This window comes from Saccostrea cucullata, unplaced genomic scaffold (genome assembly GCF_032062105.1).
Source record: "Saccostrea cucullata isolate Sc308-1 unplaced genomic scaffold, CSIRO_AGI_Scuc_v1 ctg1153, whole genome shotgun sequence".
NCBI classification, from domain to species: domain Eukaryota; kingdom Metazoa; phylum Mollusca; class Bivalvia; order Ostreida; family Ostreidae; genus Saccostrea; species Saccostrea cuccullata.
Window position 1 is genome coordinate 65,734 of NW_026930762.1, and position 60,948 is coordinate 126,681.

The 60,948-nt window shown below is 33.3% G+C and overlaps 4 protein-coding genes across 4 annotated transcripts; 2 read left to right on the forward strand and 2 right to left on the reverse strand.

Moving 5' to 3' along the window:
* Positions 1 to 7,357: 7,357 nt before the first annotated feature.
* Positions 7,358 to 16,240, reverse strand: LOC134229999 (glutamate receptor ionotropic, kainate glr-3-like). Its single transcript, XM_062711771.1, has 11 exons — positions 16,107 to 16,240; positions 15,700 to 15,893; positions 14,953 to 15,132; positions 14,611 to 14,823; positions 14,401 to 14,504; positions 14,072 to 14,162; positions 12,359 to 12,520; positions 9,404 to 9,557; positions 8,928 to 9,145; positions 8,465 to 8,730; positions 7,358 to 7,912 (listed from the first exon to the last, which is right to left on the reverse strand). Exons 1-11 carry the CDS (start codon positions 16,171 to 16,173, stop codon positions 7,540 to 7,542), a joined length of 2,022 nt encoding a protein of 673 aa, XP_062567755.1. The 5' UTR covers positions 16,174 to 16,240; the 3' UTR covers positions 7,358 to 7,539.
* A 10,636-nt stretch (positions 16,241 to 26,876) lies between these two features.
* On the reverse strand, positions 26,877 to 34,046 carry LOC134230008 (uncharacterized). Its single transcript, XM_062711782.1, has 2 exons — positions 34,029 to 34,046; positions 26,877 to 28,949 (listed from the first exon to the last, which is right to left on the reverse strand). The coding sequence occupies exons 1-2, from the start codon at positions 34,044 to 34,046 to the stop codon at positions 26,877 to 26,879; spliced, it is 2,091 nt and encodes a 696-aa protein (XP_062567766.1).
* A 259-nt stretch (positions 34,047 to 34,305) lies between these two features.
* On the forward strand, positions 34,306 to 35,964 carry LOC134230009 (uncharacterized). Its single transcript, XM_062711783.1, has one exon. The coding sequence runs from the start codon at positions 34,306 to 34,308 to the stop codon at positions 35,962 to 35,964; it is 1,659 nt and encodes a 552-aa protein (XP_062567767.1).
* Positions 35,965 to 44,307: 8,343 nt separating this feature from the next.
* Positions 44,308 to 59,417, forward strand: LOC134230012 (uncharacterized). The gene is given in 12 exon segments (XM_062711786.1): positions 44,308 to 44,458; positions 44,786 to 44,931; positions 45,631 to 45,813; positions 46,086 to 46,130; positions 47,947 to 48,004; positions 48,288 to 48,349; positions 49,080 to 49,113; positions 49,204 to 49,474; positions 49,916 to 50,072; positions 54,789 to 54,890; positions 54,892 to 54,938; positions 55,582 to 59,417. Coding segments are annotated over 12 exon segments (4,587 nt in total). The 5' UTR covers positions 44,308 to 44,436; the 3' UTR covers positions 59,042 to 59,417.
* Positions 59,418 to 60,948: the final 1,531 nt, after the last annotated feature.

Below are 60,948 nucleotides of genomic sequence, written 5' to 3' on the forward strand. Positions count from 1 at the left end.
GCCACCCCACTTGCCACCAATACCTCTTATTTCATTGAGGTTGACATTTTGTTAATTTGTTTTACCAATCCGTTTTGGTTGTGTTCGAATGTGTAAAAGAGATTTCCAGTACTCATTCTTTGGCGGACGCTCTGCCCGGACAACTCAAATTTTTGTACATTGTAACAAATGGCAATGCATATATTAGGTTTGTGAGAAAATGAGTCCGCAATTCATTTTGTTACCTTGTCATATTGCTGCAGAGTAAAAGGGTTCCATAGTTGTTTTTCAACATAAATCAGTGTCGTTTTAAGCTATGGCTTTTCCAAGGCGGCGACGGAAGCACAGTTGTGTTCATTTTAGCTTTGGCTATTCGTCAATTTGTTTTGTAGCAGATAGCAGTTTAGGGCATTTTGTGTATGATTTTTGAATTTAACGATGTTTAGAAGAAGGCCAACTTGAAATACATGAACACTGTACCTTGTGAAAGATTACGGGGTTTGAATTTGTATTCTTGTCTGGTTTACCCCCTTTTTTCCCATCTACATCATGTTACAATGTCATAATAGTGCTGGGGTCAGATTGTGCGATATTTTGCTTAAGATGTGTACTACTCTATAATTATTGAGTTTCCTTTTTCTGACCCCCAATGTGTAAACAGTTTTTTTTACTGTGTTTTACTTTTTTAGTAATTTACTTTTATGTTTTACATATTTCACTTAGACATGATATTATTTGTTTTGCCTCTATAATTATTGAGTCCCCTATTTCTGACCTTCAATGTGTAAACTGTGTTTAACTTCTGTAGTCATTTACTTTTATAAATTAAATATTTCACTTCCACATGATGTTATCTATTTTGGCTGCTTTTAACAAAAAAACCCTAACTCAGACGTTTGGCTGGAAAACTAAGGAACATAAACAGAATTTTTAAAATGTTAATCTTATACAAACTGTGTAAGTATGATGTTAAAGAAATATTAGGGTTCTTTTTTTGTGTTGGTCTTATTTGTCAATCAGTTCTTTTATCTTATTCATTTCATACTATGTTTAAAATGACAACTTAGCATATTTTTTCCTTTATCTGGAAATGCAAAACCATTCCCTTCTTTGGTATCAAAGCTCTGCAAGTACGTCAGAAATATAAAGGATGGTCTTTTTCAATACTAATAATCTATGTTATTAACGAGTGAATGATTTCATTTGTTGAAATCTGCTACATATATGCTGTACTGAAATACTAAAATCTAACTGTAACGAAGTATGTGTTCAGCTACTATATGCATCAGTTATGTATTTAATTTCATTAAGTCTTATGCTGTTGAGGATTGGATATCTTAACGACAAAAAGCAAATTACATGTGATCAAAAACGCTGAAAATTAATGTCGGTGCAAGTGAATTAAATTTACGTTAAATGAACATGAAGACATTAGTAGATGGACTTTTGGTTATGTGAATTTTATGACATCGTAAAAATAAAAATCATAATTCATATATATATTTCAAAACATGTACCGGTACATGACAGTAACAATGTTATCCTCTACCATATACAGCAAAGCTTATTAAGTAGGAACTTGTTTATAAGGGAATGTCGATTTTAAAGATTTCAAATCTGTTCCCCATCCCTGATATCAAAACACTAAAATATACAGTCAAGTACAATCATAAGATTTAATGCACACACATGATTTCAAAATCTCTTGCCAATTTGTAAGAGATTTCAATACGTGATTTAACTGAACCAATTTTTTTCTACACATGATTTTGAGTACTTCGCCACCAAAAGCTCAATTTTACTTCTTCCCAGTCAAAAACATATGGCTATAACAAACAGACAACCATGCCAGAATTATACTTCCTTCTTCTCCTGTTTATGGATGTTTAATCTTGTTTTCACCTAGTACACTGAACGAATAAACTTTTCTGAAAGGTTTCATTCTGAATATGATAAAGGTTGCAAACATTACCTTTATATGTTGTACTATGCGGGACTTCAGATTTGGAAAAAACTCCTTCGATCTGTTTGCATCTTAAATGGCAAATTATACAGGAAAGAACGGTAAGAATTAAAATGATACCTGGCAACAAAAGAGCAATTGTCAAATTATCCATTTTGTGTCTCATTCCTTGAGCACGTACACTTTATTTAAAAATATTCCATTATATATTAAAGAATCAAACATTAGTCATGGGGTTATATAAGCAACCAATCATTCCTAATTATGGTTTTAAAGATTATTTACATAAGAAATTTACATAATCTTTAAGATGATGCAAGACATATGTCACATAACAACTAAGAAATAATCCCTGGTAATGTAAATACTAACGATTGTTAAAATCATCATTGGTTGTGGAATTTCTGTCCTCCTCATTAAGCTTCTTTGCAGGACCCTTGCCAAAGTCATCCAGTGGTACATCCAATCCATCTTTCCAAGTCCTTCGTCTGGCGTCCTTCCAGGAACATAAATCCATTTTCCAGTGACCATGCAGAAGGAATGATTTATATATAGGGATTTTTATTATCATTTCGTTTTTTTAAATATTGCAATAAAGATTGATCCATCGTTCTATTTTAAAACACGTAATGCCTTAAAGTTAGTGACGTCATATTAATACACAATGTTTATGATATGATGGTGCAATACGCGCTGATTACTAGGTCAGTTAAGCGACACGAAAATATTTGCAGTGAATACTTTGTGAGGAATATTTTGAAACAGAGAATATAATAAATTTTTTATACCATTTTGAAATTCCAGTCGGCTTGAAAAGTTTTCGTATCATAGATACCATGATATCATTTGATATCATAGATTTTATCAAGCTTTTATCTTGTTCAATGTTTTTTTTGAATTTGAAGGTATTTGTGTTAACATATATGAATATAATGCTATATGTATGTATTTTCCATATTGTCATATTTAATTATAAAAAAAATTAAGTATTAGTTTATTTCTAAAATTAGAAATATTTATTGAAAGAATGCTTCCCTACAATGATTCTTTTGTTCTTAAGAAGTTTGATTCCTGTTATCAAAAGTATTGAATATTTTTTGAAAAGTATATTTTTAGAATCTATACACATAGCTAAATAAAAAATCAAAGCAAAAAATGGGGGTCTGTATGGAACTTTTAGCACTACAGAGCATGCAATTAATATGACTTTTTCGCACTGTAATTATGTCTAACACGTTATTCAATTTTTCAAAGTTTTCCTTTGATATTTTTTTATCCAAATCAATTATTTGATCAAACTTAGTTTTCTTTCATCTTAGATAGTCACTTTAAAAATGTAACAACAAAAATAGTATCAAAATACTTCGGATAATCAATTATTTAACCTTTTTAAACTAAAAAAGAATGCGATAAAATTGTAACGACATTTTTCTCAAATTAAGCAGAGTGGTTAAAATTATCTTAAATATTCAAAATATAATAAACAAGAGGCCCAGGGGCCATATCGCTCACCTGAGTAATTTGCTAGGAAAAAGCACATATCAGATCAGAACTGAAAGTTTACAGAGTTTGGTAGGGGGGGGGGGTTAATTTTATATATTGAACAAGCTAAAATTTACAAAATGATTCCATATAAATATCACTAAGCATGGATTTGAATTACTTGAAAGGAGGATTTCAAAAGGTTCTCCTATATATTCCTATGTAAAACTTTGATCAGCCGTTTTGGCCCCACCCTAGTCCCGGGGGTCATGATTTGAACAAACTTGAAACTAAAAATGATTCCACATGAGTTTCTTTTTTCCTGGCCCGGTGATTCTTAAAAGATTTTTACTATATATTCCTATGTAAAACTTTGATCGGCCATTTTGGCCCCACCCTAGCCCCGGGGGTCATGATTTGAACAAACTTGAATCTACACTACTTGAGGATGATTCCACATGAGTTTCATCTTTCCTGGCCCAGTGGTTCTTGAGAAGATTTTTTTAAAAATGCCATTAATTTTTCTGTGATTCATAATTATCTCCCCTTGGAAAAGGGCGTGGTCCTTCATTTGAACAAACTGGAATCCCCTTTACCCAAGGATACTTTGTAGCAAGTTTGGTTGAAACAATTATTGAGAAGAAGATGAAAATGTGAAAAGTGACAACGACGACAAGGACGACAACAACGACGACGACGACAGACAACAGACAAATTTTGATCAGAATAGCTCACTTGAGCCTTTGGCTCAGGTGAGCTAATTAAAAGTGGGGGTCTGTAATGTTGATTTTTATATATTACTAAAAAAGTGCTAATTTTAAGCTTAAATTGGGTATTTTCGTGCAAAATCTTATTCGTGAAAAGAAAAAAAAACACTTGCTGTGGCCTTCAACTAGACATTTAGATGTATCAAAGATCTATTGTAAATAAACAATGATTTTGAATGCTTGTCTGACATTTGCCATACGATATATTCAGGAGAGCTTGAGATAAAAAAATACGGCAGAGTCTGACACATCTGTTTCATACTTGGATATTTTACTTGAAAAGAAGTTAATGGTAATCTAACAACCAAGCTATATGATAAACGTGATGACTTTTACTTTTCTATCGTCAACTTCTCTTACTTATGCAGCAATATACCTTCATCACCTGTACACCAATGTATATATCTCAGTTGATTCTATACGCAAAATCATGCTCTACCTATGAACAATTTCTAAAATAAGGTAAATTATACGAAACAAGAATATCAACAGTCTCCTCGTTTTAAGTCATCATTTCGTAAGTTCCCGCGGTGTGCTCCTTGTCATGATCGGAAAATAACAAGAAAATTCGATCAATTCAAGTCAAATATGGACTAACAATTTTTGAAAATTGTTAATCCACTATTTATACATTGAATAATCGGATTTTGTATTTTCTGATCATGACAAGGAGCACACTGCGGTGTGACCGGTCAGCAGGGGATGCTCACTCTTCCATGGCACCTAATCCTACCTCTGATGTTTTGGAGGTCCGTGTTTGCTCTGCTCCTATTTTGTATTGTTTTATGGACTTTGATATTGAATACTGTTCTTTTTCTCCATATCCTTCCTTATAAACTTTCATGGGTTTTTAATATATTTTTCAAATATGATGATAGAATTCATGACAGTTAATTCAATATATAGTTTATGACCAGGCTAGAACATTTCACTACACAAAATTACTCTATTTGCAGCCAGTATGCTGAATACTTCGAAAGCGGAAAAATTGATCCTTTTCTAAAAAAAAAAAAGAAAAAAAAATCCGCCACAAAATATAGTTCCTTACTAGATGTTTTCTGTATGGAATTTAACCATGACGTCTAAACTGAATATAGTTTAATTAGCATTATAGAATCAAAATTTATTTTAAGAACGTAAAAATCATACAGAATTTTTAAATAGAGGCCAAGATAAAAATCTGCTGAAAAGCTGAGGAGCGAACCTCGTTAAACATAACAGCAAAACATTTAACATTACAATGAAGCGCATTGAAGTGGTAAAATTTTCCGTTTGGATGAAACGTTCTGAGTCATGTTTTGAACGTCAATTATAACATAACGACACGCCCATTTCTTTAGAAACGAGAAAGGAATTTTCGTCGTAATGTTTTAGGACACTACACTTTCCGCGACTTGCAACATGAGTTACACTGAAATGAAGATTTTTAAATAAGAAAAAAGCTATATATAGAGTCCTTGCTTTGGTAAAACACGCATTGCAACGAATTTGTACAAAATAATGATTTTATCATGTTTATTGGAGTTAGCATAGTATATGTATCAGTCGAACACGTGCTTACTCGGTGTTTATGTAGACCGTCAATTTCATTGGCTACTATATTTATGAAATACCTGTTCTGCAGGTATTCGATTGAATCATTGATATACTAAAGATATCAAAACGTTCCAAGAAAATTTTACCACTTCAATGCGCATTGTAAGTTTGCTAGTAAAGCTAAATTCATATTTGCTCAATAATGATTTTTATATATATATATATATATATATATATATATATATATATATATATATATATATATATATATATATATATATATATATATATCTGAAGTTACAGGCATTTTAAATGCCTTGTTCAACCATCTTTTTTATAAGAATAAGAAGTTATACCACAATTCATAGTCTAGAAACAATGCTAGAAACTGATTACCTATTCATTTGCTTTTAGATAGTTTCATATATCCAAAGTACTTTTGAAAGCAATATTAATTTATAAAATAAAAAAAATATATGCTCAACTGGATTGTTCTTTCATATAAAAAGCAAATAGAAGATATATGCACAAGAAAATCGGTCTTGTATAAAAGTAAATATCACTTGTACATTCACATACACATTATTGATTTGTAATTTATTAATAGATATCTAATAGATGTCTAATCCCAGGAAAGGACTCACAAATGTACGATGTGTTTACCTCTACAGCTTAAGCAGAGTCAACAAAACTTATGACACCTGCAGTCCTTGCCTCAGGATCATGAAACATCTTAAGCTTAAGTCAAAACATTACAATTTGTATTTAAAGCTAAGGAGACAGAATTTAAAATATTTTATAATATTACTTTACAAAAGTGTTGTTATCAGAAAAATTAGAGATTCGTTCAATAATAAATAAACATTTTACAGGCAATTATAAATTTGACCTAATGTGACCGTGCAGAACAAAACGAGGTCACGTTTAAATCTTCAGTTTATTCAACAGCAATAAACGGCAATGGCATGTGTCTATAAAAGAATATACATAAATTATAACTTCAAATAGAATGAAAAATAACAAGTTATGAAAAAGAAAAGTATTACAAAAGCAAATACCTATATCGACAGCACAGCCTCGAGGAGTTGTGACCTTGAAAACTGGTTGGCGGGACAAGTAATTTCAATCGAACATGAGTATTTATACCCAGATCTACTGCGCAAGTGGATTGAGTTGATTTTAAAAAATACGCCAATCAGGGATAAGATAACAAAAGAGTGTTCGACAAAAACCTTTACCAAATGTTAGAATCATACTCACTTAATTCAAATAATCGAATAAGAAATAAGTTTACAAAAGTGAGCACGGTATTCGCCTAAATAAATATATGAATTAAAATATATGTAATTATTTGGTCACACTAAGTGTACATCTGTTTCATGATTCTGCGGCCTGCAAATATTAACTGTTAAAAATAGCTTGTCATACTTGTTCAAGAACTCCTTGTTGCTTTTTTTAAAGACGGAGAACAGCCTACGCCCCATCTTTGACACTTGTACACTTTGTAGCACAAGTAATCTTAGATTTTATTATAGATTTTGCTACATGTTTTGTTTATATAACATAATATGTGTAATTGTGTTTCGTATTAACAATAATTCTATGTACTGGGATATTTCAATTGCTTTGTCATCTGTTCATCAATAATAGCCCACTCAAATTCCAGTCTTGTGTTTTCATTAGTGTTTAACAGAACACAAACTCAATGGGTATCAATAATGAATTCTTTTTTAAAAAATCTTCTCTGTGGGAAGCTTGAAAGCCAGAAAATGGCTTTGGTGAGGCATATATGTTTTTTTTGTTATTCATATATCACATCTTGATAAAATGACAAAATGTTATATTTTCTTTTTCGTCCTCCATTTCTGACACTGGGTCAGGCACGATGTGTTCTACTGTAACTGTATCCAACGTGTCCTTATTCGTCGGAATAGTTCTCAAGTGAACACATTTTTCATGGTTTTGATGACAGCATTTCCTTGTAAACCAGCTAAGTATAAACTCCAATTTCAGAACAAGAAATCCCATTGCAATACCTATACCCGTGAGATAAAAAGCAGCTTGGAGGTCTATCAACGATATTGGACGAGACTGAAGTCCCGAGGGTGCGAAGCAAAAAATAGACTTCGGCCAGTGTTTCACCTTAAAGGTTTGCATGATCCCTCCTTCTTGAAGTGATATGATTCTAAGGAATAAAATGATATTATTATCATTATCATTTAACTTATAAGTTTATTATTCATTTTATATATGTCTTACATGACATTTACATGGTAAAATGGATTCTATTATATTGTTTTCTTTCACTTTTTATTAAATGATTATCATACCTTGTTAGAATGAAACATTTGGAGATATCGAACAGTAGTCAAGATCAAAAGTCCATGAAACAATACAAAATAAGAGCAGAGCAAACACGGCCCTCCAAATATTGGAGGTGGGATCAGGTGCCGTGGAGGGGTCAGCATCCCCTGCCCACCGGTCACACCCGCCGTGTGCTCCTTGTCATGATCGGGAAATCACGGGAAAATCTGTCTAACTAAGCCACTAAACCAAATACATGTATAACCAGGGAATACACGAATGTTTGTGGAACACAGTATCCAAAGAACTGACCATCTTGTGTTGAAACAAATTATAATGAAAAACAAAATAAAGTCCGGAAACAATATGAAGAGAGTTTTCGATAAAAGTATGTCTGATAGCAGCAAATAATTCAAATTGAATACAAACTTACTGATCCGAAAATATTTTGGTGTAGAGAGAATTATTTGGAAGTCCTACTGCATAATAGTTGTTGGGAATTTCCTCCTCTGCTGTCATTAGCGCACATCTGTTTGATTTTCGGATATCCATGTAGACTTTATCGCCAAAGTACACATATTTTTCTCTGTACATTTTGGCAATATGAACATTGGGATCAGGACTTAAGACTTCGGGATCAGTCTCGTTGAATCTTTTAATCCCTGCCCATACAGCTTGTAGAGTCTCAACCGTTGATGTCTGCAAGGAAAGATCTATTACAGCGGTATCTATATTGACATTTTTAAAACAATATCTCAGTTTACTGTCAAATATATATGAAAAAAATATCTTCTTATTTTATAATTACAATAACATTGGATTATATATCTGTTCCAAACGTGTAAAAAAAAAACTTGTTTTAGAACTGAATTCCTTTAACCTGTATTCAAACTTACATTGAACCAAGTAACGAAGAATGTTCCTCCTATGGTACCCCATTTGTATTCTGACTGGACAATCATTTCATCCAGGGAATTAAAAGGAGGTTTATCAAGGGGCACGGTAAGGAAAGCAATTAGATTCCCACTATAAGTCCCAACCAAAACAATGGAGAATAACCAAAACGCACTAATGAGTGTCCTGCCACTTGGTGACTTAGGGACGCTTTCACCACCTTTGAAAAAAGTAGAACAAATATTAGATTCATGTTAGATTTTTTTCGTTGTCTAATTTCTTTAGGAATACCTTGTTATTCAAGTTCATTATCTTTACCTTTTGTATTAAAAGACTTATACGCCAAAAATACACAAAAACTTAATATATTGTTGAAAATTAAAAACAAATTTAACAATAAAATTCAAAAACAATAACTGTGAAATCTAATCGTTGTATATAGTCTTCTTTAGGTAATGATGCAATAGGTTTTATTTACCTTGTGTAAGTAAAGCACCAAACATGTACCAAAATGAATGCTGAAAATCCTGTTTTCCTTTATTTCCGTGTATAATATAGAAGGGAGAAATATTCTCAGTCATACATAAAAATAAACCACAAACAACCAATACCACGCCCGTGCAAAGCATCACCTACAGAAAATACAAGCCCTATTGGTCACAAGGTTCGTCTCAGTCACCTTGTGTTGCTTTTCCTTAGAAGCAAATACTTTTAGAAACAAAGTCAGTTAGGGACCTAATACGGAGTCATAAAGGGTGTGAAATGGAAATCCGTATCCTACAATATGGATTTCCATTCCACACCCTGTATGACTCCGTATTAGGTCCCTAACTGACTGTGTTTCGAATTTATCCCGCTGAAGACCTTTTTAAATATAAAAAAAATCTATGTGCACATTATGAAAATATCAAGTTTTAATCCAACAACAATCAACATAAAATATTACAAGAAATATAACAAGAAATTTAACTAAACTATCTACGCAACCGTTTCTTAGCAGCCATTTTTATTTACAATAACAACGCTTCGAACGGAATCGCGTGCCCGATTTTCATATTACTCCTTGACGGAGACGTAATACGGAAAATTTCAGGACGTCATGTGATTAGCTTTTATCCAATCAGTAAACGACAAATTTGTCTGAAGCGGGATAAAATTATTTTCTTCCCTCGATCTTTATTTTAACTAATTTAAATGTTTTGACCCACTTCTTGTTGTCCATTCATTGCAACGTGAATTTCTGAAAAACCGAAACCTGAATACTGCATGTAAAATGTTGAAATTAAATATAAACAGGACCTTTCTTTTGTGGCGAAGAATTCGAATATTGTTTCTAGAATACTGGGACTATACAAAATGGCATCCCAGGATTTAGTCTATCTTTGCCCAATGGTTCATAATTTGTTAAAGTTCAACGACATAACCTATTTTGTTTTACCTTACCGGTTTGCAAACAACTGCATGGTGTTAAAGATATGTATGCCGTGTTAAACAGTATATTTGCACAGCTGAAACCGAACAAAAATTTCTGGAGTATGATAAGCTACCAAAAATGAAGTATTCTTGCAAATTCGACGAAATTTTATTCGGTATTAACAAAGTACTGATCAGGAAAAGAACACGATATTCTCATGCATATTTATAAAGGACTGACGTTTATCCTGGATCTGCGCATGTGCGCGGGAAAAGCATCGCGAGAATCATCAGGTCGAGGAAAATATTTTTTTGTGAAGTCTGTTCAGTGAGGGACACAAATAGACCAATCAGCTCAATGAGTTGCATTTATGGGTTACTACATAAAATATTACATGTGTTTTTCAAAAAGGCTAGTTTTTTAAATCGCTCTCAGAAAGACTTGATGTATTATGTACATTATTATCAACTAATCCCATGCTCATATTTGCATACAAATGATTAACAATAATGAAAATTAAAGTTTTCCCCACTCCATTGTACAGGTCTGTTTGTTTAGAGTTCCCCCGTGCTGTACTGCTAGTGGGCATTTTCGGTTGGGTGAACATTTACGGATCTTCAGTATGGAACGCATTATGCGGAAAAAATATTTTATGTCAATGTACAATGTATGGAAAGTAATTTAAACCGCTATGTTTACACCCTGAATGGGATATTGTCAATTATCCCTTTTGGTTTTTTAATATGAACTACATATGTAGATGAAACTTACATACCATACATCTTGCCTTCTTGGAAATATAGTCAAAAATAATAAAATAAAATTGGTCAAGGAATTTAAAACTCTTTCACTAAAAACTATTCCAGTTTGAGGGCACAACCAAGCATTTCGATGAACACCAAAAAAAAATTAATTCAAATAAATACATCGGAACCTTTTTTTTAAGAAACAATTGTTTTATATGGGGGATAAAGAATACAGTTATAGTTTTAATTAAAAATCAACTAGCTCGACAGAAATCTGACAAGTAAAATGATGTTGAACATTGTGTTTATGTCTTTAATTTTATTCATTCACTACAATTTACTGCCAAACTGCAAATTTCACTTTCGAATGTATCTAATAACCATATTGATTGATCAAATTATATCATTTTTTTTTGTATTGGTTATTTCATTTTGGCACAACATGGTTTCCACACTTCTTTATCCATATATTGACAGCTGTAGAAGTTCACCCAACCGAAAATGTCCATTGAAAAAACAATTGCACGTGATTATTCCTCGGTACAAAAAGCAACCGCTCTTAATATTGACAATCCCTAACTCACGTGTTTGTAGTAAAAACGTAGTATCTACCATGCTTAAAGGTTCATTCACAGATTTGAAGAATATTTGTTGCTGTAAACATGCGAGACAACGTGATCATGAATATTTCAATAAGAGGCGGTTTTTTATCAAACACGGAGAGAAAATAATTTTTACCAAATAATATTTCATAACTTTTAAAAGTGATAAAATATGGAATTGTCTTATTTGCAGAAAGTATATAACTTATATAACTTGACGAGACACCACATATATTTATTACTTTTAAAATAAAACACTAATACGGCATATATAGCTTTAATATTTGAAAGGATAAACAGAAAGTCGGACGGAAGAGGAATAAACTTTTCCCCTTTTCAGAAAAGACTTTTTTTAATTTTCAAAGTTATACACTGATGTAAGAAGATCATGAATGTGAGCATAATATTCAGTATTAACTTTTAACTTCTTTTGTCCAAAAAAAAAAGCATTAGACAATTTCAAGAACATATGCAGTGTATTATCTACATATAATTCAGTTGTAACACGTCATTTGATTGGGTAAAATCTGATTTAAAAACAATTTTGTTTTTAAATCAGAAATTCATAAATTCTAATTAAAGACACTTAATTTCTTACGTTTATATACTAACGTAAATTATCGGCAATGAAGTAAGAAACCGGACTTGTGACTTGACTTTAAATGACTTACTTCCCAACGTAAAGGCTTTGCAAGGATCAACAATTTTTTCTCATCAGGGTCCGGTTTTTTCATGAGTAATGTTGATGTATCGTAATAAAAAGGCAATGTGAAGTCCATCACCTCCTCTCTGTCTTGGCGGACTGAGGTAGTGGCAACCATCAAATCTACTTCCTGTCAAATCATTTAAAGATTTTATCAAATTTAATTTCTCTGTTCTCATTATTGAATTCGTAGCATGTACTCTTTCCATTTTATATACTAGTATTTCTTTGTGGGATTAGATGTGTGCTCGATCCTGCGTAACACTACTGTGTAATCTGAAAAATCTACTTTATATAACAACATAACTTTGAAAATTTGTAGTGCTTTCTTCCTAGTTATTTTTTTTATACTTACCTATAACTAAACTATTGCAAATCAACTTACCGAAATTGCCAGCAAAGTAGTACATTTTACATGATAGCAAACATTTTTTGTGACAGTTTTGCAAAGATTTGTTTACAAGTAATTAAAAGTAAATGTAACAAGATGTGTTTGTGAAACACGATGCGCCCGGTGACAACAAAGTTCAAAAAAGCTATCTTTAGCACAGTCAAGGATACAAGATAATTGACCTTGGTGTTCTTTGAAAGAACCTAATTATTGGAGTATGCATACCAAATATGAAGTCTCTATCTCCTATGGTTCAAAAGTTATGGCGAAAGTTCGAAAAAAAACTATTTTTTAGTATATAGGTCACAGACAAGGTCACAGGATAATTGACCTTGGTGTCCTTTGAAAGAACGTAATTAGTGGAGTATGCATACCAAATATGAAGTCTCTATCTCCTATGGTTCAAAAGTCATGGCGAAGGTTAAAGTTGACAATAGAAAGACAAACAAATAAACATACAAACAGACAGACAGGACAAAACAATATGCATCCCCGTTTTATCGATCCGGGCACATAAAAATTTATTATTTACATTTCTCTAGCGCAATGTGTTATTGGGTCGTTTAGATAACTTTGTCACTGACAGATGATTTATTTTATTGGAAATTTTATATATTTTCGTTTGAAATACATTAATCATACTCTATGAAACATTTTATCTGCAATAAACGACGTTTAAAAACTATTTTACATCATAGATCTGAGCCTTAACATAAGAGAGAGAGAGAGAGAGAGAGAGAGAGAGAGAGAGAGAGAGAGAGAGTCAACGATAAGATCAATTTCTGTTGCTTTCCTTTTTCGACCAACGCTGAATTGTATACGAAGGTTAGGATGGGGAGCAAAGGGTTGAAGGGAAAAGTTATAATACGTATATTTTTAATTAAAATTTCATTTTTATGATAATTTTAGCAATGGATATTGAGTATTTTTTAACGATTTTTTTCCATTATGTTATTTTGGTACAAAGCGTTACATAATGGAAACTGTTTATGCACCAGGTAAAAATAAATTATATCTGTATCTTTTTCTCACATCTATAGAGATGACACACCGTAAATATGAAAATAACACGTGAGAGTAATACCTCCAATTGGTGGGAAAAATCAAAATGGTAGGAGTTACGTACGTCAGACTTATATGAATATTTTGTAACTATGATGATACAATGTATAAATATAATATATTAATTGGCATGTGTGGGGTCTAATAATTAAAATTTTTCTCATAACGTAATTAGCCTTTACTTCAATGTATAATAAAACCTTATTGAAAAAGTCGGTAGCAATTTACCCGTCTCTCCAACTGACCAATCATGCCGCTCCATGACTCATTGTCCAGAATTCGGCCGAATTCATCATCTACGGGTTCTGTCACTGTGTATCTTGATCAAAGAAATTAATTTTCATATAATTGAAATACATGTATATGGCGATAACGAAGAGTATTCAAGCTCAAAAGTCCATTAAACAATACAAATTAGGAGCAGTGCAAACACGGACGTCTTTAACATGAGACATGGGATCAGGTGCCATGGATGAGTGAGCATCCCCTCTGACCGGTCACATGAATAAACATTTCGACATTTTAATTGAATTGATTGGAGAATTAAATCAACTTACGTAAAATTGAGAGATTTTCCCATTTCTTGGAGAAGGTCCATACAAAACCCAAAGTAGTCAGTCGTTTTTCCATTTTCTTGTATTCTCTCCGTAAATGGTGGCCACTGAAATAACATTAAAATAGAAACAAAATATCTTTTCTTTAATTAATAAATTTCGTCTGTATTTCTTTATTCAGGTGTGCTTTTAAACAGAAGATCTGTAGTTTACCCATTTGGTTGTCACCAACATATGTCGTTTATTAAATCCAAAATCAGAATTAGGAAAGAACGGAGAAACTGTATAAAGATGCCCATTGGGATGCATACAGCCAATTACTTCAAATTGTCTATATAGATTGCACTGAGGAGAACACTGCCCTTCTGATTTCCACATTAGTGTATGTATGTAATACATCTCTTCGCCCCCATCCTTGCTGCAGTTCTATAACAGAGTTTTAAAACAGTACAGATTCATTTTTGCAGCATTTCACAAGTTATGGGTAAAAGATGATAACTTTTTGTGCTAATAAAAAAAGTGGAATACACACATTTTAACTTAAACATATGTTACCTGAATATTGATCATTTCTTCCTCCTGCCAAAGATTAAGTAAAAGTACATTATCGAGCAGCGAGTTGTTAGTGCCTAGGTCTTCGTTCCGATTCCTTGAAATAGTCACCACCAGCCAGGAAGAATGATCTCGCAGAGCAGTGTGGCGAAAATTCTCTTTGGTCTGGTCAAAGTCGCTTGCCTAAAAACAACCTTGACATTGACTGCTGGGGTCTTCAGACTTAGACTGTCTGCAGATAGTTTTCAGTTGGCCTAAATGAGGTAGAGTTTTTCCCGTTAACATTGGCCGTCATATTGAGGGTCATATTCTTTCATTATTCAAATAACCTGAAGATTTTATACTGAACATCATGATGTAGGAAGCATTAATTGATTTTCTGTGCAATATAATTTGATAAAGCCTCCTTTATTTCATAATTTTTAATCCATAACGACTCCAAAACCCCACCACCCAAATATTTCTGCCACACCCTAAAGGCCACACCTGGAAGGACAAAGAGAAAAATTTTCCAAGTTGACCATCAACATGGCGGCCGAGGGAAATAACTCTGAGAGAAGATAGAAAAATTATCTACTACTTCCCCTGACCCGACTGTTACAGCTTAAAAAATACCTAAATAAAAATGCAGGTATATGATGATACATTGATTTCTCGTAAGAATGTTAAGGTAGAAACTCTTTCAGCTGTTACATATGTACATATATGTATGATATATATTTTACTCTCATCTTTCGTTCCCTTGTTTACCTTTTCTAGAAGCCTTCTTGTATTTTTATGGTTACATAGAACAGTAAAATTAATATGAATTTCTGCTAATTCGGAATATAGATTTCTCAATAGCGCCATTAGATCATCAGCGTTAGAGAAGTCATCAATGTTGTATAACTGCTGCACATGTGATTCTTTGTTTGTGTTTGCAGTGAATTCATCCAAAAGAAATGCTGAAATTAAAGGTTTATATCGATTAAATTAAAACCTTTAGAAGTAATTATGAACCACTGAACGAGAATTTTTTCATTATTCATTATTCAATTATTCAGACAAAGAATGTAACAATTATTGAAAATGTTAAAAGAGAATAATGTTATACACGGGTCAGTTCTTCAATAAAAATTCTCGTTATTTCTTCTAACTGTATGCCTAAAGCTTCTCACCGTATGAAGAGTCGAAGAAAATGATCGAAAGATGCCAATGAAGTTCGGCAAAGATAGCGAACGTCATTTTAGCTGCTGTTTGAACATCAACAAAATTTCCTATCTCTGCGAAAACAATACTTTGGTTCCTTCCGGTTGTTTCGGTTATGTTTACAAAATGTTCGGTGATGACGCGAATTAGCTTTGATGCATACGATGGAACAAATATTACATCCAAACCACTTTCTTTAATTTCTAGGGCTGAAGGAAAAACATATTTTTAGCATATTATTTTGTGACATTTTAGCTAAATATTTCAGCAACTTTTTAACAACAATAAAATTTCAATACCTTTAAAAAATATTAACCAGTAAAAACAGGAGCATTACTCATTACCTTTTTGAAGAAGTCGATATGGTTCAGAAAAATCTGTTTTATACAAGATGTAATTATTTGTTTTCTCAGTTTGAAAACTCACCGAAACTTCTTGGTTTATTAATATACCTGAAAAAAGTAATCATACAATAGATTCGGAATAATTAGGCAATCATATGAAAATATTGATGTCATTTACGACATAATGAATTAACCTACTAAAGGTTTTATGAAATACATGGAGATAAGAAACAGTACTCAAGGTCTCAAGCTCAAATGTTCATTAAACAACACAAAATAGGAGCAGAGAAAACACGGAGCTCTAAAACATGTGAGGTAGGATCAGGTGGCATGGAGAAATATGATCATCCCCTGTCGACCGTTCACATCCGCCGTGTGCTCCTTAATTGTCATGATCGGGAAATAACGAAAAAAATCAGTGTATAAATAATGGCCTAACAATCAGTATGAAAAATGACAGTCACCATTTGATAATGATTCAATAACAAATTGTATTTGCTGATAAGATCATTGTATCGACAACTGAACTTACGAAATGATTACGTTAAACGAGACTGCTGATATTCTTGTTTCACCAAATTGTTTGTCAATAATTTACCTCGTTTTAGAAACAACTGAGAGATATAAACCCCGTATGCAGGTGATAAAGGTATATTGCTGCAAAAGTAAGGAAGGCTGACGATAGAAAAGTTAAAGTAATCACATTTATCTTGCTTGTTATATTAGCATTAACGTCTTTTCAAGTAAAATATCCAAATATATGACAGACGTGTCAGACTCTTTGTACCTTTTATCTCTATAGCTCAGCGGGATATATCTTATAAATCGACATAAAAATTTAAATTACGCTTTCGCTAACGTTTCATGAGAAATATGACTTTGTGCAAGTCAATGACTTACATTTAACATAAAATCATTATATCTTTATTTTAAATGTTTAAAAACACCATAAAAGGATCAATGTTTGAATTTCTCCCTGCCCTATATACGTATAGGCTTATTGTTATATTGTTTTTAATGGTTTTTTCTGTAGCTTCTTTGTGACGTCATTTTAGCCCGGGTTTTTCCTAGTATATGACGTCGCATGAGTATACACAAAATTTCAATTTTACAGCTGCTTTTTAAGACAATACAGCAAATATAATATTTAATAATATTTGATATTTTTAAATTTTATATAAGGAGAAACAAATGTAAATAATCATAATTATGGAAAGAAAAATAATTTATATTTTATATACAATTGTCAAAAAAATAATTTTTCTAGCGAAAATTAAATATTTTATACTGATGGTTTCTTCATTCAGTTTTCGACAACATGAAGGAAATTGAACAATAAACAATCGGAAATACGAAAAAAAGGAAGGAAGCTTAAGATTCGGTTCATAAATTGTGCAAGCAAATTGAATTCTCTATGTTTTCTCTTCCCCTCACATTGATCTATCGACTGATTTAGAACATCATGTTCATATTCATTGTTTATTGAAACAATGTAATAACATTTTATTTCATTTACATTTGCTTAAGAGTCCTTCAAATTAGAAAACGTTACGCACAGCAACGACATTACGAAACACACTGTTTTTTCTCTCTATTTTATATGATCTACAAATGATAAAATATGATTACATGTTTCCAAATTTATGAATTTGATTATATTTGATTATGAAGATATGTAAACATTAATATTAGTAAATGTAATACATGTACATGACTTACCTATAAGTTTATTGTCACATTCCTGTGTAACGTCTTTTGTAGTTAACAAATTCAGAGATGTTTTGTGGATAAGAATAATGATTAAAATACATTGGATCCACATTATGTCGACTTCTGTGCAAAATTATCTGCATTCGACAATTATTTCTCATTTTATATTTGATGCCTCAACACAAGTCCATTATCATAAATATTATAATTAAAAATGCGTTTTTAAGGCAGACATATCCTTAGGTAAAGGTCGCAATAAGTCATGGATTCCTGCCACCATAGCTATCAACAGTCCAGATGAACAGAATGTATTGAAGCAATATATTATCAACGGTGAACAGTCTATGTTTGAATTGTCTATATACCCAGAAAAGAACACTGAGACATAAATCCCCTGGTCCCAGATGTAATGGATTTCATCCCTAATTAGTGACAGTGGTCCGTCTGTAGTATTCTTAAAAGTGTTTAGCAAAATAACATGGAAACAGATTCTTTTATTCGTGTATATTCAACATGCATGTAGTTCATAGGTATTGTTAAAACAATTTGAAAAGAAACTCTCAAACATGGCCATAAATAACACAGGAATATTGATTTAGACTAGATGCTGGTAATTTTGTCAGGAAGATTTTTATGAAACAAAGGAATTATAATCAATGAAATATTTCTAACGTTATATATATTACAATGGAGGCTTCATAAGCTGATCTAATTCCCTTTATTTTCTAAACAAAAGATGACATTAATAAATGAAACCGGTCTTTAATTCTTTATTCTCATAATTATTCACTCTAGAACTTTTTTTTGAAAATTAAGAGTAATAATGTTATGGAATTCATAGTAAATATGCTTTGATTTACTATAGTGAAGTTTTGATTTATTATACATTTCTGTAGATTAATAACGCGAGAAGCATCAAAAATAAAATTACTCGATTTTATTTTTATGGTGTCGAAATCTATGTTAATTTTCTTGATCAAGCGTCCATTTGCGAAATATTGTTCTCTTGATTTGACTCTAAAGAGTCATTTCGCTAGAGAAGGTACTCGCGAAAAATAAGAAATCTGCAGAAATTAATTATATGTATATCGTAAATGATAGTCAGTTATAGTACGTTTTTGTTATGACTACCTACCTCTTGTGGGTCAAATTTTATCTTTTCTTCTAAACGGCTCCTAAACATCTTTATAATATCCTACTTATGATATTACAAATTATATCGATCATTTGAAAACTCTACATCTTTCTTCCAAACTCCTCCTAGGCACCTAATCTTACCAAAGTGTCTCGAGGGGCCTAGGTTTTTTGTCCTTTTCAATAAAATATATTTCAAGGTAGATCAAACTTTGTGCAAGTTATATGTACAGAATATTCTAGAGCATTAGCTTTATAGAAACTTCACAGTATTCATTCATATTTAGTAGTATACTGGACACTCAGAGTCATTTTTACAGTGTGCGTTCGTTATTGTGTCAACAACGCTGTGATACGGGACCTAGGTTTTCTTAGGTCACATGCGTAATTAAGAACTAAGACTTTTACTTCTATTGTTGAGCTGTTAAAGCAAAGAAACAGCAATTAGTTATGCTTTTATCTAATATTAGGTTTGACATGGCGTAGTAAATAAAAATCGAATCGTGGTCTACCGATCACGAACCGAACGACCTGCCACTGGCTAGGTAAATAATAATTGGTTGTTCGTGCACCTTTTTAAAAATACCATTATTTTATGCTGTTTGTAGCAACACCTGACGATAGTAACTGTGTGGCCTCCTTATTATATTTTATGTGCGTACCCTAACATTCTCCCATTATCAACTGCTTTTTCTTTTCTTCCGATACATTCCGTTTCTTTTTCATGTTCAAGACATAATCCTGAAGTACTTAAATTTATTGTAGTACGAGGGTTGTTCCGAACTTATTGAGACATTTACCTTTACTCCATAAAGGACACAGATAACTTCATGAAAATTCATAAATATTTTATAAACATCAGTTATGCAAAATTTCTAATTCCTTTGATAATTAGATAAGTTCCGGTGAAATTATAAACACGCATATATGTCTATCGACCTGGAGCAGCATCGCTACGTCATCTAACGTCACGTCAGCCGGAAATGGTTTCGCATGTGAAACGATCGGGGAGCGTTTACTGTACTCTTTCTTTTCTTAAATATTCTTTAAATTTTTTTTATTTGTGGGTAATGATGACTTAGCTTCATGCAGTGCCGGTTTTTGCAATGCGGGTCAACGATATTAAAATCGTACGTAATAAATAATGGTCGGCCGAAGCTTTTGAATTCATTGGTAAGAAAAAATGTATTTCAATGCAATAACAAACCCTTACATATTATTTGTTCTCGTTGTTATTGTTTTAGCATGTAATTCAGTCTGAAAACAGTTCTATAAAGTGCTACACAAAATTTTGAGTGTGCTCACAGCTCCGCCTTGACGTCAAAATCCATTTTGTCGCTGTTAGCAGATTTCTCTACCGCGCTTAATTTTTTTTTATGATCTCCGTATTTCTGATCAAAATTCTAACAAACTTGCACAACATGAAGTTAAAATAAAGTTGAAAAAAATTGTACACATAAATTGAATTATAATTATCTTCGTTCTTTTTATGGATCCAAGAAAAGTTAGAACGTTGGTGTTACATATTTTCAATATCTGATTTCGTGGCTGTCCTGAGTGCCCCTACTATTGACGCATTTATAAATCAATATCTACATTCAGTGTCATTTTTCTTATAAAATCCATTAGAAATCAAGGACGTTCAAATTTCTATAACACACTCTAAACCTTGTCACCGCGCGTTAAAATTCTATCATAACCGGGTCAACCTCATTCTGGACTCCAGCCTTAGTTGATGTTTTATCCCAGCCAGCAAAGGTTTAGGAAGGCAGAGTCCCGAATGACATTGGGCCGATCATGTATATGTTTGATATCCACCAGGATCTTATTAAATTCCGCACTGAGAGGTTAACCAACTGAATCACTCTTTTACTCCTCTGTTGACCAATGACCAATTATTTACGAAAGCTTTTATTTCTCCCCTCTTGGAAACTGGATTGCCCTCATGTTCTGAGTAATGGCCTGTATAAATACAACAGAGAAGACACAACTCGTCGGAATTTCTCTATATTTTTACAATCCATTTTATATTTTAAACAACTTCATTCAACACAATAAATAGTACAAGAAATATTAAACATTATAAAATATCTTAACCTGTAAAGAAAATGAGCCAACTGAAACTTAGCTTTTATTAAAATTATTTACGAAAGCTTGTAAAAATCACTTACCTGTATAAATACAACAGAGAAGACACAACCCGTCGGAATTCCAGACGAGGAATCTTTCCCTGTCGCATTTATATACTCATGTGTAAGAGCTCCGCCCTGACCATATTTGTTATTTTATCAAAATTTTCAACTACAAACATCAATTTGCGACTTGAATTTTTACTTACATTTCTGTACCTCTTTATCCTTTTGACTTTTGAAATACAATTTAAAATTCATATTAAACTTCTTGCAAAATCTTTACTTTTTATCATTTTGTTGATAATTTATTCCAATGGTTGACCTTTTGCCTGTTACGTAGGATTGGCTGTCCCTTTCTTTATGACCAAAAATGACCTGACGAAATCAAGTTTCAGCACACTCATGCAACCACCCTCACCGCATTTCTCAGGTGATAAGTTCACTCAGCATCTTTGACTTTTTTTATCTGATACAAGGAAACATCGATCCCCTCGTGCCCTATCGTTTCTCTCACACATTAATTTTTGTTATTTACATGTTTCTATTTTAATCAGTTCTTGCTATGATACTAGGAAGTGAATGTCCTCTCGTTTCTCTCACACACTAATCTCTGTTAGGTATCTATTTTTATGCAATTTTTATGATAATACACAGTACGAACTATATGCATTTTCAATACCCTAGTAATACCGAAATTTTAAATGTTTTATTTCAAATTAATGAAAAACTAAAACCCTGAAAAATTAACGTAAAAATAAACGTAATGTCCGTGAAGAATTAATTTTTCACTTTTTTCCTCGCGATCTTTGCGTTATTTAACATTGCAACGTCATTTAACATCATTTGAAGTCACAAACGGCTCTTACATCTATTAACCACGGCAGTTTGAAGGGCGCTAAATTCACATTTAAGATTAACGAAATAAGCAATTACGAAGAAAGAAAATTAGAGAATGTAAATATAACGTTAGCGCGGTATGATAATTTGTCGGCACGGTCAGGTGTGTTATATGACCGAAGACATCCAAAAAGATGAATTCAATGCTTAATTGAAGAGAAGAAATTTAATATTTGTAAAAATATTTCTTGCTTTTATTAATTCTTTAGTTAGTGAGTGTCAAACGTATGTGCAAATTTTCACCGAAAGACGTTCATTAGAAAGCAAAATATATATAATATCTCAATAATTTTCGAACAGCCCTCGTTACGATTGTTTGACAAATAAAGTTTATTATCAAGCACCAGTAATCGAATTATTGAATTTGATTCACAATATCTATATTTGATTCTCGAACCCTCAAAAAATCCTTTCTTAAGAAGAAATTTTTCAAAATTCTTCAAAACCATATGTCAGTTTTTAATATTTTTAATATTCCAAACAACCAAAATGAATTTGAATTACCATACTTACATTGGATTCCGAAACATAATAAGAATCCTCACAAATAAAGATTATAGCGGGTTTAAGTAAATGTTCAACCAAGCCTCTTGCTTTACTCCTTACTAAGATATTAACAGTAGTGAAGGAGAAACTTCAAGAGTACTGTGCAACAATATATTTAAGAAGTGGTGTAAATCAGATGTGGATACTAGAAAATTACAAAGAACTTTTCGAAAACTTGAAATTAAAAGATTTTAGCTTAAATACTTACGACTTTTCAACATTATGCACATCCATCTGCAACGATAAATTAAAAGTCCAGGATTTTATCCGTTATCGTCTGTCGTCATGCGTTGTGCGTTAACATTTGAACTTTTTCAGCTTCTTCTCTGCAACCACTGAACCAATTTCAACCAAATGTGGCACAAAGCATCCATGAGTATAGGGGAATAAATTTTGAATTTCATGATCCCTGTCCCCCTGGGGCCTGAGGGGTGAGGCCAAAACCACTAAAATTAATGCAATCTTTAAAAATCTTCTTTTTAGTCAAACTGTTTGCGTGATTGTAATCAGCATTGAGTCCTCTACAAAACTGTGAAATTCATGGCCCTGGGGTTAGGGGTTCTAGTGTTGGGGTTGGACTAAATAAGTCTATAGTGAAATGCATTATTTCTTTGAAAATCTTCTTCTCTGCTCCTGGGTATTAAATAAACCAACTAAGTACATAATTATGATGAGCAAGAGTGCTTCTACCAAAATTGTGAATTTTATGGCCCCAGAGTCAGGGGTTCTGGTGTTAGGGCGGGGCTCCATTGATTATATAGTGAAAATGCATGAATTCTTTGAAAATCTTTTTCTCTGCTCCTGGGCATTAAATAGACTAATAACTAAGTGCATAGTTATGATGAGCAAGAGTGCCTCTACCAAATTTGTGAATTTTATGGCCCCAGGGTCAGGGGTTCTGGTGTTAAGGCGGGGCTCTAATGATTATATAGTGAAAATGAATTTATTCTTTGAAAATCTTCTTCTCTGCTCCTGGGTATTAAATAAACTAAGTACATAGTTATGGTGAGCAAAAGTGCCTCTTCCAAAATTGTGAAATTTATGGCCCCAGGGTCAGGGGTTCTAGTGCTAGGTAGGGGCAGAGAAGAATAATTTTAAAGAAATAATGCATTTTCACTATATTATCTATATAGCCCCGCCCTAGCACTAGAACCCCTGACCGAGGGACCATGAATTTCACAATTTTGGTAGAGGACTCAATGCTCAATACATTCATGCCAACAGTTTGCCTGCTTGATGTCCAGGAGTAAAGACGAAGATTTTTAAAGATTGCAATAATTTTAGTGGTTTTGGCCCCACCCCTAGGCCCCTGGGGGCAGGGACCATAAAATTCACAATTTATGTTCCCCTTCACTCATATAGCTGTATACCAAATTTGTTTGAAATTGGTTCAGTGGTTTAAGAGAAGAAGCTGAAAATGTTCAAATGTTACCACACGATGGACGACGAACGACGGACGACGACGGATGAAAACGGATAGCAATAGGTCACCTGAGTACAAGTTTTATTTGAAACTTGAATTCATCTAGTATTAAAAAAATCACTACTTTTGAAAACTTTTTACAATATGAGCCGTCCCATGCGAAAAGAACCCGTATTGGTATTACGCCATAATTGAGAAAAAACTTTGCCAAAAATTAACGTCATAGTTTGCAAAGAAAGAAAGAAAAAGAAAATGAGAGTGCCACAGGGATGGACTTTCTAGAGGTAATATCATAGACTTATTGACAGCACCAATTGATAGGGGGGAAATAACTTGCAAATTTTTTCAATGCATTGTTGCTTGTAATCAAAAAAAGTCTTTGTAAGCAGGTTATTTTGAACAATCATAATTAACTACTCTACCGTCATGTTGGTCAAAATATTGACGAGATTTTAGAATCTGCACAGGATCCATTGATTAAGAGTTATGTCCCGCTACTTTCAAGGTCAGCGTTCTGTTAATAGTAACACACTTTTAGAGTTATTCCCGATGAGTAAAGTATTTAAATTTACATATTATTGAAACCTTAAAATTCAACCATGCGATCGATAAAGGTGTTTAATACACATTATAAGTTTCTTTTTTCAAAATTTCTTAATCTTAAAACCGATAAATCAATGACAAATAAATTTCACGCATAAAAATAAAATTAATAAAAAAAAAAAAAAAAAAAAAAAAAGACAAAGACAAAAGAAAATTACATTATATGTGGCATTTTGGTACCGTAAATTCATATCCGGACACTTAATAAGTTTTGTTCTTGGGGAACAGTTCAACTTTGATGAAATCCTAAATTAATGAATATATGATGAGAAAAAAAAAAACAAACGGAAACCTCGATCCTAACCACCATTAAAACAAAGTATATAGCGACTTTTTAAAAACTTTTATTCGTGATATTTATAAATATTTTAACAATAAAGAATCATTTTAGCAAGGCAATGACAAAATAACGCCTGGATTATCATTTGAACATTTTTACGATCATAATGACTTGGATAATGTCCATTATGATTTCTGCTGACTATGTTACACATCCTGAGGACGGATTAACATACTAGTAATAAATGCAAAGTGTAGAAAAAAATATTATTGCGTCAGTTACAGCTCCAGCATATGTTTCTAGACCACATGTCAAGCGACATATTACCATTCCCTCCCCTCCCCCGGATACCATGTTGAATGAATTAGAGACACCCTATCCAGAGGCATCAGAACCGGGGGGAGGGGACTAGGAGTAGGGTTAGACTTCTTTGCAAAGATAGACATTATGTAAGCATTGAAAATTGGGGCTTACCTAATTTTGGTGGTTTAGCCCCCCACTTTCAATTAGCCCCCCCTCCTTAGCTCCCACTTTCAATTTGCTTCCAACGCCTATGCTATGAAAACTTTCAATAAATGAGCTAACTAAATACAGATGAAAACTAGAATTTTTTAAGTACAGTAAAACCTATGAGAGAGAAAGAATTTTCATAGTATTGAAAAATCAAATTGCCTCTTTTTCTTAAGAAAAATGTGATGCTTTAAGATGTTCAATTTAACCCCCCCCCCTTCTACCGAAATTATTACAGACTAGAATTTTTTAAAAAGGAACGAAATTATGATATTAAACAATCATATTCCAATTTTTTTCCTGAAAGACCTATTTCCCTATAACATTTATCGAAACCTAAAATATTTAAAACGTCAATATCTCAGGTCCTCAAATGATCTAATCACAAAAAGTTATCAATTATTAATCATACCGAAAAATTGAATGAATATTGATCAAGTTATACTCATTTGTTTCAAAGTGCGTTAACATGGTCAATATTAACGTACTTTTAAAAGAAATTTCATTTTTTCAAAGTGCGTTAGATTGGTTTCAAATTTAAATTTTTTTCAAAGTGCGCAATTTTTCAAAGTACATTGTATCAATGCCTCTTCCAATATTGTGAATTTCTTGGGTGTTAGGGCGGGGATTTAATGATTTCATAGTGAAAATGCATGAATACTTCGAAAATCTTTTCCATTGCTCCTGGGTAATATATCAATGATCTTAGTATTATATTTATGATGAAGAGGGTGCATCTAGCAGAATGGTTAATTTAATGCCCCCTGGGTAAGGGGTATAGTCTGAAAATAAATAAATTGTATGAAATCTGCTCTATGGTATTAATCAAATAAAATTCATATGATAAAAATAATTTTAAAATATGTGGCCACAGGGTCAGTGGTTCCTCTAGGGTGGGGTGCACAAATGGTTATAAAGTTGAAATGCATTTTCTCCTCTCTGTTACTCTGATCTAAGTCTGGGTATTTAAGTAACTAGAGTATGCATGCTAAGTGTAACTATAATTATGATAAGCAATGGTGCCTCTTTCATTTTTTATAGACTAGTTATTAGCTTTATGATATATGTAATAAAACAGACAGAAAAGAAAATATGAACTCAGAAGAGGAAATGTAAATGATAATCTCTATCCGTGAACTCCTTCAAATATCATCTGACATTTAACTAATTAAGGGAATGCATTGGCAAACTCTCTGTATTCTCATTTCTGTAGCTGTTCGTATGTTGTTAAATGGGTGTTGTCTGAGGGATTGTTGGTATGAGTATAGAGCAGCCTGAAGGTTCCCTGTCACCTGTTGACAGATCCCCAGAATATGCCACGATATCTCCCTGTAACCTAAATCTATAATTTGTCCCTGATCATAGTGCACTAGGGTCTGTAGATTATCTAGAGCTGTTTGTACTCGCATTGTGTTAACATGTCTGTAGCACAAGATCTCTAGCATGTATAACAGTACCACGGATGGTACAATTAATAAAGACCAGTGGTTCTGTAGAGCAGAATGTTGTTCAGGTATTAATTCACTAATGTAATGGATTTCATTGTTAAGTCTGATATTCCATGCTACAGTGTGTCTCATCTTTGTAGACCAGGACTGCCCCCCTACAGCCTTTGTATACATCTCTGTATCAACATTTAACCCGTACATCACACACGGCTGTGCCACTAACTTGACTTTGATCATCCCTATTATAGATAAAGCTTCCGTGTATCTTAGTGTCTTGTAATAATACATGGCTATGTACAGCATGTCTGTAATACAACCAAACTTGGCTGCTAATTTCAGCATTTGACAGGACATTTTGTCAACTCTAAACCTCAGTTTGTTGTCAGGTGTGTAAGTTTCCATGTGTAGTATTAAAGCGGTTCTCTGAAGGACACTACCGCTAAGTTTCTGTAGCGCTAAGACTTGATACTGTGTCAGGAGGGGTGAACCTATCATCTGTTCTATTGTGTGTAGATATCTCATACAGATATGTATGTCGAATTGTTCTGGTATTATGTAAATACATGATATTTCACAAAATAGATTTCTATCAAACTCAGCCTCAGAAATCAGAGTATGATCATTTGTACAGATAGAGTTTCTTGGGTTATAGAGGATATCTATAATATAAGATCTAATGGAGGGACTGTGTAGCAGGAATGCTAAACCCTTCTCATACAACTCTGACAGTCTTAAAAATAATTGATGTTGTTTGACGCCATGAATTTTACTCAGAAACATGTTGTTGTCTGGAATGAAAAAGTTAGGACAGACCCCCTCATACACCCATTTGAGGATGAGTTTAAAACAGACCCAGAAACCCCACAGGAGATTTTGAGGACACCATTGAGGTTTTGCATTTTGTTGAATCACCCAGAAAACTGCCGTCTTCACGTGGTAGGAACACAGTAATCTATCACCATCACCTACTCCATTGTTAATTATTTCTTTTAAGATCAATTTAAGTAAGCCGTATGTTAAGAACTGAGAGTGATTCATTACATACACAAGTTTTTGTTCTGCTTGGGAGAAAGAAATTCTCCATTCATGATCTTCATGATTTCCTAGCTTATGTCCAATTGCTACAAAGTGACATCCATTTTTCACTATATCATCAACAACATGAGGCTGGGGCCATGAGTGACATCTGTCTATCCATGTGGAGGCAGAGGGAGGCCAAAAGGCACTAGCAAAACAGTGGGCATTATCAAATTCTATTGTTGCAAATGTTCCACTGACACAGGGTCCATGTGGAGTGAGGTTATATGGTAGTGATAATGCAGATAAACTGATCTGTCTGTATTTAGAACTAGATACATAATATCTGTTATTCATTCCAACACACGCTCTCTGGATTTCTCTATACACTCTAGGTGACAGTAAATATAACAAAGTGAATCCTGGTGGACTATCAGAACAGTCACAGAGGATCAGTGTTTGTCTGTGTATGTTGTAATACTGAGACTGAGATAAGTCCCAGATTACACAGTGTTTATTTCGCCAGAACATCATGTCTATATCTGATCCTTTCAGTCTGAATCCTTCTCTGTAACTTCCACTCACCACCACACTGTCCTCATGACTTTTTGTCACTTTATTCATCGCCATCTCATAGATGTCCATTATATCTCTCCTCATGGCCACCACTTGTGAGGTCCCCACTTTGCGACACAGTCCCACAAACACTGACTCTGATATGTGTTGTATGGCTTTAGTACTGAGAATGAATAAAGTGGAATTTATATTCTTGTATAATTAATGTTTCACTTTTGTAAATCTATGATATAATTATCATGATTGATAAGCTTAATAAACTATTATGTTTATTAAAAAGAAATGTTAACAGTGTATATTTTCTCTTAATTAAAAAAAAAAGAATTTTTACATTCATACGTGTAAATCATAAAATAAAAAAAAACTACCTCACCTGAATCACTTATTTTTCAACTCAGCTAAATCATTCAATTTTTTTAAATAGTGAAATTTATAACTGAAAGTGTCTAGGGTCCGTGTAACACTTAACAATTCAAATTTCTAAAACGATTTAGAGTTTTAGAATGTTAATATATTAGTTCAAATATCTAACTTTCAAAAACTCAAACTGATTTGTTAAATTGAAATTTAACATTCTACTTCAAAAATCTAAATTTCCAACTTTCCAAACAGGTTTCAGAATTTTAAGTTTTTCGATTTTTATCTTAAATATTCAAAATTCAAATTTCCGAAAACAAATTTTGTATTTTAAACTTTTGAGCTTTTAATCTACCGTTTGTTTAGAAAGTTTACGCTTAACAATCTAAAATTCGATAACATTTTCGTCTTTTGTTTATTTAAAATTTACTTCAAACTTCCAACTTTCAAACACTTGAGATTTTTATAAATTTAGAATTTTGATTTAAAAACTCATCTTTTAAATAACCAAACACTTTTGTACATTTTGAGTTTTTAGAAGTTTACTTCAAATATCCAAAATATCAAATTCCCTACCTGGTTTAAATTTTGGATATTTAAAGTAAAATTCTAAAAACTCAAAGTGTTAAGTTATTAGAAATTAAAACATTTGAATCAAAATTCCAAATTTCTAAAAATCTTAAACGTTTGAAAGTTGGATTTAAGAAGTTTGAAGTCAATTTCAAATAATCAAAAGACGAAAAATATTACCGAACTTCAGATTGTTAAGTGTAAACTTTCTGAACAAACGGTAGACTAAAAACTCAAACGTTTAAATTCCAAAAATCGTTTTTGGTAATTTGAATTTTGAAAATTTAAGGGTAAAAATTTAAAATATCAAAATTTAAAATCTGTTTGGAAATTTGAAAATTTAGATTTTTGAACTAAAATATTAAAATTCAATATACTAAATCAGTTTGAGTTTTTGAAAGTTAGATATTTGAATTAATATATTAACATTCTAAAACTCTAAACCATTTTAGAAATTTAAATTGTTAAGTGTTACACGGACCTTCTAGGGTACTGGAATGTTTTAAATTCAGTGATGTAAAATTTTAAAACCAATTTGACTGTCAACAAATTACACTGAATCAGATGATTAAGGAATTGTTTTTAGAGTTATAAATTCTTGTCATGAAAACTTACGTTTGTAAGCTTCTAATGGAGTCCATTTTCAGTGGCGTATACTGTAAATCACCTTTTATTTGCGAGAACTTTATTTTCGCGTAATTACGCGAGACGGTATCCTCGCGAAAATTTCATTCTCGCGTATAATAGAATTCCGTAGGATTATATAGAGCAATGACCACAATTCGTGAAAATTTTGTCTCGCTTATAAATTGTCATTGACTATCTCGCGAAAATAAGGTGTCGCGAAAATTAAGTGATCTACAGTATTTCTTTCTGCTAATGTGTAGGCTAGTGTGAAGTCACAGATTTAACCTCAGGCGCAAAGTATGAGTAGACAAGGAGCTTCCTCTCAATAGGTATTGGGGGTCAAGCTCAGACATCCACAATTCTAATTTGACAAGTGAAAATAATATTGTAGGCGTATCTCAGTTATATCATGATGTGTAACTCTGCTTAGGAAATATGGAAACTCTTTTACTGGAACAAAGTCCGTCAAAATGTTGAATTTCCTGCTTACCCAAAATAACTCAAGTTACATGTATCAATATCGTTTCCTGCATGTATTATAGACTCCTGTTGCTTTCGATGAAATTTTCTGATACAGACTTGAAATTAATAACACTTGAACTTTGGATTAAAATATTTCCAGCTATGGGATTAGTTTTGTCTTTAGATATAAAGCAGAATAGGATAGGTATAAATTTGTGGATTTTACATGTAAGAATGTTTTTTTATGTCCCCATGCGCGGATCTAGAGGGGGGGTCGGGGGGGGGGGGGGTCAGGACCCCCCCTGGAATTTACCAGGTTAAAAAATGTATATACTAAAACAAGAAAAAAGTTACCATGGACCCCCCCTGGAAAACGCTGACCCCCTCTGGTAAACGCGAATATGTGTGAAATGGGTATGAATAGTGAAAGATTTGAGGCAATAGAAGTCACCACTACCCCCCCCCCCCTCCCCCCACGAAATAGGTTTTTGACGTTTGGGCGAGTTTAGTTTTTTTTTTTTTTTTTTTGTCAAGAAATTTGTGGGATTGGATTTTTTTTCTGACTGGGGTGGACCCCCCTTGGAAAAAATTTCTGGATCCGCGCCTGGTCCCTCTATGAATATGGCCGGGGCATATTAAGTGTTTGTTTTGTTCGTCTTCTGTCCTTCCGTTACATTTTGCATTTAGCTCAGTTCAAAGCTCAGTTTGAAAGAAACTAAGATATTTTCATCAAACTTCATATGCTGTTAAGTATCGATGATAGTCACTCAGGTAACTTATTGCTATCCGTTTTCTTCTGTCGTCGTGCGCCACAACTTTATGTACTGGCCCCAGGGATACCATGGGGGGGGGGGCTCTACTTACATACTAGTACTGAAAGTGAATTAATTGTTTGAAATCTGCTCCTTTTTATTAATCAAACATTTTTGATAAGCAAGGGTGCATTTTCAAAAATTGTGCAATGCTTGGACTTAGGGTCGGGGGTTCATGTGTGGTAGGGGCACTACTCATTATTGCTGAATATTACCGTTAAGTTGAAATGCAGTTTTTGTTCCCCTACCCTGCATATGGGTATTAAGTAACCAAATTAAGCCATTGCTAAGTGCTTAGTTATTTTATTAAAACCATTGACGATGTATAGTCAATTAACGATGGTTATTATGTTTCCCCGAACGAAGTCGGCGGCGACAAATTGCATTTGTATTGCGACCACTGGTTGTAGTTTTGCAGTGAGGACGTTCAGTTTCAAACTATCTACCGTTGCCATGGAAACCTTCAAAAAGCGACGAATTTTGTCCGAGAGTGTTCTGTCTAGTCCCTTGAACATTCGTCATGAAACTTTATTGATTAGTATCTGTAATTGTGCGTGTTGCATTTAAAAATTGCAAATTGTCAATAGTTGCCATAGAAACAGGGGAAAAGTAGAAATTCTGTAACTATGATTTTTAAATCAAAGTACTGTAAGGACTGATACGAGTTGATGATTGTCCAAGCTTAGCTAATGGGTATTGTTTTAGTAATAAAAAAATGAAAGTCTTGTCCAGTTCGGGGCGACATACGCTATTGCTTGCAGTAGCACACTTTAATTCTAGTTTCCATACTCATGCAAATTAGAAATATCCCGGTGAGCTTGAAATAAAAGATATCAGAGTTTGATACACCTATTTCATATTTAGATATTTTACTTGAAAGAAGTAAATGGTAAGCTTACAAGCAAGCTCTCTGATAAACGTAATGAGTTTAACTTTTCAATCGTGAACTTCCCTTACTCATGCAGCGATTCCCGGTACCTTCATCACCTGCACAGAGTTTTTATATCTCTTAGTTGATTCTATACGCAAGAGCATGTTCTACTTATGTACAATTTCAAAATCGAGGTAAATCATTGACATACAAGATGATGAAAAAGAATATTAGCAGTCTTGTTTAAAGTCATCATTTCGTAAGTTCTATGATCGAAACATTGACTTTGTCAGCAAATACAATTTATCAGTGCAGACTGATGTTTTTCACACTAATTGTCAGACCATTATTAACACACTAAATTGACAGATTTTTCCGTTATTTCCCGATCGTGACAATGAGCACATTGTGGGTGTGACCGGTTGTCAGGGAATGCTCACTCCTCCATGGCACCTGATCCCACCTCTGATGTTCTAGAGGTCCGTATTTGCTCGGCTCCTTTTTTGTATTGTTTTATGGGCTTTTGATTTCAGGGAGTTGCGCATTGAGGTCCATGTCAATATCTCCAAATATAGTCTCAAGTGAAGCGACTCTGTTGTGGCTGTTCGTTTGCAAAGATTCCCCCAAAAGAGAAATAACTGTACGCCGTGTATACAGCCCTACAGCTGAGACAGCCCTGCAAGATATGTCGTCTGCCAGGGTTGAATCTGAATTTCTAATCTCGTGGGTTTTTGTGTACTTTAAGAGTAAAACCTGGCACAGTTATGTAGGAATCGGTTAGTTATGTTCCAAAGTATGACATAATTAATACTACTCATATCATACTTTGCATGAAGGGGGCCCAGGAGGCGAAGCCCCCTGAAGCTCTTTGGTTTTTGTGTATTTTAAGAGTAAAACTAGGCACAAAAATATTGGTATTGTACTAAAAGTATGGCAATATTAATATAATTCATATCATACTTTGAAATTTTAGGGGAGGGGTCATACACATGTATGCCTTCCTTAAATCCGCCACTGTGTACTTTGTATTAATTTATCGGGAAGTATACTTCTTTGACAAGAAAATTTATCTTTTGTGGTGTTTAAGAATTTGTTTGTATTTAAAGTGATTCTTCACATCTACTGAGTGCACATTGTCATGTTGATCAACTGAATACAAGTATCCAGTCTGGTAATCTGATTTTGAATATTATTTGGTTCTAAAATGGCGAGCGAAGCGAGCCAAAAAAAATGCTGAATTGAACATGTTGAAGATTCTGAGGTTAAATTACACGTAAATAAAAATGTATTTTCACAATATTTGAATATAACAAGTCAAGGTCAGATTATTTATTTTCTTTTAATTTTAATTTTAATCAATATTTTATTATGTTAGATTACATAATTGGATTGGACATCAGGCATGGCCTATATAAGTCCTCTCCAAAAACGAGGTAAATTTATTTTCTTTGCAGAGGAGGACGGATTATTTATTTTCAACATTGTTAGGGACAGATTATTTATTTCCAAATTCTGCCAGCCCCCCCCCCCCTCAGAATCAAATGGTCGTCCCTTATGGAAGATAACTTGTACGCACTCTCTGCCCGCCATCCTGTAAGCTTGACCGAAAATGGCTGACTTTGAGCCGAAAACAACACAGGATTTATTTGTGTGCCCCATTTGCTTTGAAAAATTGACGGATCAGATACAGTTTCCAAATTGCTTGCATACATTTTGTAAATCGTGTTTGATTTCCTATCTTTCCTCGACGGTTGTTAAAACTACTGAAGTCACGTGTCCTGTTTGTCGACGGAGCTGTGAGATAAAACAAAACGAAAGTTACCAAGATTGGGTTGAAGGTTTGTCGAGAATGGATGGTTCTGATATCGAGGACAATAGAAACTGTGTGTCCGAGGAAAAGGCCAATCGATGTGACGTATGTTCTCGACAGAACTTAGAAGCTGTAGGCGGATTTTGGTGTGTAGACTGTAGTGACATGCTATGTACGAAATGCCGCGACATCCATAAATCTATAAGATCGACCATGAAGCATGAAGTTATCGCAAAATCTGAAATTTCAAATTTGAAAATGTTCAGAAGAAATTTGTACTGCGAAGACCATTCTGACAGAAAGTTAGAAGTGTATTGTTTTGACCATGAAACGCCCTGCTGCCTCATGTGTGCTACCATCACTCATCGAAAATGTGATCGAGTAGAGAGTCTTGAAGAGTGTTCGAAGTCGGTTAAAACTGAAGATGTGGATTCACTTTTAAATAGTTTCAAAATATTGCAAAAGGATTGCATTGCAAAAGAGAAATTAGAGAGGACAAGTCACTCAGAATTAAAATCCACTTGTTCTCAATTAGCAAATGATATCAAGGTTAAAGCTGGGAAAATGATCATACACGTTCAAAACAAAGAGCAAGAACTTTTGCAGGATCTTTCCACTGTCGAAACATACAAAAGTGAGGAATTTGAAAAGAAAAGAGAAATGTTTCAAGAGACAAGACAAGCAATTTGTAAGCAAATTGATTCTTTGACTGCAGTCAAAAGTTTAAGCACTGTACATATGTTTCTAGAAACAAATAAATGTAAGAAACTCTACACTTCATTGAAAGACGGTCAAGCAAAGTGGGAATTACCTGATGAAAAATGTTCTGTATCTTTGGAATTAGATAGCTTTGTTGTTAATTTTGACGCAGCTTTCAAAACTTTCGGTAGATGTAAATTGAATAAGGTCAACATGCGTGAGGACAATCTTGAGATAATTTCCCGCATATCATGTCAGTGCGACGTCAGGGATCTAGAAATTATTGATAAAAGTCATATTGTTTTTTCTTCCTATAGCGACTGTTCGGTACATTTGTATAACACTGACGGTTTACAAAAAGCTAGTCTTCAGCTGGGTGGACAACTTTGGGCCATATCAAGATGGGGAGGAAAAATTGCGGTAGTCAATATCGGAGACAACTCGATTGAGGTTCTTAATGTTACATTATCACCACCTAGTATTGCTCTTGATAGCTCCATAAAACTAAACTACATACCATCAGGAGTGGCCGAAAAGGGAGAGGATCTTATTGTGCTGTGTGACACTAAAATGCTACAAATATCCAAAGCTGGGAATATTTCTGAATTATTCACGACACCTTCTAAATGTTCATATGGTTTTTGTTGTGCTACTCGGGATGCACTTTTGTACACAGATCCAAATAACAGCGGACAGTTATACAGTGTGAAGAACGAGGGATATTTTCAAAATCGGTTTGAAAGAACGTACCCCGAAGTGAAAAATCCTGTCGGTGTTACCACTGATTCCGATGGATATATGTACTTAGTTGGTTATTCATCGTCATCACTAGTACAGCTTGATAATGATGGAACATTTCTACGGACTCTGATAAAGAATGACTGCGATGTAGGAAATCCTTATGGGGTGCGGATATTTGAAGATTTGAATTCAGTGAAGCTTCTTCTGGCCACTGGTCAGTTTATAAATGTGTACATGTTTACTCGTGTAGAAAAATGAATAATGCGATTCAATCGTTTCATAGTTCACTAATTGCTTTATATTTTTTTACACATATATGCCAAAGATTGAGTCAGTGTATAAATCATGTACAGAATGGTTTTACAAAGTATTAACACCATAAAATTTTCAGTACATAGAATAAGATCAACTGAGACACATAAACTTCATCTGCAGATTACAATGGTATATTGCTACGTAAATGAGGGACGTTGACGATCGTAAACTTGAAGTCATTACGTTTATCATAAAGTTCTATTGTTCATCTTCCATTATTGTCTTTCTCGAATATTATATCCAGTTGGGTCTAAAAGCACTAAGTACACAGTATATTACACTGTAATTGCATAATATCTCTCTGTAGGGATATGGGTCATTTTTTCAACGGGTGTCGATTTCCACATGTAGTAACTGACCCCTAAGATTCTTTTAAAAAACAAAATGCAATTTCTAGGACCAAGGGTCATTTTTAGCCTCAAGAAATGACCCCATGCAGGTCACTTTTCTATGGGGACAGTTTGTAAGTACTTACCCACTGCACATATTGGTACATACTGTCGTAAGGTGCAAAATTACACATACATGTATACTGTGACGGTCAGCAAAATTTGTCAACCCTTTAACAGCATAAGTCGTGGCACCATTAGTAGAAGCACAGATACACGGATGATCTTGATGAATATGATGATGTTGTTGATGATGATAATTATGACGTTGATATTGAATACCGTATAGGCTTATTTGTCATAACTTTCCAAACTCCAGTGAATAAAAAAAATCAAACTGTAATGGGGATCTTAAGTTATTTGAGCTCCCATGCAAACTCCAAAGGAGTTTAAAAATCATAGCTTATATCAAGTTCATTATCGGTTATTAGATTGATAACATTATTATTATTAGTTCTTTTGTTGTTACCAACTTCGGAAATTATTTGGCTTTAAATATTGCTATAGAAGGTAAAAGAAATCCTGACTGTGGAATAATTTTAATTCGCGGGGCGCAATGTTCGAGGACAAGAAAAACTCTACATATTGGCGTTGGGGTGAAATGTCGTGGGTTACTCCATTATCCGATTGCTCAAAGATCTATTACGCCTACAAAATAAACGTCCGTGGGGACGTAAATTCTTGGGTAAAGGTGACCCACTAAATACAGTAACATTGGTCCTCCACGAACAATGATGATTCTAAAGAACATTAATTTAATGACCAGATATATTCACATCTAAAAAACGAGGTTAGTTATTGACAAACAAATTGATGAAACAAGAATATTTACATCCACTAAATCGATCTTTTTTTCTTTAATTCTTATGAAGGACATGGTCATTTATCGATTGCATAGACGACACTTAGCAAGTCACGTGCATAGATTCCTTAAACAATGGCCTTTGCATAAGTTATGCATAAAATGATATGATATTCATCGATATTACAATTAACGTATTTAATTTTTCTTTGAATGTTTTCTCATACATATGTCAATTTACACAATAAAATATGTCATTCTTAATTAGTACAGGAATTAACGTCGCAGCTATTGCACACACACACACACACACACACACAAATACATACAGTAACATGCTTACGCAGGTTACCTTAATATTTTTTCTGCAACAGCTGCGACATTAATTCCCATACTAACAACCAAAGAAAAGCATTTTTATGCTCTACGAATACGCACAATTTCTAAAACGAGGTAAATTATTGAAAAACAAGTTCATGAAACAAAGATATCATGCAGGAGTCTCGTTAGAAGCCATCATTTCGTAAGTTCTATGGTGACCGTCGATACTAGTACAATGACCTTGTCGGAAAATACAATTTATCATTAAGTCAAATGCTGAATAACTTTTTTCATACTAATTATAAGCCCATTATTTACACCCTGAATCCCCGGTCATGACAAGGAACACACAGTGAGTGTGACCGGTCGGCAGGGGATGCTCACTCCTCCATGGTACCTGATCACACTTCTGATGTTTCGGAGGTCCGTCTTTGTCCTCTTTTTTTTTTTGGTTTAATTGGACTTTTGAACTTGAATACTGTTCGTTAATTCCATATATTTTATTAAACCTTGATTGGTGAATAAACATAATATCGTTAAACTGATATTGTCTCGTTTAAAGTCGTAAGTTCTGTGGTCGATATTGTCTCTGGACAACGATCTTGTCAGCTAATAAATTAGATATTTAAGTCCTGATTGTGACTGATGGTTTTCATTTTATTTGTTAAGCCATTAATTATTTACTAACTGAATATTGTTGACGGATTTTTTTCCGTTATCGAGGAGCGCACGGCGGGTGTGACCGATCAACAAGGGAGCTCACTCATCCATGGCAAATGATCCCACATCTGATGTTATAGAAGTCCGTGTTTGCTCTACCCCTGATTGATATTGGTCTTAATGGAATTTTGAACCTAAATATTATTTGTTATTGTCCAAAATTGTTTCGACAATATATTCCACATAATTACTATTAGATTAAGTAATGAAGTCATCAATTTAATTATTCTAAGATCCAATTAAAGGTTACTTTAATTATTTTTATTTTGATAACCCTTTAGCAAAGAGAATATAGTGGTTGAAATAATGAGCATAAATAATTTAGTAGATATTTACAGAGAATTGCATTCTGAAGTCATAGAGAAACATAAAGGAAATTGAATCTCTGGAAATGAAAAAAAAATAGACCAGTTCATACAGTGCATTATATTCAAGAATCAGTGAGATTAAGCATGGAAAAAAATGGAAAATCAACAATTTACATAGCATTATAAGCTGATCAATGTTCCTGGAATTTTTTTTTTTTTAAAAAAGCTTCTCTCTGACATGGTAAAAATTAGGTAAAATTTTTGTTTAATCGAATGGAATGAAACTTTACACATCAACAAAACAAATATTTTACACATTATATTGTGCTTAATTTAAATTACTAGTGAGTAATATAACGAAGATTGACACCGTCTACGAACTTTTCGAACAACCCTCGTATTAGAAGGCTGATAAGATCGATGTGTCAAGGCATGAACAAAATTCGTAATTTTTTGTGTGTGTAATTGTGCCTTTTGTTTCTCTGGTAAGATGTAGAACTTAAATCTCAATTTCTTTTCACACACACAAACAAAAATTAGGTATAGCAAAATGTCAAATTTTTATCAGCGGCAGATGATTCGGGTGTCGTAATTTTCATTAAAAGGTTCTCAATACATAAACTCCCAATTTTTTTCAAATCATGAATCATGAACAGTTACTTCGTTTTTTATTACGAACTCTGTCGCTGATTTGTGCCAGACCTTGGGTTAAATGGAAACACTTTGTCAAAATGGATTAAAAATTGTTTTAGAAGAATCGTATATTAAGAAATTTAAAAGGCAATAAGCAAACCATCTGTCCCCTGGTTTCACTATAAACCATGGGTGATCAAGAATGAGAAAACTACGAAACAAATATCTCACGGTTTCAGCCAGCTATGGGTGTAACAACATTGTCTTTGTTTGCATGGCTCATTATTATAACTGTACATGTATATTAGAAGAGTTAAGGGTATCCCATCCTCAGCAAGGAAGGATAACTCCAAAAAATAATAATTAATTTAAAATGCATCAAAATGAAGCTTGAAAATGACATTTTTTCAAGCAACAATTTTCATTCTATTCATCTTTATAAGATTCAAGGTTTTTGGAAGTCTTAAAAAGGGTCTTATAAAAGTTGACATTTGTACCCTATAAAATGAAAAAAATTAACACAGTTTTAGAGAAATAAGACTTTCTATAATCCAGCCTTAGATACCAATGCTTATCACATGATATGAAATAAGGAGTGATTTGTGGTGTCTTGCAATGATAGCAAAAGCCTTTTACACTATGTATTATAGAATACATGACGGAAATACAGGACAAAATTTACCAAATAAGAATAAAATTCATGACAATTTCTCTGAATGCCTGCATACCTATCGTTTTTTAACCTGAAACATATTTGTTGATCAATGTGCAATTAGACAATGCATTGCTAATATTCCAATTCTTTTCTGAAAAAATATTGGAGATTTGACAATTTTCCCTATATAATATGATTAACTTAAGTTTAATCTTTAACTTTACAGAAATACTGTGGATAAATTTACATAACTTTGTGGGTTCAGAGATAATTTTATGAGTATTTTTATTACTTACGAGGGGTGATCAAAAAGTTCGCGAACTATCTCTATATTTACAAAACTGCAATTCATATCAGATTGAAATTTGGCACACATACGAGGGTTGTCCCATAAAATCGTGGACAAAGCGTTTTTCTCGAAAAGTAATGGGCGCACTAAGCTGAAATTTTCAGTAAATGTTTATTCATCATATTTAAGTGTATCATAATGTTTTTGATAATATATATACAAAAAAAGATTTTAATCTGCTTGAAGGTGCACAGGGTACGGTTCTACGGCGCACGGTAAAAATAGCAGGGTTGTATTAAAGAATATTAAAGTATTAATTCGTAATAAAAGTTTTCAATACATGAGATAAGACTGAAAATTATCCTTATTCCATTCCTTAATCAATTCTGTCGTCTTTTTAAAAAATTCAAGGCATTTGGTTAATTTTTGGCAGTTTCCCGAGCATTTGAAATGGGAAAGTAATAAACACAATTCACGAAAAATGGCGACTTTTTATGACGTTACGGCGCACCGGAGAGCAGTTCAGATAGATTAGGATGTTGTTATGACGCCTTAAGAGACTTTAAAAGAATACAGAAGAAAGAAAATATGAAAAATATCACCAGATCTTTAGTATATAAATGAAATGAAAGTTTTCTTAGTGAAGTCTTCGTGATCGAGTCCCCAGATATTACGAAACATATAGACAGACTGCCATTCGTAATAGCAAAGAACGCTGTCACTGTCGACCGTCGATGTGGGATTCTCTTTTAGTTGAATGATGGTAAGAATACTGTCTGTAACTTGCTAAAAAATATTCAGAAGATCGCATGAGTGTGCCACATTGGTTTCTTAACTGGTTACAGATACTCACATATGTAAATCAATAAAATTTCTAAATTTAAGTGGGGCTTATCCAACTTTAAGTTTAGCAAAGATGAAACGTGACGCTGTTTTAGACACTTTGACGTTATCATCCGTGCGCCGTAGGGCGATACAGTACATAACATAAAATATCACAATTTGTTTACCTATGCATATATCTATTTGAAATTTGCTATGTATATTTATAATTTATCAACTAAAAAGTGGTGAAAATTTCAGAACGCAGTGATGATTATTTTTCAAACTAGACAACTTGTCCACGATTTTACGGGACAACCCTCGTAGAATCATATACATGGTCTATAAATAGCATATGTAATGGAACGTTTTGCCCCATGTTTGTGACGTCACAATGTGAAAATGACGTCATAAGGTAGATCACTTGTGACGAAAAATGGTTGACTCAGTCGTATTCGAGAAACGAACGGCTGTAAAGTTAAACGTACATCTTAGAAGTTCCTTTGTAGAAGTTTATAATAATTTGTACACGGTTTACGAAGACAAAAGACTTGCCATAAGTTTAGTCATTAACTGGATTGATTGTTTCAGTGAAGGAAGTGAGATGTTTAAAAATGATGTTTGTTCTGTTGCCCGGTGAAAGCAAACTGGGAGAGAGACGTGCCATTTGTTAAGCAATTTGATCTGAAAGATCGCCAACTTACAGTTAGAAAAATAGATGAATATCTTTACAATACTAGTAATATAATTATCAAATACCTAGTATAGTTTACTTTAGACTTTAAACATATCAGATATGATAAAGTGAAGGCACCCATACTTTATCCACATGAAATCAACGACGCTCAAAAGACAGAGGACTTGGGTTTTGATGGTCACTTTGCTCATTCTACAAAAGGATATTATTATCCACCCAAACCATTGCAGAGATTAGGCCATTTCTGACAAATGGACTGTTTTTGTTGCAAAAAATAACTTGCATGGTAAATATCAGGGCGGACAAACTACGTCACTTAGGGTTTTCGCTTAAGTTAATAATGGCGGAAATTTCGAGCGCCTCGAGGTAAGTTTTTCCTTCAATTTATCTAAATTAAAGTTATGAGGTCAAATTAATTTCTGGCAAAGTACTTCAACTACTTTATGATATATGTTAACATATTTATATGACTGCAAAAGCCAGTATTTATTGTAACAACCCCTGGCAAACTTGAAAAGATGCGAGGTTATCGCCAACAATAACATGCCGTTTTTGACAAATGCAGATGTTCGCATAGCTTTGCCGAATTATGTTCAAAATATCTATCGAGATTTTAGTTGTAAATACAATTACCTTAACGTCTGATTATTTTCTTCTTAATTTAACATGCAACTGTTGGCAAACAATTCAAATTTTAAAAAAAGTTGTCGCTCACATATGTTTTATTTGAGGTTATCGCGTACATAATTATATAAGAGTCCGAAAAAAAAAATTAAGCTTCTGTGACAGAACGCTAGAGAGCATGTCACGTGATCGCCTATATCACGTGATCCGCGCATGGGCAGAATGGTTTCAGATGCGCATAAAAATAGGAGATGGCTACTTAGAATTATTTTCAACACTGAAACCCCATATCATTTTCTTTTTCGGAAGTTATTCAATTAGTTTGCGAACTTTTTGATCACCCCTCGTACGTGCTAATTTTATAAACCTGAGGATCGGACTACCTTAAATTGGTTTTAACGCTTTTTTTGGAAATCCAACGTATGTGGCAACGCAGTTTGAAAAAATTACGCATTTTTTTCAAAGTGCGTTAAATTCGGGACACATTCAACGCACTTTGAAAAAAAATTCAAAGTGCGTTAAGGGTGTACATCAACATTTTTACCATTGTTACATTTAACGCACTTTGAAAAAAATGTTAAAGACAAAAAAAATCTTGACTTAGATTTTAGTAAATGAATTGAAATCAATTTGTAATAATTATATCGTTCGAAAAAACGTTTTAAAGTACTTGGACACAGATTTGAAATTAATATTTTCTGTATAATATCACGAATTATATATTTTAATAGCATTTCACACAAAAAATAACTATAAATCTTATTTCATTTAAAAGTTATTAAAACTTCAATCTTTTGGCGGGTTTGATTGACACATCCTTGCACTTTCACAAATTTTAACTTTATTCTTAATTCTTAGGAAAAGTGGCAATCTTGTTATGCATTAATGAGAAATATTAAAATTTTAATCCAGAAAAATGATTTAGTTCAGAGTAGAAATGTTAGAAAGCAAAACCCCTTCACAAGTATCGTCATTCCGAGCTATGTGTTGTGTACAGAGTTTAGCAAATCGATCACACTCGTGTTATGTACAAATTTTATGTAAACAGGGCACGAGCTCTGTTATTGTTGATGTTTACGATTCATTTGCGTTCAATATCAAAGTCTGCTCACCACAACTGCAATTGACAATATATTGAGTGTTTGTTTTGCTTTCGAACATGTCTACTCTGAATATGTAATATATTGTGCTGTTATACACGGCCTCACATTCAAAATAAAGCTGACCCATCGTATATGTCTTTTATTGTCTAGGATCTTGATTATACTCAATTAGTAGAAAAAGATATAATGCATGGAACAATTTTCAAATATATATCCTAGCTCAAGGCTGTGATCCATAATGTCCAAACAGCATAAAAAGTTTAAACTAGTAAACATAAGGGATGACGTGGAATTTAGAGGCACTTGGCTTATGTCAAATTTATGTAACTGTATGAGCACCAAGGTACTATTACAGTATATTGTGTTTTTACAACATTTATTAGGAAGATTAATGATTAGACATTGGTCTACAGTAACACAGTACATAATGAATCAAAATTATTGAAATTATATTGCAAATATGAAAAAAACATGTAACACAAAATAATTTACCTGCGGAAAACGTTTTAATGTAGAAAAAAAGTTCATTGTAAGCATTTCCACTTGAAATCTCACAGACTCATTAATTTGTTGATAGGAAAAAAAACAAAAACAAAAACAAAAAACGAAAAGGTAAAAAGTTTGCCTCCCCAAACTCATCATGCTTATAGTCTGTAAATAATAAACTTGATCAATGTGACCCCCCCCCCCCCCCCCCCCCCCCCAAAAAAAAATGTAATCGACTAGACTTTTCAATTGAGGGAACACAAGCATATAGTATCTGCATTTTCTATATTAATTTTATATAAGAATTCTATATATGAACAAATTATTACACTCTCCCCCTTCCCATTTATGGTTCCTACGGATTTAGATATCCGATTTTATCCGATTGTTCTCATTCTTGCATTTTTAGAAGAAAGGTGAAGGACGTTTATTTTTTATCCAATCAGAATAAAGGTAAATACTTCTGCGGTTCTAATATTAGCGCGGTATTTTGGACTCCTTTTTTGCCATCATTAGAACGAAAGTATTTTCAACATGTTACATATGATATACAAGGAACTTAAAATATGAGGAATGATGCGAAAAAAGGTATAGCGTAATAAAACAGTCAAAGACTTTTTCTAAGAGTCGGTATGTAAAGGGATTTTTGTCATTTTGTTGAAATTTACTGCAACTTGAAAACTAGAGGTTCCTCATTTTGAGGATATCCAGTGCTGAAGCTTGATAATAATTCATTGAAAATTTATGGTATTAATAACTTGTATATTAATTATGACTAATCAATTTCACTTCACATCTTTGATCTCTATTGCTACTTAAAAATTAAAAACGAATTTTTACACAAAAATCACTCTAAAAATGCAAGTAAAACGATTATCTGACAGACCATTTAATCCTGACATCTTTTCTTTGTAGCAAGTGCAAGTCCCAAGGGAAGACGGAAGTTGAACTTTGTGGAAAAGAAAGAAAAATTACCTTTGACTGGAAAATCCATATTTGTTGATGTTAAAGAACTAGCTCAGAGTCGTTTAATAAAGGAAGATATCAAGAGGCTAGGAGCGGTAAACAAACATGAATTTTAAAGCTGAACACAATTCGTCAAAGGAATGTGTCTTCCATATTTATTATTCAGACTCTTGCTATGTCTGAGGGCCACAATATATATTTCATGCCGATACCCATGACAATACAGCAGTCACTGCCAGTCAGGTATAATGAGGCCTAGAAAAAAAATATGTTTGTTTCCGAACTTCAACTGCAAAAAATATTTTCAATGAATAGGCAATTTTTTTTTGTCAACATTTGACAAAATATTACTTGTTTAAAAAATTATATGTGACTTAACTTGTCATTATTGATAAATAAGCCAAACACCGGTACCTCGAATTACCGAAATGCCCCAGATTTACCGAAATGGCCCTGGTTGAAATATTGCCACATAAATGAGACAAAGCCCATTAAAAAAAATATTTTGATTATATATGAAAGGTGGTGAGTTTATTATACCTAATTTAAACTTTAAAAATAAAAAAAAAAACAAACATGTTTTTTTTTCTAGGCCTGAATGCAAAGAGTATACCCTGGTGCTGATATCTTTATAGATAGTTATATCAAGAATGGCATATGCCTATTTATGAGTCATGTTCAGCTTTAATAAATTCAAGAAATTTTATCTGTGTCAATCCTGTAATATTGTAAAGGAAAAGATATTTCATATATTTCAGTTATTTATGTGTAATTTGTGATCTTCTGTTTTTCAGCGAGTTGACGAATTCTTCCACAAAGAGATCAACTATGTGATAACGAGTAACCGGACTTCAAGGTCAGATAAACATGACCCCTTACAGTCCCCTGACAGTCCGTCCACTGTATCGACCCCCAGTCCTTTCAATACGGGTCCTTCCCCATCACCTGCTGCTGGGAACAAGCCTTCGCAAGAGTCCGTAAGTTAAGGATCTCATCAACATTGCTTTTCTTGACCTCAAATCAAAGCAGTTTTCTCTTAGTAAATTTATAATATGCCCCACCTCCCCCAAAAATTAAATGTATTTTCAAAGTTTATTTTATGACTTCGATAAAAATTTCAGAACAAAATGGGTAAAAGACTTTCTTTTGAGAAAGTGTAATGTACATTATATACTAAGGTATTTGGCAAAAAGTCATTTGTTGAAATTCAGATTATACATGTAAATTTGTGTTAACTTTTTAATTTTAGGTTATAAGAGGAAAAGCTATTGCAAAACGAGCAGTTACCAAAGAGGTAAGTGTTGTCATAGAAAGTTGAATTTATAACCAAAACATATACTTTTAAATATTCTTAGAAGAAAACTAAAAATTATTCCTCAGTATTGTAGCCTGAAGTTTTCTAGAATTTTTAAAAAAAAATTAAGTCCTTGCAATAACACGGATAACAGTGTTTTCAATAAGATTTTCAATAGAAGGAAAAATGGATGGAATTGCAGGAAACTATATCTGGGGGCCAAAATAAATGATATTGCCAGGGCAGATAAATAATATGGGGTCCAGCGATATAGATGCCCCCAGGCCGAAAATGAAATTCAGCATTTATGACTCCATTTTCTTACCTCTCAGGCCATTAAAAAAGTACATTCCTGTCACTATAAATTATCAAATTTTACCTAAAAAGCCAATTAGAAAACAATTTTTGACTTTTCACAGATTTATTTGACAGACTGAGTTATTTTTGTTCTGAAAACTATGTGTCTATGAAAACATATAGTAATACAGACAACTTAAGTATGAAATTCTAGTCTTTGGTAGAATATTATTCTGAAAATTCTACATATTAATATTCTGCAATCTTAGACTTTTCATAAAGTAATCTTTAAACTGATTTACTTTTTTAACATTTTGTACAGATTGTCAGAACAAAATAATTAAGAAAATAGAATTAGTACATTAAAATCTTCCCAAATGTGAAAATGATACTGGTCCTGTACTTCAAGAGATCTTACACGAATAAATAGGAATAGTTTTTTGCATTTTCAGTTTGAGCATTGTTGAGGAAATTCTGAAATCTTGAATTTCTACGTTTGAGTTACGATTAAAATATTAAGACTTTTGTTCGTAATTATTAAGTCTTAGGGTAACATTTTGAGATTTTCTGTTTGAGGAAATTCAGTAAGAATTCATACATTTTTTCGAAAGGTCTTAAAATTATATGGATAGATATACATTTGCTGTTGTTTCACTGGGGAACCCCTCACTTAATATTGGGGCTGCCGCACAATCAATTTTCAATCGAAAATTATAAAACACAAACAAATCTTTTTGGAAGGGACCATGCTTTATGCCTCTTAATGTATTTGATCTCAAGCGCATGTGTTACAGCATCGTCGCAAACCACGGCAAAAATGTACGATCCTCTCCCATTCTGTAAGAAAGAGCTATATGTAGACTCCGGACCGTGGCTTGAGTAGATGATGTTACAGCAGCAGCACGTTTCTTCACAACTTCGCTCAAATATTCACTGTCCGTGACACCATTACATGACACGATCGATCTAATCAAACTTCCTTAAAGAAAGAGCGCACTCAAGGGAAGCTACTCTAGTTCATGGAAATAGTTGAGTTAAAATCTAAGGATTTCACATGGATTTTGTACCAGCCCCGGCAAAATTAATCTAGTTTGATTGTTTAATAAATTTTTTGGCGGTTAATTTTTTTTTCTTATTGAAAACACTGGGATAAATGAAGAACTCTCAACAACACTGCACACTATAAAAGAATTGTGATTATGAGATATTAAACCCCCAGATCTGAAATAGAACAAAAAAATATTGCAGTGTATTCCTCAATTTACAATTATACAATCAATTCAAATATTAACATTTTAATAACCAAGACATTAATTGAATGCAAAATTATCACATATTTTTTCATGCATCATTAATACACTGCAGTCATGAAATATGCTTTGTGAGAAAAGTTGTAGTTCATACTCTCATGATTTTTTAAAAAATGAAACTACTTGTTAATAAAGTACCTACGTGTCTATTTCTTCCTGCTTGTAATGTATCTTTGAAGTTCATTTATTCAACGCATACATATTTTTAGACAAATCCAGTGCTTACAAATGCAGAGAATTGGGGCATTAAAATTGTCACTTTGGATGGTAAGTATACAAAACTTGTAATTGTTTAGCTTGTTAACAAATAAAAAGTTACCTTTGAAGTTGGAATGACTGTTAGCAAACAAGTAACTCATAGCATAAGATTTTAATGCGTAGGTTATATTTATATTTTCAAGATGTTAAATATTTTCATCTGTAGATTTTAATGATAAAGGTCTTTTGCTTCAGAGGCATGAAGTAATGATCAACCAATTTTACCTTTCACATTAATTTGTTAAATGTCTTCATACATTTATTGGCAAAATGAATAATTTTTCTTTCACAGTGGCACAGAAATGGATCCAGAGAGAAATTTCCAAGCTTCCTCAGAGTAACAGTAAACCAAAGGTAAACTAAGGCTACATAAAATTGAAATCCTGGTTCTCAGACCCGCGCGCATCCATTTTGAGGTAGCCGCATTGCTAATTTTATTGTATTTTTGATAAAATAAAAAGTTGGTATTGCGGAGACCAATCCGGAAAAAGAATTCTGCCCCTTCTTTTTTCATAGTTTAGTATTCAAATATCACTTCCCGTAGCCATTTGCAATGAGATTTTGGCTACTTCGTTTGAAAATACATTTGAGGACATTGCCTACGATGTATACACGCTGATAAGCAATGGATAAAGCAGAACTTTTAATCAGACATGGAAAGTATATCTGTGATTAAAAAAGAATATCTTTATGTTAAAGAAAATTCGAAAATTAAAATAAAAAAAAATACCTCCCTCATCTACTTTATTGCCAATACAATGATAAATAAAATGCCGCCCTTCTGCATCTGTTTTGGAGAAAATTGGCCTGAGAACCAGAGAATTAAATTTCGATAGCCTAAGGAAATGCTGGATAAACAAATAATATATTTTGAAGAAAAGGTCTTCTAAAAGTCTTGAAGTGGTTACTTTATAGATTGTTTGGATTAAGTCTATAAATCTACATCCAAACATAACAGTTTTTGTGACTGTCCCTCTTTGTCAGCTTTGAAAATCATGGGTTTGATAAAACTATGGTGTCACTTTTTAGATTAATATTTGAAAAAAATTAATTTTGACTTTTTCTCAATTTTTTTTTGTAACAGAGCAATGTTAACAATGTCCAAGGAGGCTGCAAAGGTATGTTTTGTTATTTATATTTTCCTAGCATATGATATTGAATTATTAATTATTCCTTACTTTATTAATATAAGAGTTGATATCTTTCAGTGAAGAAACTAAAAACTCCATACCTGAAGCTGGAATCGGTTACGAGACAGTACAAGGTGGTTTATCATCAGGCCGAGGTTTGGCCCCATGCTAACGTAGAAACACCGCGGGGTACCTGTCCGTTTGATGGCACTTCAGTGGGCGGGGAGAAATCACGGGAGGAGAGAGGAGACAGGATTGGACTTATTCCATTAGAACCCAGGACACCAGAGTCCAAAACCGGACAGGGAGGGTCCACTAAATCACAGGAGAATTCCAAATCCTCAAACAGGTATAAACACATCTGTAATTTTGTTTATGTAAATAGTAAATATGGTGATTACATACATGTACATGTATCTGCTTGTACAGTGTAAGAACCTTCACACCCATGACTATTAAAAGAATAGGCTGTAATTTTCATTCAAAAAATCATTATGTGTTGTACTTATTGCCCTTATTCCAAACTTACAAAATATGTCAACAGATGACTGTGATCTCTGTATTATAGGATTTATTGTTCACAGAAGCTACTCATCTTTATAAATTATACAGGAGGTTTTTTTTCTGAAATTTTATTATCATCTATCAAGGGAGACAACACAGTTGTCACCCTGCACATGAGGGAAATGTCACAATTTGTCATGTGACATGCCCCAGACCAATCAGATTGACTGTATTATTCTGAAGTAAAATAATAGCTTTTGTCTGATTTGTTACCACTATCTTGCAGAAAGGCACCACAGAAAGGACAGAGAACCAGTATCATTGGTGGTGTTCGGATTGTCACCGCGGGGGAAATACGACGACGTAAGGAATTAAAGAGACTGCAGGAAAAGAGGAGAGGATACTGTGAATGCTGTGAAGTCAAATACGATGATCTTACCAAAGTAGGTTGCACATGAAAAAATAAAATTAGTATTAAAGCCATAAATGAGCTGTTAGGTATGAATTAAAAATATCTCAGCTGTTAAGGATACATTTATTTATGGTCTGTGTATGGGTACTATAAACCATTATTTTTATGCTGCTGTAATTGTGGTTAGAGTGTTTAGTCTGCTTGTCTAGGTTTGTCCACAACAACTCTTATCTAACTTATAACTTTGGTTTGAGCTAGGGTTTTTGTCCCCCTTTTGAAAAGTGGGGGATATTAATTAGAGCATCTGCTATAGAGGTAGTGTACTGTCATAAGACAAAAATTTGAGCTTATGCGATGGTAAGTGCGGCGTCCGTCCGTCTGATTGAAAAATTCTGTAAACAATTTTTCAAAACGCTACTCCTCCTACAGTTTTAGTCTGATTTCAATATTACTTGGAACACAATTTAGACATACACTAAGATACATAGAATAGTGCATCGGTTTTTGATTTCAATGAACGGTGTTGCCATGGTTACTAAAAATAGAATTTTCTGTGAAATTCCTTAAAAACGCTCCTCCTTCTACAGTTTTGGTCTGATATCAATATAACTTGGCACACAAGTAGACTACACTAAGATACATAGAATAGTGCATCGGTTTTTGATTTTGGTGAACGGTGTTGCCATGGTTACTAAAAATAGAATTTTCTGTGAAATTCCTTTAAAACACTACTCCTTCTACAATTTTGGTCTGATTTCAATATAACTTGGCACACAAGTAGACTACACTAAGATACATAAAATGGTACATCGGTTTTTAATTTCGATGAATGGTGTTGCTATGGTTACTAAAAATAGAATTTTCTGTGAAATTCCTTAAAAACGCTACTCCTTCTACAGTTTTGGTCTGATTTCAATATAACTTGGCACACAAGTAGACTACACAAAGATACATAGAATAGTGCATCGGATTTTGATTTCGTTGCACGGTGTTGCCATGGTTACTAAAAATAAAATTTTCTGTGAAATTCCTTTTAAACGCTACTTCTTCTACGGTATTGGTCTGATTTCAATATAACTTGGCACGCAAGTAGACTACACAAAGATACATAGAATAGTGCATCGGTTTTTGATTTCAATGAACGGTGTTGCTATGGTTACTAAAAATAGAATTTTCGGTGAAATTCCTTTAAAATGCTACTCCTTCTACAGTTTTGGTCTGATTTCAATAAAACTTGGCACACAAGTAAACTACACTAAAATACATAGAATAGTGCATCGGTTTTTGATTTCGATGAACGGTGTTACCATGGTTACTAAAAATAGAATTCTCTGTGAAATTCCTTTAAAACGCTACTCCTTCTACAGTTTTAGTTTGATTTCAAAATAAGTTGGCACACAAGTAGACTACACAAAGATACATAAAATAGTTCAATGGTTTTTGATAAGTACAAACCAGTAGAGCTACAGTCTCGACAGAGACTTCTGGTTGTCTGTCTGTAACGCTTTCATTTCCACATGATATCTCGAGAAACATATTGCAATGAAATTTTGCATAGCAACTCCCTATGGACCAAAAAAGACCCCTATTGATTTTGAGGTCAAAAGATCAAACTTCAGAGTCATAAATGTATACACTCTGTTTGACGTGTGAAACACTATCATTTTCGGGCGATATTTCAAAAGGATTTTGAGATTTTGCAATGTAATTTTATACCAAAAGTCCCTAGGACCTCTCTCACCCCTTTCAAAGTGTCCCGCCCCGTTTGTTTATTAGTATTTATTGTAGTACATGTCGCTATTTTTAGCACAGGGGCATGAAGGAGAGTTATTACGTATAAAACAGGTTCTCGGCGGACTCTATATTCTTATTACATCTATTAAAACTGTTTAATAAAGGTTAAATTAGACACCATGCATTGTGTAAAATTTTGACAATATATCGAACGTGAATATATACATGTATGTGACTTAATGTTTGTACAGTATATAATTTTTATACGCCCGTCTTAAGACGGGACGTATTATGTTATAGGCTTCATGTCCGTCCGTCCGTCTGTCCGTCTGTCCATTCGTGTCCGGCTCATAACTTGAATACTATTAGACCTAGGATTATCAAACTTTGACAGTTGATACTTCTTGGGTAGACGGTGTGTCGCGCACAAAAAGTAGGTCGCTGTGACCTTTAATAAAGATGCTATGGCCAAATATGGAAAAATCCTGTCCGGCTCATAACTAGAAAACTATTAGACCTAGAGCTTTCAAACTTGGCAAAATTATACATCTAAGGTAGAAGGTGTGTCGCGGCCTATTTCAAGGTCACTGTGACTTTAAATTTAAGTGAATTTTTTAAAAAACTAAGTCTTTAAAATTTTTAATTTCATAATACTAAAAAATGTAAAAATATAGTTGTATCCTTATTTAAAAATGTTAAATCAAGTAAAAACTTATTTTTTCATTATATACTTTACAGCAATCTGCAACAAATGTTAATGGTTTGAGAGGAATTCAGTTTGTCCCATGGGCATAATTATCAAACACTGGTCAAGAAGAATTTTGATAGCAGAAATTCGCATGTCAAATTAGAGAGAATTAATGAGTTTATTGTCAGGAGCGAACTGGTAGTGCAGATCTCTTATAACGCAGCTTTTATCTTTATCTTTAATCTCTTGGGAGTTGGGCAAAAAGAAATGGCCTCAAAGTAAGTTAATTAAGAATTCTTGATGGCTAGTTCAGAAAAAGATCTTTCAATTGATGAAATTGAAACAAATTGATGCTTTAAGATACAGTGTATAATAAAAACTAAATTAATATTGCATAATATAATTAAAACTAAGCCTTATTAAAAAAATGTTAAATTAAGTAAAAACTTATTTTTTTTTCATCATTATAATATACTTTTACAAAAACTGTAAAAAGCAAACTGTAGCAAATGTTAATGTTTTGAGAGGAATTCAGTTTGTCCCATGGGCATAATTATCAAGCACTGGTTAAGAAAAATTTTGATAGCAGAAATTGCATGTCAAATTAGAAAGAAATTAATGAGTTTATTGTCAGGAGTTAACTGGTTGTCTAGACCATCTCTGTTAATTCAGCTGTTATCTCTTGGGAGTTGGGCAAAAAGAAATGGCCTCATAGTTGCTTGTGTTAATTAAGAGTTCTTGATGGCAATAGCCCAGATAAAGATCTTTCAATTAGTGTTATGTAATTAAAACAAATTGATGTTTTAGTGTATGATTAAAACTAAATTAGTATAGTATAATATAATTAAAACTAATTATACATGTGTTCATTGAAAAATAATTACATATCAATTTTTATATATTTGCAACAAATTGCAGTCATGTCTCACTTAGAAATTTTAAGTCTAAAGAATAATGTATTTTTGATTTTTTTGTTAGACTGTAGCATTTCCATTATTTCAGAAAATTATGCAATTAACAATTTAAAGCTGCAGATGGATATTTGTTAAGTTCTAACACAGCCAGTTTAGAATTATATGATGTATTATTTGTTATAATTAATCCCTACACTGTAAGTCTCTTAGAGATGTATATATGTACAGTATTTTAAACATGATAAGAAATTGAAATTAGATCATTGAAATCTGTGTCAATCTGTTAATCAAGGTTATCTGATTTTTTTGCACCTTTACCAATTTATGATTATTGAACAATATATTTGACGGGCGTATCATGCTGTGGCGCGGCACTTTATTCTATGTTAAAGCGGCTCCGTGGTCTAGTGGTATGTCTCTTGCTTCACATGTGAAAGGGCCAGGGTTTGCATCCTGGAAAATCCAATTTTTTTTTTCGAAATACTTTTGTTTTACTAAATGATAGTATTCAGTATGTGAAATGAAAAATTTATGAGATCTGGCTTGTACAAACTCATAAAATTATCATTACAGTGTGATAAATATTCCATATAAAAAGAATCTTCTACACACATAATAAAGAATAATCAATCAAACCTTTATATCCATATTGGCATATTTTATTTGCTTCAATATACATTTAATAATTCTACAAATTCAGTCAAGGGTATCGGAACCCACCCCTGACCCCAAACTGTGCATGGTTTACTTTTTCCCTAAGGGGGGGACACAAATTCTCTGAATTAGCTTATATTTTTATGCCCCTGGATCGAAAGATCCCAGGGGTATATTGTTTTTGTTGTGTCTGCCTGTCTGTTTTAATGTCATCAACATTAACCTAGCCCTGAACATTTTAGTGGGTGGGGCTACGGCTTGCATATTTTCACAGGTGTATTCCTTGTTTATATACTTGTTATGAGGAGAACTTCCATAGAGTACCAGCATCTTCAACCCTGACCTTGAAGTTTGACTTACTCTTGAAAAACTCATCTTGACCATAAGTTATGAATGATTCATAGTCCACACCTTGTGATTAGACTTATCAACATTTTTTTAAACTTTAATTTGACCTTGGAATTTGTAAATTTTTATTCTTTGCCAATTTGTCATATTGGGCCATCAGTATTTCACAAGCACATTTTGTACCACCTTTTGCAAAACTGAAGGGACATTAAATCTGGTTTACCTGTCAGTCTGTTTGACTATAACAAAAGCTTTAATACAGGTCAAAACTTTTAAATGAGAAAAAAATAAATGAGCATTACATCACCTGTGGCATACCTTTCTACATGTAAATGCAGTATGATTTATTTTATTGTTAACTCTCATTTGTTATAAATCTCACTGAATCCTATTTATGATTTTTTTTTAGCATGTTAGAGAAGAGCAGCATAAAGAATTCATCAGAGAAAAGAAACATTATCAAGATCTGGACTGCCTAATTAACTCTGGTCCTAGCCAGGCAACTTTCCTGAAAGCGGGTTTTAGAGCAGTGCTGCCAAACTGCAGGTGGTACACGCAGGTAAGTAGAACTAATTATAATGGGGACTATTAAAAATTTTCCTCAAGCTCTTCCACTACTTCCAAATCAAATTTCAATTTTCAATATTTACATTTGCAAATGCGTTCCTTTATATACAATTTTTATTGAAGGTGTTTCCATGCAAAAAAGGTTTTTCCCAAAAGAAAGGTGTAAATGCAATTTCCAAAGCAAAATATTATATAAGTCCATGAAATTAATCGCAAAAAAAACCCCAAACAAAACACACATTGCTGAAGTTAATGTAGATTGCATTGCAGTAAAATTATGTACACAAAAGTAGCAAATATATTTATCGATACATTCATATTTGAAATTCGGTACATCTTAAAAGTTTCATACCTCAATATATTTTTGTTTTGAATGCTTGAAAATTTTCAATCATCACATAAAGGAAAACATGCATATATTAAATTCACTATTAATATTGAAACAGATTTGTTATATAAATATAACAATTTACTGATATACGGAAGTAGATAAGATTCACAGGGCACAATCCTGATACATGGATCTGAAAGCTTTAACATTTTTCATTTTGATTAAATGCATATGTACATGTTGTATGTTAATTAATAGGCTTCATTTTTAAAACATTTTAATATTTTTAAATTATTTTTTGCAGTAATGTTGAAAAATCTGTGAAAAGGGTAGAAGCAACACCACCTTCTGTCCAAAAATCCATGAAAACCATTTCCAGTAAAACAACTCTTAAAATAGTGAACTCTGAAGTTAAACAGAGAAGGAGACAAAGTCCTCGAAAAGTTTGGCAAAATGCAAGTGAACATGAACAGACCAAGTTACTGAAAGACAGCATAGAGCAAGACATTCGCCAGCGAAAAGAAATTCGAAGGAGCACAGAAATAGACTTGCAGCTTGAAAATCACTATGTGCCAACAAGAACGAGAAATTTTCTCTTTGTTCAAGGAACATCAAGTCAAAATAGTGACAGAGCTGGATTAAAAAATGATAATCACGCTGAAATTGGTACTAATAAACTAAAAGATTCTTCTCTTATCAACAGAAAAAATGAACAGTGTCATTCTGCAGTTGTGAAAGATTCAGTCACAGGTAGTGAAAGAAGTCCAAAAACGACAACGTGCTCCAAAGCTCTTCAAGGCAGCAGTAAAATTAGGGACCAAGAGTGCAAAAGTAATAATAGAAGGAACAAGGATAAACAGTTTCAGTCCCCTTATAACAAAGATGTTGAATCCTATAAAAAGACATTAAAATCTCCCAGAAAAAAATCACCACAACATAGAAAATCTAGAGAGGAGGTTGATTCTGTTAATGTTGAAAATGAGAAGAATTCTAGTCAGACTGTAGCTTCAGAACGATCAGCAAGGAAGTCAACTGCAGAAATAGAAGAATGTGTTCTCAAAAGAAGACTTCGTTCTCCAAAGATGGCAACTCTTCCAAATAAAGAAACGACTGAAAGCACCAAAGCCAAGGGAGAAAAAAGTAAAGTATTGGACTGTGAATTAAGGAGAGAAGGAGAAGAGATGTTGAATCAAATGATAAATAAAATTAAAGACAGCAATTCAACTGAATCTCTTAAAGTTGACATGGACAAGACAGAAGCAGATAATTTCAAAGAAAAGGGTCATGCAGAACACATAAAGACAAGAAGTAGGTCTGCTGGTTCCAAAGAAAGACATGGAGACAAGAAGGAACTGAGTAATGCAAGGAGTAAATGCAAGCCTAAGAAGAGTAAAGGAAAGGGCGCATCTTCAAAAAAGATAACTGTTGAAATTGATGAGCAAGCCAGTGACGATATTGAAATTGTCAGTTGTGATGAAGATACCTCTAGTAATGAACAGGATGTTGGTAATCTATGTGATGTAAACAATGAAAATGCCAGTGGTTTGCAGGGTAGGGTTAAGAACATGGTGGGACCAGTTAATTGTAATGACGAGCCTTCTACCTCAACCGTAACTGTGCAAAATGATGACAAGTGTAGTACTGTAGAAGTGAATGCTGTACATGAGGACGATTCGCCAAAGAAGCACAGACGCTTGAGATCAAGGAAATCTTTGTTGACAGAATATCGAGATGATACAAGTAAATGTCAAATTGAAAGAGCAGAGCTGAAAGTCCATCCGCATCAGACCAGTAAAAGCCCATCTGTTATGAACAAAATGATGGCAATCAAAAATGCCAACCTTGCCGCACCATTATCAGTTAAAAAACTTCTGTCTTCAAAACAAAAAGACTCAACAGCTAAAATCTTGCAAACTTGTATCGATTTGAAACCAGAAAAAGAAAATGTTGGTCAGTCGGAAAATGTGCAGGAAACTTTTGAAGAAGAGAAGGTGTTTGATGAACAGGTGGAAAAGTCTTTGTTTTATATTGAGAGAGTGCATCGTTTACGGTCAACTGACCAGAGGCAGAATTGTGTGGACCGTGAGCTTCAAGACATTTCGGTTAAGGTACAGGAAAGAAATTCACGTCCAAACAGTCCTGTTCCTGGAGATTGGGGCAGAAATAACTGTGTCCCTGCTTCACCTGTGTTCAAGTCCTCTCCAAGACTGGCAGGTTTGCGAACCCCAAGTAAAAGGATCATCTCATCAGCTGAAAGTGTTAATCAGACTACTCCAGTTGTGTCAAGTCCAAAGAGTGGCCTGAGTAACACTCCAAGGTCAAATAAAAGGAAAAGATGGAATAAAAGAAGAGAATCCAAAAGTGATGAAAATTCTTTAAATACTCCTAAAGTGAAAAGGTTGGAAAAGTTAAAATATCCTACTGCCAATGGTAAAAACTGTGAAAAAGTAATAGATGTGGATAATGCTGCCACTAGAAAAGAGAAAATTGGAGGAAAAAACAAAATACCCACTGGTGCTAAAAATGAAATTGATAATACTACCTCCCAAAAAATTCAGAATTCTAAAAATGAGCAGTTAGACACTACTATAACTGTAAAAGAAATACTTCGAGAAAATTTAAAATCACCTTTGAAGGACACTAAAATCAAATCTCCATTGAAACGAACTTCACTGGAGAAAAAGTGTGTTTCTCCCCGTCGAGGGTCAACACCTTTGGTGTGGAGAAATGCAAAAGGCAGTACCCCAAAGGGAAGGAAAAAGAGAATCAAGCTCAACAAAAGCTGGTCTGTGTTGAGTGACCGTAGTGTCAATAAACTTCTGCATGAAAGTGACTCTGAGTCCAACTTTGAAGGATTTGATGAAGGAGATTTAACTGGGCAAAGCTCTCTTTGTAGTGATGCTTCTTTCGTTGAAATAAATGAAGTCGAATTTGAAGAAAATTCAGACCAAGAGTGGGAGCTAGAGCAAGAAAATGTGGAAGGAAGAATGAAAGACGATGACGAAGGTGGTGTGTTTCCAGAAATATTTTCCTCCCCAGGCAAGAGATCCGACTCCTCTTGGGACACTGGCTTTGTGGATTTTATAGACACCCAGTTGTCTAACAAAAAGAAGTCACCCAAAAAGAATGCTACTTTACTGAGTGCTGAGGCAGCATCGTTGTGTTCACCAAGGAGGAGGCAAAGACTGGAATCAATACCTGAAGGTTCTACAGAAAACCAGTTACAAAGGGTAAGGAAAAGAAGGAAAGTAGAAGAAAAAGAAGAAGAGTTTCAGAGTTTTATGGTTAGTGATGTGTCGGCACAGGTGGACGAAGATATTCAGTTTAATTTTTCCAGTCCAAATAAACGCAAGTCTAAAGTTATGAAAAATAAATCCCATGAACCTAAACGAGGGAAGTCTCTTGATTACGGATTACCTGTAAAAGAGGTCAGACTGACGGGATGTTTGCTTCGAAGGCAAATGTTAAAAATGGCTAAATCAAAAACATTGAGGAGTTCTGAAAGAAAGGAGTCGTTAACTAATAGTGATTGTGAAATCGAATGTTCAAATATGAATGGACAAAAAACAAAACATAAGAGTGACAGAGAAAGTAAATGTTTTGATGATGATTCCATGCCAAATCTTTCACCCCAAGGAAACAAAAGAATTGCTAAAAACTCCATTTCTTTTGGTGGGAGATCATCAGATATTCCAAATTTATCTCCTCAAATGCAGAGACATTCTTCCCCTGTGGTCAACAACCGTCGGTCAAGGAGAACTTAAAACCATGCTAGAGTTAGAATTTTAAGCAATTATATTAGAAAGGATTGTTTGAGATGCTAAAACAATACATTATTTGTCTGTGTATATTTTAGTTGTTGAGGAAGGAATGACATGAATATTGTTGAAAACTTTTATTTTAAGATATGTAAATAAATAAAAATGTTGGATCTGTAAAATAAAATGATTTAATATTAGAACTCCCATACAAATGGTATAGTTATTACAGTGTTTAAAATAACCTACTGATATATATAAAATATTCATTGTATTGTGCAATATGAATCATATTAAACATTTATAGTTTAAAATCTGAATACTATTGAAATGTCTGTATCATCTTTATTATTAATCAAACGTGTTGAGTGTAAATTATCTTTAAAATATAGAGATTTGATTGTTCACAGCTATTACCACTTTAGAATCATCATTGTTTGTTGGGGACCAATGTTCGAAGGTCACCCTTACCCACGAATTAACATCCCCACGAACGTTGATGTTGATTACATATTGATTCATTGAACCATCGTATTTACGAGTAACCCACGAAATTACGAAGGTTGATCCAAAAGTAATGTCACAACTTTGATAAAATTGCTATAAATCGACGCAAAGCAACAAAATTATACATGATGGAAGCTATATTTATTTCAAATCAGACATGAAAAATTCAAAGGAATATGATGTATCCTTTCCAACATATCGGATTTTAAACAATGTGCGTTCATGGTAGTCAGCGCATCTAAATATAACGTCATATTACGGATACACACCGTCATACTTTTAAGCGTTTCCCCTTCGTTTCATTAAAAAAATATTTGTGATTCGCCAACAGTTTCACCAATTCCACTTTCTTTAAGAGTTTTTGGTATCATTATACACTCACTCGTTTCATAATTAAGGCCTCTGTCAAAATTTTTTGAATAGTAGCAAAGACAAACTTAGAAATTCACATATGCAGGTCACTCTGTACGTCTGTCTTTTTTACGTCAGACGCCATTATCTTTTCCGTCCGATCTCCTTTCTTTCGGTCTTCTTGTCCTCTAGCTGCTGATCATTCAGTGACCAAACACCCGCTCAAAATTGCTGAAACCATCTATTAAGATGACTCTTATTTAGATTCTTTATTCTGCAAGTCTGATTAATTAACGTTACTGTCGCTTGTGATGTTTACCATATTTTGAAGTAACAAATGCATTACAACTCGTCGGACCGTTTTCCCCCATTTCAACAATCCCTTGGATCAATTCAACAGAACAAGAAACATATTGACGCAAGCGTCAAAAATTGGCCGCAAACCAATTTATATAACTGTTGAAATTATTTCAGAAACTGAAATTTGCTGTTTTTTTTTTTGTTTTTTTTTTTTTTGATTTTTTTTATTTATTTGTTAAAATATCCTCGTGACACGAAAAAAAATGCATGCGACAATGCCGATTTTCTTCATGCATAATGCATGTACAATATTACATGTATAGGCAATATAAACTGTGCATAGTCCTCTGCGTCTCTGCACTCAGTTTGGTACAACTTAACGAACTCTGGTGAGTTTGCTGTTTAAGTAGTTTTTACATAAAACGTACAAAACTAAAGTTTAAACTCAGCTATAGTTTTACCTTAATAAAAACGCAACAAATATATAATATGTGGGGCTCCTCGCTCTCTCTTAGAGGATGTTAACCCCCCCCCCCCCCCCCCCCAACTCCTTCTAGATCCACCACTACATTTCTTCTCTTTCAATGTTGAGATGTGGCGGGAAAATGTTTGGCACATTGTAAAACGCGCTCTATCCTAGTCTCCTGGACTAACATGTCGTAATAATCTTTGCTTTTAAGAAATCAATATTTCATCATATTTTTGAAAAACATCCATAGGAAATGTTTAAATATACACTTCATTTCAAATAAATA

Coding starts and splice junctions, on each gene's coding strand:
- LOC134229999 (XM_062711771.1), bottom strand. CDS start 16,173: ATGACGTTCGCTATCTTTGCCGAACTTCATTGGCATCTTTCGATCATT. Junction 14,163..14,400: donor GGAAAATCTCTCAATTTTAC/GTAAGTTGATTT, acceptor TCTTTGATCAAG/ATACACAGTGACAGAACCCG. Junction 9,558..12,358: donor CAAAGCCTTTACGTTGGGAA/GTAAGTCATTTA, acceptor TATTTTCTGTAG/GTGATGCTTTGCACGGGCGT.
- LOC134230009 (XM_062711783.1), top strand. CDS start 34,306: ATGGATGGTTCTGATATCGAGGACAATAGAAACTGTGTGTCCGAGGAA.